The sequence below is a fragment of the Rhineura floridana genome, chromosome 11, assembly GCF_030035675.1.
Source record: "Rhineura floridana isolate rRhiFlo1 chromosome 11, rRhiFlo1.hap2, whole genome shotgun sequence".
Classification (NCBI taxonomy): domain Eukaryota; kingdom Metazoa; phylum Chordata; class Lepidosauria; order Squamata; family Rhineuridae; genus Rhineura; species Rhineura floridana.
The window spans coordinates 36648026-36720114 of NC_084490.1; the positions used below are offsets into that span (position 1 = coordinate 36648026).

At 40.8% G+C, this 72089-nt stretch overlaps 4 protein-coding genes across 4 annotated transcripts; all 4 read right to left on the bottom strand.

Moving 5' to 3' along the window:
* Window positions 1-12359: 12359 nt before the first annotated feature.
* On the bottom strand, window positions 12360-21675 carry LOC133367985 (vomeronasal type-2 receptor 26-like). The gene is made up of 6 exons (XM_061592070.1): window positions 21595-21675; window positions 20063-20920; window positions 16050-16280; window positions 14879-15005; window positions 13478-14340; window positions 12360-12467 (listed from the first exon to the last, which is right to left on the bottom strand). Exons 1-6 carry the CDS (start codon window positions 21673-21675, stop codon window positions 12360-12362), a joined length of 2268 nt encoding a protein of 755 aa, XP_061448054.1.
* Window positions 21676-25270: 3595 nt separating this feature from the next.
* Window positions 25271-32370, bottom strand: LOC133367986 (vomeronasal type-2 receptor 26-like). Its single transcript, XM_061592072.1, has 4 exons — window positions 32083-32370; window positions 30412-31260; window positions 26994-27120; window positions 25271-26172 (listed from the first exon to the last, which is right to left on the bottom strand). The coding sequence occupies exons 1-4, from the start codon at window positions 32368-32370 to the stop codon at window positions 25271-25273; spliced, it is 2166 nt and encodes a 721-aa protein (XP_061448056.1).
* Window positions 32371-51534: 19164 nt separating this feature from the next.
* Window positions 51535-52491, bottom strand: LOC133367987 (olfactory receptor 10C1-like). The gene has a single exon (XM_061592073.1). It carries the CDS (start codon window positions 52489-52491, stop codon window positions 51535-51537), a length of 957 nt encoding a protein of 318 aa, XP_061448057.1.
* A 10381-nt stretch (window positions 52492-62872) lies between these two features.
* On the bottom strand, window positions 62873-71752 carry LOC133366095 (vomeronasal type-2 receptor 26-like). Its single transcript, XM_061588805.1, has 5 exons — window positions 71465-71752; window positions 70305-71159; window positions 68477-68704; window positions 65327-65453; window positions 62873-63777 (listed from the first exon to the last, which is right to left on the bottom strand). The coding sequence occupies exons 1-5, from the start codon at window positions 71750-71752 to the stop codon at window positions 62873-62875; spliced, it is 2403 nt and encodes an 800-aa protein (XP_061444789.1).
* Between the last annotated feature and the right edge of the window lie 337 nt (window positions 71753-72089).

Sequence of the window (72089 nt, forward strand, 5' to 3'; positions counted from 1 at the left end):
TTCCATTGTCTATGCTCTGGCAACCCCTAGGTTAGATTACTGCAATACATTATATGTGGAACTGCCTTTAAGATAGTTCAGAAACTGCAGCTGGTGTAGAAATCGGCCACACATACAGTACAACACCAATTCTGAAACCCTTGCACAGGCTACCAGTTATTTATTTCAAACTGCTGGTTTTGATCTATAAAGTCTTATATGGCTCAGGATCTCCACCTCTCCCCATACGAACTGACCAAGACCCTATGTTCACCATCAGAGGCCCTTCTTCATGCATACCCTCCATGTGAGGCTCAGAGTGTGGCAACATGAGAATAGGACTGTGGGAGGCACAACTGGTGTTTTCTCTGTCCATCCTTAGGTGCCAGACAAATGACATGAAGTACTAGTTCCCCTCTATTCAGCACTGGTTAGGCCTCATCTTGAATACTGCACCCAGTTCTGGTCTCCGCACTTCAAGAAGGATGCAGACAAACTGGAACGGGTTCAGAGGAGGGCAACAAAGCTGATCAGGGAACTAGAAACAAAGCCCTATGAGGAGAGACTGAAAGAACTGGGCATGTTTAGCCTGGAGAAGAGAAGACTGAGGGGAGATATGATTGCACTCTTCAAGTACATGAAAGGTTGTCACATAGAGGAGGGCCGGGATCTCTTCTCAATAGTCCCAGAGTGCAGGACACGGAATAATGGGCTCAAGTTGCAGGAAGCCAGATTTCGACTGGACATCAGGAAAAACTTCCTAACTGTTAGAGCCATACGAACCAATTATCTAGAGAGGCAGTGGGCTGTCCAACACAGGAGGCATTCAAGAGGCAGCTGGACAGCCATCTGTTGGGAATGCTTTGATTTGGATGCCTGCACTGAGCAGGGGGTTGGACTCAATGGCCTTATAGGCCCCTTCCAACTCTACTATTCTATGATTCTACAATTCTATGACCTTCCTAGTATTCTTGTTTGTTATTTAATGTGTTTAAAGGTTTTATTGACAATTATACAGCCACGAGAGTGGCTGTATACTATAGTCAGCAGGGCTTTTTCGCGTTCTACCATGTTAAATGAAAATACCCCCCCTCCTTTCTGGTGCTTTGTATAGTCCCAATTCAAAACAAACACTTACAAGTCTTATACTGTTGGATTCAGAATCGCTTGCTCTACAACTCTGGAAGTTTTCTTGGTGATACACAACCCCCCCATGGAGAATTCCACACCATATGCTCAGAGGCACATGTTACCAAATTCTTCCAAGCTACACAGGAAGTGGATTGGACTGTGAAAGACTAACCCAAATGGTGTTTGCATTTTGACCAATTTGTAGGGCAGTCCAATATCTCAGAGAGGAGTTCAGATCTCCTGCTCCCCTGGTGCATTCACTATAGCTGCCCAATTTCCCTGCTTTTTAAAGTTTGATAGAAATAGCTGTGGGCTATTGGTACATTCTTAAACCGCAAGGTTTTTTGCCAATTAGTGATTATATATATAACTTTTAATGTATTGATGAGTTTTATTGACTGAGTGTGTTTTTATCTATGATTCTTGTTTTAAATTTGTGTATGTTTTTCATCTGTTGTAAGTTACCTAGAAACTTTGTCTTTTCCATTATGAATGAGTAAAAAACATTGTTCAACACCCTCTGCACATATTCCTACCTGTGGCAGCTTATAGATGCCTAAGATCTTGGCAATCTGCATGTAAGCATCATGGCCTAGCCCTCCAACAACTGCTGACATTTGATGTTGGTTTCCACACCAGTAATTAGGAAAGTTTTCTTTTTTGGATGATGGCTGGGTGAGAATGATATCATAGTTCAAACTTGCATCAAAGAAATTATCATAGATGTGGAACCCCAGGGTGATATTTGGTAAGAGTTTTGGATTCTTGTTGATCTCATCAACAGCATAAATGATGGCTAAGGCATGCTGGAAGCTCTTTGTTATGGGCCTAAAATGAAGGAGATTTATTTATGTTTACTTTATTTGTTTATCTTTGTAGCTACTGCATTCACCTTCCCAAGCTGTCATAGAAAACAAGATTCAAATCAATTAGAAAACATAAATAAAAACCAAAATAACTCACCACTGGCTTATTTTTGCAAGCCAGAACAGATTTCCTCTTGTGTTGCTTGTAAGTCACACACAGAGAGAAAATGGTCAAAATCAATCTTTATACAACTTCCAGGGGAAGAGAGTTGCTTAATTATGGAGCAGCCATAAAAACTACTATGCTACAAGCTTCTGCTGTTTAAAGATAATAGCTGCATTCACATGACGGCTCCTTTGCAGAATGTTTCAGGACCATGGATGTGCAAAGCATGCATGTAACTATCATGCACTATACTCACCATTCAAATACAATAGGAACAGAATAATGGAGGAGTCCAACTGCAGCAAGCAGATCCAAACCATTATTTCACACTCCACATGCAATTGCCTAAGTTGCATATCCTTCTCAAGAGCAGGCATTTGGCTTTCACTTCAGGAGTATAAATTCAATTAACCCCCCCCCCAAAAAAGTATTGGTTGAACATGTGTTAAAGGCTTTCTATGTGCATTCAATCTCCCAAATGCCAGAAAATTAAAATGGTTAAGGGTCATGCCCTTACCCAACAGATTATTTAGGGAATATTGATATGGTATGGGACTCTGTCCTGTGGTTAGTTATAGATTTATTGCTAATTTGGAGCTTAGGGTGTTAGTGTACACTGAAGGAAATGACCCAGATTGATCTGTTCACTGGAATAGACACATGCAGTTTATGCAACTGAAGCTACCTTTCCTCATTACAAGTTCTGAACTGCCAACCAACACCATCCACAAAGAATGACAAAGTTGGAAGGGATCATGCCTATTCCAGTGAACAGACAAATCTGGAACTTGTATCGACAATGTTACAGCTGTAGCAATGAAGTTGTAACTAACCACAGGATATGATAACGTATCATGCCAGTGGCATGTCAAACAAATTCTCATCTCAACCGTCTTCCACCTGGAAACCTATGTGCTCACTGTGGGAGGCTATGTGGATCTAGGATTGGCCTCCACAGTCGGACCCACTGCTAAAGACTTTATTTTGGAAGACAAGTTTACTCGGTCACAAGTGATCGCCAATGAATGAATTGGGTCTAATGTCCTCATTCACAGAAAGACATTTTAGTACTTTGAGATTAAATTTGGATATGGACAGTGAAACATCAAATATCACATATTTGTGGCTTATACACAGTGTGCATAAATGCAAAATTGTGAAAATAGCAGGTGGTGTTATTCTCTTGCATCAGAAACAACAAACAGCCTTTGGTGTCTTAAAGACAAGACTGTTTATAACTGTATAAAATTTCATGACAAAGTGGACTTGAGTTCAAGACAGCTTATGTCATAATCTTTAAGATGCCAGAAAACTCTTCTCAGTGTGCAGTAAGCAGAAATGACAATGTGAATCTTCCACTGCAGAATATCACCCATATGTATCTGAGAATTGAATATAACATGACATACAACTGATGAAACTCATCTACTCCAGGAAAGATTATAAATTTTATTTATTTATTCTTAATTTTATATCCCACCCTTCCTTCCAAAGGGATCCCAGGGCAGCAAGCAACATGATAAAACATTAAAAACATATTTAAAACACAACATCTCTAAGAAAAGCTTAAAAGAAAAACATTTTTAAAAACTTATAAGTCTTATAAACATCTTATAAAAACATATCATAAAACAATTCCACAGCTTAAAAGTGATAGTTTTTAGGTTCTACAATTCTTTGGCGATGCAATGGGTTAACAGAAACACCCTTCTTGAAGTTATATGGAGAATGTGTGCTGAGCGGTAATCTGGTTAAATACCCATCAGTCACTTCCCACATACCTCCACATTTTCATACTCTATAGTTGACATGAAGGGTTCTGTCATGGTACTTAATAGAGTTAAGAGATTAATCCCTTCAACCAGTTATACAACACTGTTACTGTGGAATCAAACTTGGAACTTTCATGTTTGCCCTACATTTAAATGAAGTACAGACTTACTGCAGCACACGTTCCTTAAAACTCTCAGGTAAGATTGTGAAGTTTTGTTCTACATTCAGAAGAGGATGAAAAGATAAAATTCCACCAACAATATGGATACCAGGCTTATAATAATCAAACTGAGAATTGTCTCTGTCACTTCTGCAGTTTCCTTTCAATTTCTTGCTGATCATGACCTGAGGTAGTAACAGAATCAATAGAAGGTGAAACAACATTGTGGATATCTACACAAAGAAACAGTGGAAATTACAGTGTGGTTGTGCTTATTCTAGCCTTGGATTTTCATCTGAGAGTATATAACCTCAAACTGTTTGGTAAGCTTTCAATGACACAAAGAGCAAGGTTTGTGCAAACACATTTAGCTGCATTTTTTAAACAATAATTTATGATAATTTTGGCTGTTATGTCTGAAATTCCTTGGAGCTTCAAATTGGAGAACACTGAATTACACTATTTGTAATAATTACATGGGAGGTAATCACCTTTTCAAAGACTTTCACTGGGGCTGCCTATGGAGCAGAGCAGGTGCACAACCATAATGCACCTTAAGATGAGATCACTTTATATTATGGTACTTTATATTAAAAGATATTCTACTTGTCTAATTTAAATGATTGAAGTGGCTTTCAATATAATAAAGGATAATGAACATAACAGAATAGAATGAAACAACAACCTAAAATTAAATCAATTTAAAACAAACTATCAAGAGAGCAAAACACAAACCAGAAACAAACCAGAAATAACTCAGTTATTATACAGCCACAAGAGTGGCTGTATACTATAGCCAGCGTGGATTTTTCACATTCCCCAATGTTAAATTGAAAATACCCCCATGCCATTCCGATGCTTCCCATACGCTCATTTCAAAACAAAACCTTACAAAACTTATAGTCCTGAACTCAGAAATGCTTCCTTAACAACCCTCTCAGTTTTCATGGTGATACACAAATCAGTCAGAGAGAATACAGTCCAAAGCCTATATGTTTCCAGGCCCAGTTCAAGGTGCTGGTCTTAACCTATAAAGCCTTACACGGCGCGGGACCACAATATGTGGTGGAACGCATCTCCCGATATGAACCTACCCGTACACTACGCTCAACATCGAAGACCCTCCTCCGGGTGCCTACTCAAAGGGAAGCTCGGAGGGTGGCAACAAGAAAAAGGGCCTTCTCAGTGGTGGCCCCCGAATTGTGGAATAGTCTTCCTGATGAGGTACGCCTGGCGCCAACATTACTATATTTTCGGCGCCAGGTTAAAACCTTCCTTTTCTCCCAGGCATTTTAATAAGTGTTTTAATATGTTGTTTAATATGTGTTATAATCGTTTTAAACTTAATTTTTTTTAAGGAAGCCCATTTTTAATGTTGTTTGAATTGTTTTAAATATGTGTTTTATTGTATTTTGATATTGTCTGTTGTGAACCGCCCAGGGAGCTTCGGCTATGGGGTGGTATATAAATTTAATAAATAAAATAAATAAAATAAAGAGAGAGAAAAACCCCAGAGCCCTTTTGGACTTTTTTTCTGTCAGAGTTCTCATAATTTGTTGAAATTCATTAAAAATCAGCCATGTTCACAGAGTACCTGTAATCCTATTACTAACTTTGCCCCATACTCTGGCCTTCATCTTATGCAATTTAAAAGTAAATATATAGCCTGGCTGATTTTTAATTAATTTAAGAAATTTTGCATTGAACTGAATGATAGTGTCGGGCATGCTCAGTAAGAACCAACTGTCAGTGTTCTAAAAGACAGACTCACAGTTGCTGGGCTTGACTAATCAGGGGGCCACACCCACACCAGACTTTGATTTCACTTAAGACAGTCATGGCTTCCCCCAAAGAATCCTGGGAAGTGTAGTTTATGATGGGTGATGAGAGGAGACTCCTATTCCACTCACAGAGCTCCAATGGCCAGAGTTGTTTACCAGTCAGCCACTCTGACTGAAGGTCTGTGAGGGGAACAGGGTGTCTCCTAGCAACTCTCAGCACCCTTCACTAAATACACTTCCCAGCATTCCTTGAGAGAAGCCATGACTCTCCAAAGTGAAATAAAGGCCTGGTGTGGATGTGGCCAGTGATAACCTTAGTTTAAATTTGGGTGGGAGGCTACATGTGCCTGCTGTAGAATAAAAAGGTGGGGGAATGCTGAAAAGCAATGATACTGTTCACAATGCTTTTCTTTTGGAAAGGAAAGGGGTTTCCCCTCTGCCCAATGCCCACCCACCCAATCTCCTCCCCTCCTCCTACCATCCATGCCCCTTCCCCGGGTCAGTGTTGGTCTACGATCTGGGACACCAGGGTCTGAATCCCCCACACAACCATGAAGCTCACTGGGTGACCTTGGGCCACTCACTGACTCTCAGCCTGAGAGGAAGGCAATGGTAAAACCACCTCTGAATACCATTTACCATAGGATCAGCATAAGTCGGGATCGACTTGAAGGCAATCCATTTCCATTTTCAAACATGATTGCACAGAAATAAATCCCATTGAACCTAAAAAGTATGCAAATGATCAAACCCACCTTCCCTTATCCTCCCTCCTACCCCCTCCCTCTTGCCCCTCCCTTCCCCCTTCCTTTGCCTCTCTCTCCCCATTCCTATCCCCTTCCAATCCTCTCCTTCCCTCTCCTTTCCCTCCCCTTCCTCCTCCCCGTGGTCAGTTTTACCTATCTTAAGAATGATTGCATAGGAGTAAATACCATTGAACTCTATAAGCATAGAAATGATCAAACCTGCCTTCCCCTCCCCCTTCCTTTGCCCCCCTCCAATATGCTCCTTCCTTCTCCCCCTTCTCCTCCCCATGGTCAGTTTTACCTATCCTAACCATGATTGCATAGGAATAAATACCACTGAATTCAATAAACATGCAAGTGATCAAACCTGCCTTTCCCCTCTCCTCTCCCTTCCTCCTCTCTTCCCCTCTTCTTTCTTTCTCCTCCCCTTCTCACTCCAGCCCTCCCTCCCTCCCCCGATCAATTTTACCTATCCTAAGCATGATTGCACGGGAGTAAATCCCACTGAACTCAATAAACATGCAAATGATCAAACCTGTACTTCTCCTCTCCTCTCCCTCCCGCCTGCTCCCATTGCCTTCCTCCCCTCTGCCCTTCCTCCCCTCCCTCCTCCTCCTCCACTCCCCATCCCCTGTGGTCAGTTTCACTTATCCTAAGCATGATTGCAGGGGAGTAAATCCCACTGAACTCAATAAGCATGCACATGATCAGTCCATTCTCAGCAAACTTGCCAAATAGTATGCTGGGTACACCCTCTGTCAGACACTTTTTTGTCATTGGTGCAACAATGCTCTACATGTGCAGTGATGTGTGCAGGCAGTGGTACTCTAAAGAAATGAGAAACTTAGTCAATCAGAAGAGCCCCAGCCATCTGCATCTATATATGTGCAAGGCCCCTTCATATTGACACCAAATGTATGGCAGCCATGGGCATAGCCAGTGCATGTGTGGATTTGGAGAGGACTATTTGTATGCCTTGTTTGAACAGGCTAATGCTACCTCCATTGAACTTGGGACAATTTCTCCTCCTGTATCAGTCATCCCTAATACTGTCACATATTGTTCAGGAAATGCTGAATCCTTTATGGAAGGGGCTTCCAAACTGTGGTCCATGGGCCACCAGTAGTCTGCAAGCTTCTTTATTTATTTATTTTATTTATATCCTGGCCTTCCTCCCAGTAGGATACCAGAGAAGCTTCATTCAGGGGGGTTGTGGAATGTCTGTGGATTTGTGGTTGAAGATGGGAGCACACCCATTGTATTGAATATTCATATTGGGGTGGGGAAGGTGGCAGCCAAAGGGACAAAGCAGGGTTCCACCCAGGCACTGAGAAAAAGGCCAGATACTGGGTCTGCCCATTGTGAAAACCTATGGGTATGGTATCCAGAAGTTAGAGAGTCTGGTCCCTGGATGGCCTTTCATGTCAGCTCTGTCAGTGGGTAAAGCTTTATGACCTCACTAAGTGAGTGTCTACAAGGCCAGGCTGCTGCTCCCTCCCTCCCTCCCTCCCTCTCCCTAAGCTGGCTGTGGTAGGTGGGGAGGCTAGTCAATGGATGAGGCTTTATGACCTCACCAAATGAATGTTTATAAGGCCAGGCTGCTGCCTTCCTCTTCCCCACTTCAAACTCTGAGCAAGCTGAGGTATGCAGGTGGAGAGGCTGGTTCCAAATGTCAGTGGGGAAGGCTTTGTGAGGTCACTGAGTGAGTGTCAAGCAACTGTGTGTATATAAGGTCTGGTTATTCCTTGCTTGTTGGCCTCCCTCCCTTCCTGAAGACAGGAGGCAGATATGGTGTATGGGTGGGCAGTGTGTCCTCCCTGATGTGAGAGCATAAAGGTTTATGAGATGAGTGAGTGACAGAGGTTGAAGTGAGTGGCATATGCTTTGAATGAGAGGTGAAGTGTCAAGTTAGTGTGTAGCATGAGGACTGTTTTATGATGTTTCTGAGTATGTTTCTGGGTATGTAGAGGGGTGTGAGGGTGGGAGAAGGTGGTGCTTTTCAGGGCATGAAAGGCAGCATGAAAGGTGTGTGTGAGTTAGTGAGAAATAATCCTGGGGAGGCAGGTGGGGAGTAAATGGCAGCCTAAGATAAATTTGGGGGTTCTAGGTGTGGGTGTAAAAAGTTAGGTCTACCATGTGAAAAACATGGGGGTTAATATTTGGCATATGGCAACAGAGAGGCCAGGTCTATCCATTAAACAACATACTGGGGTTTGGGGGACTCCAGTTTCTAGAAAAGCAAGGTCACAATTAGGGTTGCCAGGTCAGAAGCATCACAAACCCTGAGATGTTGGGGATGGGCCCAAATGATGTTATTAAGCATGATACATTAAGCTTCAACCACAGTTGCTTGGACCATACAATTCAAACAAAAACATTTCTCTGATTGGAGATTACGATAAAAATTTTAGATGGAGCCTGGGTAGGGAATATTTAATCTAGCCAATTCACTTCTGGCAAAAAAAAGGTTTAAGTGCCCTCAGGCCAGGCCAGTCACCAGAAGGCCACTGTAGGAAGAAAGGAGCCTAGTGTTGTGGAGATGTAAGATGGGAGCACTCAGGAGTAAAGATGGATGCCTCTGAAGGCTGCAATTCTAAACACACTTACTAAGGGACTAAGCCCCATAGAACTCAACAGGACTTACTTCTGAGTAGATATGGTTTGGATTGTGTTGTTGGTAAAGCTTGACTAGGAATCCTCTGCAAAGATATCCATATCCAAGGAGGGTTGGCAACCCCCTGCCTGGAATGCCCTGCCCCTACCTTTTAACATCCAAATTTCTTTACAGATTTAACCCTTCACTTCAGAAAAAGGTCTGAGAAATGAGTAAGAAGATTTTCTACCCTTTTCTTTCTCCCCTGTGGGCTGCTATAAACTCACTTCTTCAGCCAACCCAATTCCAGTGAATATAATTGACAGAGAGCACACACATGATTTGGTCTACCTTCATAGGCAGCAGCTTGGGAACAACAATTGCAGTCACGCTGCCCAGTATGTGAATTCTCTTTTACCACTGTTGGGCAAGATACAAACAACAAGGTGCATCATCAGTGGATTTAAGAGGGTTGAGCAGAGCACATGGAACTACTATTGTTGCTTCAATGGATGAAAGGGAGTGAGGATAAAGGTAAATGACATGCAAATAGAAAAAGAAAAGACAGGGATGCTTTTCTAAATGAAATATCGTACCAACCACAACAAGATTTCCCTGGGTAAGGCAGAAAACTAAGCATCCCACAACCTGTCAGGATTCCTAAACAAAAACAAAAACTAAAAAAATCCTGGCAGCCAGTCAGCCAAGGTCACAGAAATCCCCATGTAGCACAACCTGACGTGGGGGTTGCAGTTAGTGCAGAATGCTGTGGCGTGATTGTTGACATGAGTGAGACCCTGTCAGCACATAATACCTCTGCTCTGAAATCTGCACTGGTTGCTGATTTGCTACAAGTTCAAGTTCAAGGTGTGTTTTCCATGTTACAGGTGCCACACAGTACTTGTTTTGCTCTTGTAAGTAATCAGTCCTTTAGTGATGGACGAGGTGCAAAGACTCCCATTAGTTTATCCAGCTTTGGAACTCCCTGCCTATTGACATTACCAGGTGCCTTCATTGTACTCTTTTTGGCACCTTCGGACCACTTAATTATTTTTCTGTCTGTTGTAGCAATTGTGCAGTGCTAGATGCTGTATGATTTTAATTGTATTATATTGCTTTTTTATTTCTTACATAGCAATTTCTTACATAGAAATAAAGTCTATGGAATTCAAACTGTAATACAATAAAATACAGTATAAGAAATAAAGGAAGTAATAAAATACAATGAAAAATCAATTTGAATATTAAATGCCAGCATGCCACAGACCACCTGAAGGTAGTTCACGGACCACACTTTAGGAACCCCTGCAATATAAGATATAAAAGAAGCAAGAAAAATACAATTAAAAATAAATATTCACTAATAGGAAAAACACTTGCGGTTTAAAAATGAACCTATAGCCCACAGCTATTTCTATCAAACTTTAAAAAGCAGGGAAATTGGGCAGCTATCGTGAATGCACCAGGAGAGCAGGAGACCTGACCTCTCTGAGATATTGCTGTCCTACAAATTTGTAAAAATGCAAACACAATTTGGGTTGGTCTTTCACAGTCCAATCCACTTCCTGTGTAGCTTGGAAGAATTTGGTAACATTCCTGTTGCTTCAAAGGCAAAGATCAAGCTTTTGTCAAAATACCCTATATCATGGCTGTATCATATTCCCAGTGCCAGAGGCCCTCCATGAGCCTGTAGCAGATGTAGCTGAGGCAAAGTGAGAGGCTGCACATGCAGAGCAGCATGTGGGTGGGAGGGCCCTTAGGTGGGGGGGCATGCCACCTGCATGCACCCACCCCCAGCCGCATCCTGTCAGCCACCTGGCTGCCACTGCCCCCCTGGCTGTACAGCCCGCTGCCACCCTCCAGACCTGCTGCTGCCGCTGCCCAGTGGGAGCCCTGTATGGCACAGCCACTCATCTGCCCGCATGCTGCCTGGGCAATCCTCTGCCTGACACCGCAGCTGTGGGCTGCTTCTTGGGTGAGAGTGTCCCCAGCTAAAGTTTGTGTTGGGTGCTGAGCAGGAGGAGAGGGCAGGGTGAGGTGGGACTAGGGAGGGAGGGATGTGGCAGTGGCAGCTGGCTGCTGAGCAGGAGGGGGCAGCAGGTGACAAGCGAGTGGGCTGGCGGGGAGGCAGGGGCCTGCCCAGACCCCTTCCCAACAAGCAGAGAGCGAGGATGGCTCTCCTGGGAAGGGGCAGCCGGAGCCATGTGTCAAACATTCATGTGCAGATGGGTGGGAGTCTGGAAAGCCAGAGATCCAGGTATTTGGGAGTGATTTCACCGGAGACCGGAGAACACCCCCAAAAGCCTGAGATCTGGTAACCCCTAGTCACAGTAGATCTTCTGCCCAGGTCTCCCCTCCAAAAAGCATGGGGATTTTCATACCACAGGGCTATCATCTGAGAAACACTGTGGATTTACATAGTCCAGTCCTTCTCACTGAAAAGAATTGGGATTTTCTGACAGCTACTCTACCTATTGAAAAGCATGGAGCGGCATATAAATACTTTTATAAATACAAATAACCAAATATATAGAGTAAGTGTGAGGAACATGTTGCTTATCAGATGCTGTTGGACTATAATTCCAACCAAGCAGAAGCTGCTCAGTCCTTGTAACTGTGGGCTTCTTACCACAAGAGTATTGTGAAGAACCTTAAGAGAAACTTCCCAATGGTATGAGTTTTTGGCAGTAGAACAGTCTGAATTCGAAAGAGATGGATGGTATTTAGGTAGTGGCTGGACAGAGGTACTGTAGCGGCGTCTCACATTGCTAGCTTCTGTATTGAGCAGGAGGTTAGACTAGCTAATTTCCAAGGTCCCATCCAAGTTTTATGGTTCTGTTAATTCTGCTTTTAAATACTGAGTATTGCACAGTGAAGTAACAATGATGAAAATATCTTAACCAAATAACTAATCATATCAAAGTGTTTAGTCATATTATTCTACTAGGCTGACGTATATTTTAAGTATATTGAAAATGTCTTCAGTTTTATTCTTTTTTCTTTTTGTGTGGCTCCCTGCAAGCAACAATGAATCTTAGTCTGTTATGATTATGCAGTCAGTTCTAAGCCAAGGGCTTGAGCTGCAGAGTGACCCTTTTTGGAACATTGGAGACCTAGCAGACAAATTATACATACCTTTGTTCAAATCTAGTAGCTGTTGTCCAATTGTCTCTTTTATTGTGTGTTAAATATATTTTAAGGTGCCTTCACAACAGAGAAATCTTTCAGGGACTATACAGAAGAGTGCTAGATTCTGTCTCTTTGGGCTGGAATTGTGAACAGGGTATAACTTCTGCTACAGAAGAAATCCTTAAGCCTAGCTGGCTGTTTTGCTTTGTCGTGGTCCAAAATTGTAACAGAAAATTTCCTTGAAAATTAACTACTGGAATGAAGGAGGTGACAGGCAGATAGTTATCAGAAATAATGCTGAGGAGAATACAGACTTAAATCTTCTATTATAAAGATTATATGTGAATGCTAAAATATGGATTTGTTTAAAAGATAAACTTGGCCTCCTGTTGTCATAATTTGTGTAATTAAATGCCTATTTACTAGAGCATATTCTACAGAAATGATTTGTGCACCACACTGAAGAAATGGAGTGGTGTTGTGCTTTAAGAGGACTGTTGGAGTAGATAAAATTGGTGAGGGTCAGGCATATGTAGATAAATAGATAGATAGATAGATAGATAGATAGATAGATAGATAGATAGATAGATAGATAGATAGATAGATAGATAGATAGATAGATAGATAGATAGATAGATAGACAGATAGATAGACAGATAGATAGACAGACAGACAGACAGACAGACAGACAGACAGCATGAGTACCAGTGTGGTCAAGTGGTTAGAGTGCTGGGGTATGACCAGATACCAGGGTTCAAATCTCCACTCAGCACATGAACTTACCTGGTGACTTTGAGCCAGTCACTGTCTTTCAGCCAAACCTACCGCATAGGGCTGTTGTGACTATAAAAAGGAGTGGGAGAAACATGTACACCACCTTGAGCTCCTTGGAGGAGAAGCAGGATATAAATGAAATAATAAATAACATATATATGTCTTCCGCATATACACTATTATATAGTTTTATCAGTACTGTAAACAGGATATATGAAACATGAATGCTATCACATAAACTGCTTTTTTAAAAAAAAGATACATTGCTTATTCTCTTGTATACAAATGTGTTGTCATGCAGGACTCACAAATTCTTGGCTTTGCATTACTGCTTTCCTTGCAGTAGCATCCCAGGTAGAGAGTTGTATAATTACAAAAATATTTCAGAGAGTTACTCTGAACAATGCTTTTTCTTAAAGTAGTGGCTCCTGGTGTTCACCTTGGGCTTCAATAAAATAATGTAAATTTTAGGAGCAAAAATGCAACTCAGCAACCCAGCATTGGAGGCCAAAATGGAGAAAATCTCCACAGCCACCATGTATTTGCCAATGGTGCTCAGATAGGCTGGGATGAAGGATACCCAGACACTGCAGAACACCAACATGCTGAAGGTGATAAACTTGGCTTCATTGAAACTGTCTGGCAGTTTCCTGGCTAGGAAGGCTACTGCAAAACTGACACAGGCTTGAAAGCCCATGTAGCCTAGGACAGCGTAAAACATGGTGTTTGAACCTTCATTGCATTGTACTACAATCTGTCCAGGCTGTGAGACCATATCAAGATCTGGGAAAGGGGGAGAGGTGAATAGCCAAATGGTACAAATGCCAACTTGAATGAGAACACACATAAAAATGATGCAATTTGATAGTCTTTTGCCCACCCATTTCCTTATCTTGCTTCCAGGGCGTCTGGCCATAAATGCCACAACCACAGTGATAGTTTTAGCCAACACACAAGAAAGTGCAAGAGAAAAACTGATTCCAAAAGTAGCTTGCCGAAGAAGGCAGGTCATCTTTTTGGGTTGTCCAATGAACAGCAAGGAACACAGAAAGCAGAGCAAGAGGGAGATTAACAGCAGGTAGGAAAGATCTTGGTTGTTGGCTTTGACGATTGGTGTATCCTGGTGTTTAATGAAGATTCCAAGCACCAGGGCTGCGAGGAGAGCAAAAGAAAGTGCAGCAGAAGCCAAACTGATCCCCAATGGCTCATCATAGGCTAGAAAAGTTATAACTTTGGGGATACATCTGTTTTGTTTCTTGTTTGGATGTTCATCCACTTGGCATTTGTCACACTGGTATGCATCTGTAAAAAAAAGATAAGCTTTCTGTATGTCAGGGCTTTGCAACATGCAACCAGCCCAACAAAGAAAACCAGGCAATAATCTACAATGGCTAGATAAATGTTCTATGATTGTTTTCTGATTGAACAGAAAATATAATGTGGAGGTCAAGCACCTAATAAAACATAGCTCATGGCTGGTTGATTGTATTAGGCGGATTACAATCAGTTTATCACCCATAGTCAAGGAGAGGGTGTTTTTGTGACATTACTCACTGGTACAGAATACTGCTACATGTTCTTTTTTTGTTGCCCATGACAGCCATTTTTTTGCTGGCACCCACAGCTTTTTTATCAATACATAAGTACTGGCATTTCATTTCTTACAAAAAAAATTGGTCAAGGGAAACATTCTGCATTATCCAACTAATCTGAACTTTGGTAATGCATGTGCACACATGCATGGACACATGACTACAACATTCCAGGTGCAGAAATATCCAGGCATGTATTATAGGATCTCAATTCATTTTTTTCAGTTTGAATACTTGATATTACCTACCTGTCTGGTTTGAAATGGTCCCTTTTGGACACTGGAAACAATCATAGCAGCAAGATGGTTCTCCGTCATGAACATTTCTGTGGTATCCTGGGGAGCATCTGTCAGTGCACATCGAATGGGGCAATGTCTAACCATAAAAATAAGAAAATTCAGTTTAGGTAAATTCAGTTTATCAATTCATTTCTATACACTTGAATCTGCTGAACATCAATATCTATTAAAATGAAATACCTACTTATGAATCTCAGGTCTTGGCAAATGATAGACAAATGGTCTTGAATGTATTAATGACCACCAATTTGCTGATTTGTCATAGTTGGAAACCAAGAACTCTGGCACTCAATGATTGGGCAATGTTAATATGGATCATAGTAAATATGATAAAATTGAGTAATATAGTTAGAGTCAGAAAGGGAAGATAGCCTTCACATCAATTTGATGAAACCTGGGTGTATTTATAATGTAATGGAGCAACAAAACACATGAAAACACACCCCCTTTGTTAGTTATACTATGAAGTATCTGCATTGTGAAGCATATTTTATTTCTATATACAGTATGTGTGCTCTAGTTTAGGATAATATGATATATTCACTATTTGTTTGCAATAATAAATACATAATTTCAGATACAAAATCCCAATCCAGTCACAGTGTTCTTGCTATATTTGGGTCTAAGTCTCAAAAAAACCTCCTCTTTCCATAGGTTTACATTGAGAAATCTTGCTATCTAAGGCTAGTGCACGTACTGTGTTATTAAGGGATAATTCTTATCATAGTCACCTTCCCTCCCCCCCCCGACATCTCTTTTGTGATTTCTAGGCATAAATCAGCTGCAAGATTGATGCAAGGTCATAGTATTACATATCATCTAGCTGATTCTTCCTTGAGAAAAATATCTTTTTCAAAGTAAATTTCTCAGGTTGTTTCAGTTGATCCAACTAATATGGGCACTATAAGTATATTTTCCCTATATAGGTCCACTGGGTATGTGCCAAACGCAAGTTCTCTGTCACTAAAACCCGAAAGAATTAGAGGCTGGAGAATAAGATCTTACACGTTTTTAACAGAAGAGAAAAGACAGGATTCATTAATATCAATTTGTAAGTTTTATCCCACAGATTTTTGTTAAAGAAGCAAAGTCACAAGTAATTAACATCTGGAGGACCCACCTGGTTGAAACTGTTGGGCCATATAATGGCCTCTTTCTTAATGGTAAACCTTTGGTTGGAGGAAGGTTGCAAATCCTCCATCCCAACTCTTTCTCGGATGAAGGATTTATTTGGGAAAGCAACTAAGTTTACAATGTCATATGATCCACTAGACAATTCCCTATTTCCACTGAAGAATACCTCAACCCCAGCACTGTTGTTGAAATGAATTTTTCTCAGAAATGAATGGAACTAGATGGGAAAACAAAATGTCAGGATTTGTAGATTATTTACTTACTAATGCTGTTCAACACACACAACAGTTGCATGAAATCTTCACTACCAGGAAATCAGGAGACTTTTTCCTGATGCTTTCAGGAGTAGAAGGGTTTTAGTGTAATTGGTAGTGAATTGGTGATTGGCACTTACTTTATTAACTTGTCAAAGTGGCTGAGGTTTGTTATTTGTTGAAACTGTGTGTTGCTATATTGTTGCACTTGTATTTTGCTCCTACTGTGATTTTCTTTCATTTTGTGATGTTAAATCATTTCAATGAACTGTGTATTGTTTTAAATTGTGATATTGTATACAGCCCACCATGGACAATTTGGTAAAGGGTGGGCTATAAGTATAAATTAAAAAATAATTAAAACAAAAGCTTTACACCACTCTCCAGTGTGTCCACAGTCTCCCTAGCCAGCCACACTTCCTGAAATGCCCATGAAAAGATATTACATCATGACATCCTCTTTTGGGCATTTTGGGAAACACTGGCCGCAGAGAGTGGTGTGAGGCTTTTGTTAAAAAAAAAAGATTAAATGGAAGAACACACCTTGTCTACCTTATGAACTTATAAAGGTAACCCCCTATTCCTGATAACGTCATTGATATGCTCCCATCCTTCCTCAATTTTCTTTGCTCTTTACGTCTTTCCATAGTTAATCCCCTCCCCCTCCCAAAGTATGAGTGTAGCATTAAGGCCACATTCACACCATACATTTGTTCCATTTTTTACACTCATGGCTTCCCCCCCCAAAAATACTGGGAAGGATAGTTTGAGAAGAGTGCTGAGAGCTGCTAGGATACTCCTATTCTCCTCACAAAGCTACAATTGTCAGAGAGATTTAACCGTCAATCCCTCTTTCCAGGGAATTGTACCTCTGTGAAAGGGACTGTGGTCTCCTAACAACTCTCAGCACCATTTACACACTATACTTCCCAAGATTCTTTGGGGGAAGCCACGACTGTTCAAAGTGTAGTAATTGTGAAATAAATGTATGGTGTGAATGTGGCCCAAGTTTTACCGCACATGTCTAGAGTGATGTGCTCAAGATGGCTAACATCTACAGATACACCTTTTTCAGTGGGCATATGGAGGAGGAGAGACCTGATTAGACAACTGGATTAGTTTCTGCTGCTTATATTAATAATTGCTGTTTAATGATTTGTTATGAGCTGTGTTGTTATTTTAAAGAATTGTGGTACATAAATTATCATCTAAATAAATAAAGCAAGAATAACATTAGCAGATGAAAAAAGATTGAACACCCCAAAGAAACAGGTGGTTGGACAAAACATAATCAGGTAGCACCAGAACATTATAAAGGGCTGGGGGAAATGGATGGATCTCCATAAGTACTGGGAGGTCCACATCTTGGATGCCATAACAGAAAAGGCCTCTTCTCTTAGTCCCACCAAATGTACTTCAGTCAAAAATAAAGGCCTCTCCTTTTGACTTCAGTGAATAGACAGAAGTGAACAGACAAAAAGAGACAGTCCTTTTAGTACCTTAGTTCACTTTGAATGCAAAAACCAAGTGGTACCCTTTGCTGTTGGTGTAAAGAGGAAAATGGTTTTGTTAATTTATTTATTTAAGGAATTTATACTGTGCCCTTTAGCCAAAAAGGCACTGAAAATGGATTACAAAAATCAGTACTAACATGGTCCCTGCTGTCAGTATAAAATATCATGACACACAAGGAAAAAGGAATGGGAGGAAAGGGGAAAGCAAGTTCAGTCACCAATTCTTAATGTTACAATTTTTATTTCACAGTTATGTCTTTGAAGATTCTGGCAGTTTAGAAGGGCAGCAACTCCTTGCTGATAGTCAGTGGCTGTTCTGTCTTGCCCTTGATAAACAGCAGCTCCTCCCTGGAAGCAATCTTCTCACATCAGATTCAGAAGTAGAGCAGTTAGCAAAGTCCAGGTCAGATTCTGCCACACACTTCTTCCTTTAGACAGCTGACGGGATGACAGAGTCATCTAGCTTAAATTTTGAACCAGCTTAAATTTTTAAATACTTTTGTGGATGTTTCATGTCAAGTATATTAGAGTAATCCAATGTTGATGAATCTAACGGATGTTTGTGAAGGTAAAATTAGCCTTCTCCAGTTACAGACACTGTTAGAGAATAAATCTAAGCCAGATAGTCCTGGTCTATCATCCAAAATAGAATAAAACCCTATTACTGGACCAGATTAAAGAGGAGGTTAAACAGACCTTTCTTGGAGGGGAGTTCCAAAGCCTTGGAAGAGACACCCAAAAGGCCCTTTCTTGAGTCTCCTCCAAGCAGGCCTCAGATGCTTGTGGGGCAGAGAAAAAGTCTTCTCCAAGACCTTAAAATCTTTGCAGGTACCTATGAGAGGTCTGAATAAGGCAATTAGTGCTGATTTTTTAAAATATTTCATCTATTGCCCTTTTCCTACCTCCTTCCCCTCTGCAGTGGAAACCTACAATAACATTTACGTATCAAATGTAGTCATCTGACACAGGAAAGAGAAAGTAAACATATATATTCATGTGTGCATATACTTCATCTCTGAGTGATGTAAGACTTCCAGGGTTTCCTGCGCTAGCCCATGGCTTGGATTCCGTGGAATGAAGGTCAGTGGAGACCATGGTATCTTTAGGTTCTATGGCTTATTTACACATATATACAACCTGAGTGTGAGATGTATTAACACTCCAACACATCTTGCTTCCCCACTTGATTTCTAGACCACATCCTTTAGCATGCAGAGTGGCCACTTAATAGGCCCATTAACAGACAGACTGACTTGGCCAGGAACTATTAACTTATTAAGTGAACTGGTCTGAGCAGTTCAGCAGGTCTCCCCAACACAATATATATATTTTACAGGCACAGGATTATAGGCTGGGAGGGGACTCACAGATGTCATTCAGGCCAACCCCACAATACTATAACAATACCTTGAAAGAGAAAGGAAGGGGAGAAATTGGGAGGTTTACCAGGCCTAAATCAGGTAACAAATATCAGCAAATATTAATCTCAATTAATTAATGAAGAATAATTCTAAAGCTTATCTCAAGCTTCTCAAATATACCTTTCCCTCCACTGATAATTGTAATAGCTACTAATCAATACATTGGAATTTCCATGCTACCATTTGGCAGCTGCCGCAGCTGAAGATATAAATCAGGAATGGAGAATCCATGGCCCCATTCAGATCTTGTTGGACTACCACTACCCTCAACTTTGGCCACTGGCCATGCTGGCTAGAGTTGATTGGAGTTGGACTCCAACAACTATTTGTTCCCCATCCCTGCTATAAATGCTTCCAAAAAGAGGGGACAAGTTACAATCTTCATTGAAAATTTTCATTGTCTGCAATACATCAGAAGAAATATAAAGACATTCATATTTACCCAGGCATTTGATGACTGATAGATACTAGACATGGAAATCGTGAAATTAATAACTGTGAAGGTATGCAGTTGCTTTAAATGTTTTTAGATGCTTTCAATGATTTTCACTGATTTTAGATGGTTTTAATTGATTTTAAAATGTTCTATATATATATATATAATTCTATAATTTTAACATTTTGGTGTTTGCCACCCAGGGCTCTTTTCAGACAAGGGCAGGATTTGATAAGTAAAGAATTTTTAAATGTTTTTTTCTATGTCATTTAGTAAAGTCCATCAAAGACTCAGCACATCTAAATTTCACTAGCAGCAGGTGTAACACTAGCAAGGCAAATTGCAAAGCGCTGATACTAAATTTCTAACATTACCTTCCATGGCAGCACTGCCTGACGATCCAGTCTGTTGGCATTTGCCATCACTGTTTGTCCTTGTGAGTGAACAGCATGTAAAGCATGTGCCAAGATGTAGACTGCATTGTAGATACTGTAGCTCTGGCCAGACATGTTCATTTCAAAAACAGTTCCAGGAAGACTATTCAGCTTCTCCTGGCCTGTACAACTTTTTTTATTTGGAATGCTGTCGTGGGGATTTTGGATGCTGCATTCAAATGCAGCATCCCAGAACTGTTGCATAAATGAACTTTTTTGGTGCTGGCGAGGGTCATATGTCTCAAGAAAACTCTGAAACCCCGGCACATCATTTCCATGGATTGTCATGGAGAAGGAGCCATGGAAGTATTTCAGGTTCCAGCCACTCAAAATAATACTTGAGGTGAAGTCACACTGGGCTGTGGTGATCCAAACTTTCTCTTTGGGTTTGCATCCTAAGTAATCTTCAGTATACAACATGACTTGTAAACCTTGCATGGAGTAAGTGTCCCCATGTGCAACAATCACATTTGCTTTGCTCTTACTAAGAATTGACAGAATGTTTCCCTTAGAAAATATATTAAATGTTGATCCACTAGAGGACTGGAAAAGGATTAATGGCACCTTCTCTGTGAAGGCAACACAGAGACCATGATTACTGAGCATAGGTTTCAAGCTTTGCACAAACTCTTCTCCACTGTCATCATCGGAAACAACAATGCCAATCCATGTCCATCTGAAATATTTAATCAAATGCACTATCCCCTCATACTGAATAATTTCATTTGGGACCATTTGGTAGGTAAAAGGGAACTGCGTTTTATCACTCAGTACTGGGTGAAATGTGCCATAAGTGAGCTGGAGAAAAAAAGTATGGTATTTTCAGCTCTGGATGTGACTAATATTTAGAGAGATATAAATAAACCACAACGAACCAAACCATAGCATAAATCCCCAAACACATACACTCACATTCAAAGCTGATCCCTTACAATATTTACAAGGAAAAGGCTTTCTCCGAAAATATATGTGATGAATATTCTGAAGCACTATATAACAGAAGTAGTTCTATGCAAAACTGGGTGTAGTGAATGCCTGGTTTCAAATATTATAACTGATTTTGTAACGGGTGGTGAAATAACAGTTCATCTGAGCACTTGTTGCCCCAGATCCTGACTCCAGTATATCTGCTGCTTGTTCTTTGCTGAAAGTGTGACCCTTCTCCTCCCAAAATCATTTTCTCCTCCCATATTTCTTCTTTCTCTGTTCCTCCAAACTGCTTACTCTGTGGGCAGGACAGAATGAGCCCCAACAATTCTTCTTTTCTTCACTCTTCTGCTTCTCTCAGTTTTCTACTTTCTGGTTCCTAATTAAGTCTATGACTCACCGTCAGTGTTTCTACTTTATCTCTTCATGCTATCTTCAGCCTGACCTGACTTCTTATGATGTCCTTCTACAAAGACTTACAGACATGACAGCACTGGTGCTTCCTCCTCACAGCATTTATAAACTTCCTCTCCACATAACCCTACCTGTGGGATCTGGTAGAGACCTAAGATGGTGGCTATCTGAATAGAAGCTTCAGATTTAAGCCCTCCAATGACTGCTGACATCTTCTTATGCCTTCCACACTTGAAATTAGGGAAGCCATTTTTCTGTGCTGATAGCAGGGACAGGGTGGTATCATAGTTCAGTCTTGCTTGGAAGAAGTTATCATAGATCTGGAACCCCAAGGAGATATTGGGTAGTAGGTTTGGATCCCTGTTTATCTTATCAATAGCAAAATTGAAGGCAAAGACATGTTGATAATTCTTTCTCATCAACCTATAAGGACAGTAATGCATTTTTATTTACATGTTTACCTCAGATAACAAATCCTCCAAGAACCAAGCTCCTTTTAACAAAGTCTTTTTTAAAGGTGAAACTGACCAGCTTTGCTTTGCTATAGATAAACTTTCAAGCCTATGTCTTTGCTTTGCTAAGGTGAAATTGACAGCCCGTGTGTTTGCTTTGCATTAAAGAGTTATCTTGCTTTCTCCAGGGCTGGAGAGGGAAGGATCCAATATTATTCAGAGGAGAAGGAGGGGAGGGAGAAGGTGGGGGAGGGGTGGGTGCCAGGTTGGCACCCTTTAAAGATCCTGTTGAAGCTGCCCCTACCATCTATGAGTGGGTGTATCCCTATTTCCATGTTATTTCTACCTCTGGTACCAAAGTTTCTGTTAAAGAAGCATTGTCCAGGAACTACATTTGTTAGCATCTACTTTGTTAACTGAGGTATTACCATACACAAAAAGCTGAGTTGTATGATTGTGCCATTATTCACACATTATGTTCAATGAGTGTATACTATTTGTGCGCACTCTTTGTTTATACTATTTGTGCACACTCTTTCACTCAAACACGTGCAGTTGCATAGAGACAGCTTGTATCTGTGTATAGGGTAACAAGTGGGCAAGCTTTAAGGTTTGGCTTTGTGTACAATGCATGCATATAGTTATCACTTTGGGGGCATAAACCCATGCAGATATCCCTGCAGTCTCTCATGCAAGTCTATAGTATCCATCATAAATCAACATTATACCAAATACTTTGGGAACACTTACTGTGGTCTGCCCAATGATGTCCCAGACTACACATTTCTTCACAAGAGGCTCAATTCACATATGTTTTCTGTCTGGCTAAGGGCTTGCATATGGGCCATTTAACTCACTATGAAGTGTTTGTTGCATTACTTCAAAATTCTTCCAATTAAACACTCACTACACATTCAATATGCCATTATAAGTCTTCCAAATGTAGACTGGTGGATCATGGTTTCATTGTCAGACTGCACATTTGGTGTGCAGTGAAACTGCCAATCACTCTGCAGTGGATGCAGTGGCCTCCATATGCCTACACTCATAGGTGCTCTAAAGCTTGTATGCATTAGTTTTAAATGCTCAGAATTCGGGGGTCTGTCTAGACTGTCACTATTCTTAGGTGAGGTTTTGTCTCAAACTAGCAAATTTAGGTTGTACAATTAAAGTTGATTATTGCTCCTGTGCAACGTGCCCCCTCCCACTCCCCAAATGTGAATGTTTGTGATAAGGAAGTGATGTGAAAATGTAATGGAAGTGTGAGATAACAATTGCTTGAAAAATGATGGGAAAATGTAATGGAAAGTGTGGGATAACAGTTGCAACATAACATAACCTCCCTTCAAACAAAGCAGAATGAATGCTCAGTAAATAGTTTACGCCATGTAATCTCACCACCATTTTTCTGCAAACAAATCAAGATGAATGCTCAATACACACATCATCTGGAAGTCACCTTGTTTAAACACACATGCACACTTACTGGAAATATCTTTGACTGAAACTCTGAGGGAGTGTCTTAAAGAACTCTTCGGGATATACACCCATGCATAGAGATAAAACTGCACCAATAACATGGGTGCCTGGCTTAAAATAATCATCTTCATGTCTGTGAGTTCTTGCTCTACAGTTTCTCTTCACATTCTTAGTGACGCTGTGAGGCAGGAGCAGAAACAAGTGCAGCAGTAGTAGCATCTTAGTTTATTGCAATCTCCAAGCCTCATTCCTGCCCACCAACTGCAGTAATCTACAAGATACAGCATGGGTATTGACAAGATACGACATTGTAAAGACCTTTATTTCATGCCAGCAATTTCATTTTCATAGATTATTCATTCCAGTAGCAACAAAGACCTAAGTCCTGCCTCAATACAAATTTCAATGGAATTTAGAGTATTTATAACAGATCTCATTGCTTATGCAATATTTTGCCAGGTTTTGCAATAGAGTAATCTTTTTGTTCTTGGTGCCATTTCATATTGTTTGTGATTCTGAAAGTTACTGGTGAAATTCCCTATAGTTTTTACAGGGGAAAAAATCACTGTATTTTGAATAATTATAGGGAAGATAATCATATCTCCAAAGTCTTTGAGATAACACAGTCTTTCTCTCATTCTCTGTGCTAGTAGGGTAACTGGAGAACACTTACATGCAGAAACAAGAGATGAATTGACACCCCACTACCAATTTGCTGCCCCATTTGGAGGCAGATTAATTTAACATACAGTATCAACAGTCTTCGTCAAAAGGCCACAGGGCAGTTTACAATCAGCGAACATAATAAACAACATAACATACAAACATAATATTCATAAAAAATAAAATAAAATAAAACAGTTATATGAATACAATTCATAATGAGACATTCATAATGAGCAACAACATCAAATCAATCCTAAATTATTTCAGCCACTGATACCCTCCTCCAAATATTTTCCAGAAGAGATGGGTCTTCACCTGTTTCCTAATAGAAAAGAAGGATGTGGCTGGATGCATTTCAGTGGAAGTGGCTGTTTTACTGCCATTTGGGAAGCCAAGATGTGACCCTTGAAATGATTTCAGAGGGAGAAGAGGGGACATAAATGTCAGGGGGTAGCTTCTTACACACACACCCCACCGTCCCTGGCAGCAGCGATGATTGTAGCAGAGCTCTGGCCACTGCCATCTTCCTTTGCAGAGGCACTTTGGGAAGGAAGATGATGAAAGTAATCAGCACTCTGTCACTGCACTGCTGGCTGGGACATGCCTACGCCCAATGGTATTGGTCTAGATAGTCTGTGTCATCCACAAATGCCTTCAGTGGTCCCACTTCACTAGGGGGATATCAGTTCATCACTAGTGAACTGAATATATAGATGTGGACAAACACTGTATAAAAGCAAGCTCATCTGATTGCACATGGTTTGACAATATTCCTTGTTAGAGTGTTTTAGTTATGTTTACATTTATAAACAAGTATAAATTACTGATTTAATAGCACATTGGATTGCTCTGCCCTCTGCATCAATATTGGAAATGCACCTCTTTGATATCATGATTCTGTTACTTTGCACTGATATGTGGAGTATGTTCAACAAATGCTGCATGTCTGAACTTATAAAATGAAATTATTTTATCACTGCTATAATGTTGTATACTATTTTAATGCTATTACTTGATTACAAATTTTATTACACATTAAACAGATATTACTTTGTGCAAGAGTTGCCACAGAGCTAATTCAGCTCTGCAAATTTAGTGACATCAGATGGTTCTCTCATTGGATACTATATATGCCAGTGTCCTCCTTGCAGTTAGTTCTAAATGAAGAAATTTGTATCATTACAAAATATTTATGTGACTAATCCTTTATCTAATCTTTCTTCTTGAAGAATTGGTCCCTGGTGTTCATGTCAGGTCTCAGCAAAATAATGTAAATTTTAGGGGCAAAAATGCAACACAGTAACCCAGCGCTCGATGCCAAAATAGAGAAGATCTCCACAGCCACCATGTATTTGCCCTTGATGCTCAGGAAGGTTGGAATGAAGGATCCCCAGACACTGCAAAAAACCAACATGCTGAAGGTGATAAACTTGGCTTCATTGAAACTGTCTGGCAATTTCCTGGCTAGGAAGGCCACAGTGAAGGTGACACTGGCCTGAAAGCCCATGTAGCACAGAACAGTGTAAAACATGATACCTGAGCCTTCATTACATCGTACTACAATATGTTCAGGCTGTGAGACCATATCAAGATCTGGGAATGGGGGAGAGGTGAATAGCCAGATGGCACAGATGCTAACTTGAACAAGAGAGCCAAAAATGATAATGATGTTGGAGAGTCTTTTGCCCACCCATTTCCTCATCTTGCTTCCAGGGTTTGTGGCCATGAATGCCACAACCACCGTGATGGTTTTAGCAAGCACACAACAAAGTGCAAGTGAAAAAATGTTTCCAAAAGCAGCTTGTCGAAGAAGGCAAGTTACCTTGCTTGGTCTTCCTATGAAGAGCAAGGAGCTAAGGAAGCAGATCAAGAGGGAGATTAGCAGGAGGTAGGTCAGGTCCCGATTGTTAGCTTTGACGATAGGTGTATCCTGGTGTTTAATAAAGGTTCCAAGAACCAGGGCTGTGATGAGAGCAAAAAAAAGCCCAGCAGAAGCCAAACTGATCCCTAACGTGTCACCATAGCCCAGAAAATGTATGGCTTTAGGGATACATTGGTTTTTATTCTTATTGGGATGTTCATCTCTGGAACACTTAACACATTGATATGCATCTGGAAGAAGCAGATATACTTTAAAAAGAAGCGTACAATCCGCCGGCCACTTCATCATCTTGAATAATGGTCTATAATACTTGAATAAACATCTTATATCATATAACTATATATCTAAAAGGAGATAGCTGTGATGGACTTCTGTTACTGGTAACATAGTCAAATGCAGTTCATGATGTTTGGCCTACCAAGCCTGACAATCATCCTCTGACTCCTGCCAGTATAGGACTGATTAAGACAATAGTTTGATGGAATTAGTGAGAATAGTCTTTATAGCCTCTCTCCCTAGGCATGGCATCTGGGATGCAACTTCAGCTGCAAGCCATGTTGCAGGAATTGTAGGAAACTGATTTTTATTCCCTTCTGTGATTCTGTATGGATCACAACTGTGGCATCTTTCTAGCAGGCCTCCCTACCTTCCACCCTTCCACTTCTGTCACTAGAGCAGAATCAAACAAGTTAAAGAGAGGAAAGGGAGCTGGCAGGCAGGCAGGTATGTGGGTTGGAGGGTGAGAGGTCTTGGAAACAAACAGAAGGGTTCAAAGATGACAGATAATGGTGGGCTTGACTTCTTATCCAGTTCAGATTAATATTCAATCCAAAGAAGAACTTCCAGGTACACAGTGCTTACCTTGTATTACAGAGAAACATTGCAACTTGCTGAGATGCATGTTTCTAAACCAGGAATGGCAAAATTTAGTGAATATATGTGCACAGAACAGAATAGCATGCAGAAACCAGAAATAATACCTAACTGCAGGATAAAGACATATTACATATCCTTATATGTTCCTTTGAAAATATTAGATCCTGTCACCTACCTGTCTGGTTAGAAATGGTCCCCTCTGGACACTGGAAACAATCATAGCAGCAAGATGGTTCTCCCTCAATAACACTTCTGTGATATCCTGGTCGGCATCTCTCAGAACACCTTGACTTGGGCAATGTCTAAACATAAATACAAGGTAATGGAATGGGATTTAAGTTAATGTAGGCAGCAGTCTCATACATATTTACCTGGAAATAGGTCCCATTACATTTGCATGTTATATTTTATTTTACTATCCAATGGTCGCGCAATCCCAGCCAATCACAAAGGCTATCTTTGCCTCGCAGATGCTTTCAGATATGCTTCTAGAAAACTAGTACTGTAGTTTCACAGCAAGAACATCTCACTCAGTGCCACTGCTGGCAACATAATAATGCATATATGGCACTAGTAACGGCATTCCTAATCATATTAACCTTTTGCATACCGTATATGTTCCTCTACTAATGTCCAAACACAGATCAGCCACAAGAAATATCACAGGATGAAGGATTGTCCTGATATGATGCTTCAGCGTTCTGCCATAATACTGACTTTTTGCATAAAACACATGGACATATAAAGATACCTTATTTATACTGTTTCTGGCCATTCTTCAATCCCCCTCAGTGCTATCTATTCTGATTGACACCAGCTCTCCAGCGTCTCAGGCTTGGTTTTTTGAAATCTCTTAACTGTAGGTGTTTGGAATTGAGTTTAGGAGCTTCTAAATGTGAAAGGTATGTGTTTCATCACTAAACTATAATCTCAACCAAAACATGAAATTGGATAGCCATATTTTAGCATCAGGGCATTTATGTTATATCATTTAGGATTTCTTTTTCCTTTGAGAAGCACATCTCATTTTTAGTATATGTATCAAGATGTTCATTTGAGATAACTCAAAGATGAAGAACCTGTGATCCTCCACTTGGACTCCAACTTCTATCAGCCCCAGCCAGTATTGTCAATGTTCAGGGATTATGGGAGGTGTAGTCCAACAACATATGACAAATGGAGGGTCATAGGCTACCAATCCCTGATCTAAGGATACATAGCTTGGGTCAAACTAGATGCTGTATTGATTAAATATCTAGAAACCACATCAGATTATTTTTTTTTAAAAAAGAAAATCCTAGGTGAGATACAACAACAATTGATGCCCCCCCGCCAAGCTTAACATCTATTTAAACAATTTGCATGTCCCTGGATCAATTCCTTGGTATTACTACTCTGAATAGTTTCCTGAGGGCTGGGGATCAATACATTTCCTACAAATTTTTCCATTAATTTGAATTTTAATATAAAGGGTAGGCTTCCTCATTTTGATGGTTGGAAAGGGAGCCACATAGTTCCAAACTCTAAAAATCTGGAATACACACCTGGTTGGAGATGCTGCTGGGCCATAGAACAGCATCTTTCTTAATAATGATTTGTTTTCCTGCGGAAGCCTGAGGATCCATCATTCCGACTCTTGTTTGGATGAAGGATTTATTTGGGAATGTCACCAAGTTAACAATGTCATAGCCAGCAGAAAATTCCAAGTTTTCATTGAAAAATATCTCCTCCCCGGCACTATTGTTGAACCGAATATTTCTCAAATGTGGGTGAAGCTAGATGGAAAAGTCCCAGCATTTGCAAAAGGGCAAAATATTCTGCTATTAGCTTCTAATAAACTCATTGTACTAAGCTGAAGGTCTAATCTATTCCCCTTTCCCATGTCCCAGCTTCTTCCCTACTGTAACGTGACATGGAAAAAAGAGGGGTGGGGAAATAGGAAAAAGGGAGAATGCTTTCTAGAAATAGAACAGGTGACTATCATCAGCATATCTGCATCAGTTCCAAAACATTCAGCAATAGAGGTTAAATTAGATCATAACTAAACCTTATTTCATGTATACCATTTTTCTTTCACCAATAGGTCAGCTAATTATTCAGGAATGGAAGGACTACACAAGGATGAGGAATCTGTGGCCCTTCAGATGTTGTTAGTCTCCCACCCCCATCAGCCCCAATCATCATGGCCAATAGTAAAAAATGATTGGAGTTGGAGTCTAGCAACATTTGGAGGGCCACTGAATCCCCACGCCTGGAACATACAGAGTTTCTGTTCAGCAGAGTGGTTTTTGCAAGCTGTGTGTGAGTTTGTGACTTTACCTGAATGAGCAGACCTTTTTTCTGCATACAATCACACTGAGGTTTTAGACTTTAGTAAAATAAGAAAAGCTTATTTTCTGAAGGAAATACTTGCTTGATAGTAAAGACACTCTAGTCCTAACTAGCTATGTTGGAGGTGTCAGACCCAGCATGGTATCTGACCTCATGCTGTGGAGAGAGAGAGAGAGAGAGAGAGAGAGAACAACAAGAAGGAAGAAGACCTGAGAATACTAATCTAATCACAGGAAGGAAGGTCAGCATGAAGGTCACAGGACAGTGGAAATGGTCTAGGAATCCAGGAGGCAATCTCTTTCTATACACCAGGCAACCCACACCAATGTAGAGTTGCATTCCACACTTGCAACAGGTTCAAGGTGGACTTCTGCTAAGGGCTGGATACATCTGAACAGCTGCCTCCATGCAACTGGAACCCAAGTGGCAGAGAGCAGAAAAATTATTTGGAACAAGATACATTTCCAGAAAAGCAACAGCAACATAGTTTCACTTGAACAGGAGAGGAATTACTAGAACAGGGGTGAAGAACCTCATGACAGGGTGATGAGTACAGTCCTCCAGATGTTTCCATCTGGTTTTTCCTTGTAGGGAAGGCTCTTGAGAAGCAGTCAACCCTTCTCTTGGTCGACTGAGACTAGGGAGGGTTTGATTCTGTGGGGTGCTGCTAGACAAGAGGATTCCCTGCAGGGAAGGCTATTGAGAAGCAGCAACACCCTGGAGTATCCAGGACTGAATCCTCCGCTTTGTAAATGCTAAGTGGAGAATTTGATCCTGCTGGGGCCTGCTTCCCCAGCACACTGCCTGTGGGAAACATACTGGCAAAGCAGACTCCTGCAGCTTTCCTACCACACACCACACCCCTTGACAGCCCCAATCACTCCAGGTGGGGTCAACCCAACTCAGGCCAGTCCGGAGCTATCTTGACCCAATTTGGCCCAAGCCCAGATCCCCCCAAATAGCCCAATTTGATTCAGGATTCAGGCTTTGTTAGAATCTAGTGCACACCTGTATAACAAATACACTGTCCCTGGTTGGAATATATCTTTATTTCTGAGTTAAAAGGGACACACAGTTTTCTCTCAGATAATCCATTTTGAAAATGATTAATCCAATCAGCAAAATGGGACAAAAAACTAGGGCATCAGTATCTGTATTGTTTGGAGAAGATTCACTGATAGCAAAGGAGAAGTCTAAGAAGTCTAAAACTCTACTCTTTTGCTAGCTCATTGCAACCAATAAGATTAATGACCCAGCATTACCTCCCATGGCCTCATTTTCTGACTGTCCATTTTAGGAGTTTCTAACCATACTGTCTGTCTGGATGAGTAAATTTGATGTAAAGTATGTGCCAAGGCAAGGAGTGCATTGTAAATACTGTAACTTTGTCCAGATATGCTCATTTCAAATATGGTCTCAGGAAGACTCTCTAGTTTTTCCTCCCCTGTACACAGTTTGTGTTTTTGTGTGGCTTGTTTGATGCTACATCCAAATGCAGCATTCCAGAAGTTTTTCATCAACATACTATTTTTGAGCTGTTGAGGGTTATATGTCTGCAGAAATCTCTGAAATCCTGGAACATCATTTTTGTGGATAACCATGGACAAGGAGCCCTGGAAGTATCTTACATTCCAGTCATCTGGAAAAAGCTTTGACGTGAAGTCCACCTGGGCTGTTGCAATCCAAATCTTCTCTTTGGGTTTCTTTCCAATGTGATGTTGAAGATGGAATATAATTTGTAAACCCTGCAGAGAGTAAGTGTCCCCATGTACAACGATGACATTGGCTTTAGTCTTCTGAAGAGCTGCCAGAATATTTCCCACAGAAAATATATTGCGTTGTTCCCCATTAGAAGAATGCAGAAGGATTAATGGTGCCTTTTCTGTGAAGTCAACACAGATGCCATTCCTACTGAGCATTGCTTTCAAACTTTGTGCAAATGCCTCCCCACTGTCATTATTAGAAACAGTGAGGCCAATCCATATCCATCCAAAATATTTTAGCAAGTGCACTATCCCTTCATACTGAGAAGCTTCATTTGGGGCAATTTGGTAAAAGAAAGGGAACTGGATTTTGTCACACAGTACTCGATGAACTGGATAATAACTGAGCTGCAAACAAAGGTCAAGGGTATACTTAGAGCTGTAAAAAAGACTGCATGTCTCTTCAGATGTAAAATCTATTGAGTCCAATGAAGCTTACACCTTGGCTATTGAGTATGAAGATTACATCTAAAAACAGTCAAAACTCCAATTTGATTCCCAAAAAAGACATCTTACTGGGGGGAAAATAGCAGTTCTTTGACTATATATGTGACTAATATTCTATAGTTAATTTTCATGGACAGGGAAAGTTCTATGCAATTATGAAGAATATTAGAGTATAATCTTAGTATTAGATTAATATTAATGATGCTGGTGTGGCTAATTTAAAATTACTTATTTAAAGTATTTATATTTAAAAAAATTCAAGGTGGTTCACAGAAATCTAAAACACAAATTTATTAAAATCAGTACATTAAAACAACTAATGCAGCAGCATAAATACACTTATAGATTTCATGACATTATTGGACATGAAACTGAATTATTATGTGGTAGTAGTCACATATGTGCATCAAACATGAGGCCCATACTCAACAAACCTATCAATTGGTGCTGGTGCTGGTGCTGGTGCAGATACACCTTCATGGTACCTGGATGCAGACTGGATTATGCAATTCTTGATGAAGTAAACTTGGGTGGAACTCAACATGTGAATATAAGAACAAGAGCATCCCATCAGGACACTAAAGCCCTGTACAATGGTACTGGAAATCCCTCACTCCATTTTAAAAACTTAGTTTTGTCTTTGTTGTAGTTAAATGTCTTTCTTCAGGGAGAGTTTGTCTTTTGCCTGGCAAATTTGTAAACGTCCTCTCCATGCATGCCTACCTGTGGGATCTTGTAGAGACTCAAGATGGTGCCTATCTGAATAGAAGATTCAGAATTCAGTCCTCCAGTGACTGCAGGCATCGTGTACTGCCTTCCACATTGGTAATTGGGAAAGATGTCTTTTTGTGCAGATAGTAGAGACAGAGTGATATCATCATTTAATCCTGCCTGAAATAAGTTGTCAAAAATGTGGAATCCCAGGGTGACATTGGGTAGTAAGTCTGGATCCTTGTTGATCTCCTCAACAGCAAACATGAAAGTGAATACATACTGGTAGGTCTTTCTCATCACCCTACAATGACATTAATTTATTTTAATGTATGTGCTTACAGTCACCCCTTTTTTAAAAAAGAGAGAGAATAGATTTAATGGGGGGGACTCACTAAAGGTTTAAAGCATTGCAAGCCACATCTGCAGATTGCTGATTGTCAGGTTTTAGAGAACCTCCAGGGAAAGAGATAGCTATGGGACAGCTATGAACAACACTGTGCTAAATGCCTTCTTGATCTAAGTATGCTGTTTGAACTCACTTATCCAAAATACCAGACATGCAATTGTCAAAAATATAATTTGTGGATATAATCTAAATCATTGTTGCATGATGCATACAAGTGACTATGGTGAGGTATCATCTTCTCCATTTAAATATAGATAAGGGTATAATGTGAAGTACAACTTATACAGTTCTGAATCATTATAGCACATGGAAACTGCCCCAGTTCACCACTATCCTGGAATACCCGATGACAACATTCACAAATTTGCAATCACTTCGTGACATACATTTTCACTGCAGGAGCAAATATACTCTCTCTCTCTCTCTCTCTCTCTCTCTCTCTCTCTCTCTCTCTCTCTCTCTCTCAATGAAATTAAATGGGAAACCTATCAACATAACCATCATCAAAGTCTATGCTCCGACGTCAAACGCAGAAGAAGAGGAATTGGAGAGATTTTATGCAGAAGTACAAGAAGAAATTGATCACACACCAAAACAAGATGTGCTGATAATCATGGGCGATTTGAATGCAAAAGTAGGGAACAGAGAAGAACTAGGAATTGTGGGGAAATGGGGCCTAGGAGACAGAAATGAAGCAGGAGAAAGACTTATTGAATTCTGTGAAGCCAATAATTTGTTTCTTGCAAACACATTTTTTGAACAACCAAAAAGACGACTGTACACATGGACATCACCAAATGCTAAATATAGGAATCAAATTGATTATATAATTGGTAGCAGAAGATGGAGAAGTTCCATACTTTCTGCGAAAACAAGACCAGGAGCAGACTGTGGTACAGATCATGAACTGATTGTATCGAAAATCAGAGTAAAGCTAAAGAAGACCAACAAAGCAATCATAATGCCAAAATACAATTTAAATAACATCCCAGAAGCATATAAAGATCAAATAAGGAACAGGTATGAGGCTTTAAACTTAGTTGACAGAGAACCAGAACTATGGAATGAAGTCAGAGACGTTATCAGGGAAGAATGCTAAAAGACAATACCTCTAGTTAAAAAGAGAGAAAGAGTGAAATGGATGACTGAAAAAACTCTTAAAATGGTTAAAGAGAGAAGGAAAGCAAAAGCAAAAGGAGATAGAAACACCGTCAGAACCCTAAATGCAACTATACAGCGACTAGTACGTAGGGACAAAGAGAACTATTACAATAGTTACTGTATGGAAATAGAAGAGGACAACAAAAAGGGTAGAACAAGAGCCCTGTTCCAAAAGATTAGAGAAATGAAAGGGAAATTTAAACCAAGAGTAGGAATGTTGAATAATCAACAGGGGAACACACTGACTGACCGAGATGAAATAAAAGGAAGATGGAAGCAATACACTGAAGAACTCTATAAAAGAGATGCCAGGATGACAGATTCATTCATGGAGGAACCGTATGATGAAGAAGCAGAAATTTTAGAATGTGAGGTGAAAGCTGCTCTTAAAATACTTGGAAGAAACAAATCACCAGGAATAGATGACATACCAGTAGAGCTGCTACAAGCTACTGAGACTGAATCTGTCCAAATTTTGACAAAAATCTGTCAAGAAATATGGAAAATTAAACAATGGCCCAGAGACTGGAAGAGTTCCATATACATCCCAATTCCAAAGAAAGGGGATCCCAGAGAATGCAGTAATTATCGAACTATTGCCTTAATATCCCTTGCAAGTAAAGTAATGCTCAAGATTCTACAACAAAGGCTCTTGCCATATATGGAGCAAGAAATGCCAGATGTCCAAGCTGGATTTAGAAAGGGAAGAGGCACCAGAGATCATATTGCAAACATACGTTGGATAATGGAACGGAGCAAGGAATTTCAGAAGAAAATCACCCTGTGCCTTATAGATTACAGCAAAGCCTTTGACTGTGTAGATCATGAAAAACTATGGAATGCTTTAAAAGAAATGGGGGTGCCACAGCATCTGATTGTCCTGATGTGCAACCTAAACTCTGGACAAGAGGCTACTGTAAGGACGGAATATGGAGAAACCGAGGGTGTGAGATAGGGGTGTATTTTATCACCCTATTTATTTAATCTATACGCAGAACATATCATACGGAAAGCAAGATCAGACCAAGATGAAGGAGGTGTGAAAATTGGAGGGAGAAATATCAATAATTTAAGATATGCAGAAGATACCATACTACTAGCAGAAACCAGTAATGATTTGAAACAAATGCTGATGAAAGTTAAAGAGGAAAGCACAAAAGCAGGACTACAGCTGAACGTCAAGAAGACTAAAGTAATGACAACAGAAGATTTATGTAACTTTACAGTTGACAATGAGGACATTGAACTTGTCAAGGATTATCAGTACCTTGACACAGTCATTAACCAAAATGGAAACATTAGTCAAGAAATCAGAAGAAGGCTAGGACTAGGGAGAGCAGCTGTGAGAGAACTAGAAAAGGTCCTCAAATGCAAAGATGTATCACTGAACACTAAAGTCAGGATCATTCAGACCATGGTATTTCCGATCTCTATGTATGGATGTGAACGTTGGACAGTGAAAAAAGCGGACAAGAGAAAAATCAACTCATTTGAAATGTGGTGTTGGAGGAGAGCTTTGCGGATACCATGGACTGCAAAAAAGACCAATGATTGGGTGTTAGAACAAATTAAACCAGAACTATCACTAGAAGCTAAGATGATGAAACTGAGGTTATCCTATTTTGGACACATCATGAGAAGACATGATTCACTAGAAAAGACAATAATGCTGGGAAAAACAGAAGGGAGTAGAAAAAGAGGAAGGCCAAACAAGAGATGGATTGATTCCATAAAGGAAGCCACAGACCTGAACTTACAAGATCTGAACAGGGTGGTTCATGACAGATGCTCTTGGAGGTCGCTGATTCATAGGGTTGCCATAAGTCGCAGTCGACTTGGAGGCACATAACAACAACAAATCTATCTATCTATCTATCTATCTGTCTATCTATCTATCTATCTATCGGCATCCCTATATAAAAATGAAGCTTGCATGGCCCAGATTAGAGCTGGTGTAGCATTGTGGCTAAAAGAGTGAGCAATGAATCATGAAGTCCCTCAGTTTATTCAAATTACACTTACTGGAACACATCTTTCCTGAAACTAGGTAAAGTAGTGAAGGATTCTTCAGATAATATACTTGTTCGCAGAGATGAAACTGCCCCAATAACAAGGGTTCCTGGCTGAAAATAATCATCTTTATATCTGTAAGTTGTTGCTTTGCAGCATTTCTTTAAATTGTGGCTGATGGCCTGAGGCAGGAGCAGAAGCAACAGCGGTAGAAATAGCATCTTAGGTCACTGCAGCCTATTCAGACCTTGCGACTCTCACTCGTGCTTAGTAGCAGAAAGACTTGACAGCGCCTAACACATCCCGCTACTCTGAACAACGTAGATATGCTAATTGTAGTCTGGCTATGGCAAAACCTTGTTATAAGCCCTGACTCTCCAGACCTTTCAAGAGCTCTAATAGCAGTCATAGTAGTCTTCATGGCTTATTATCAGGTTTTGCAAGGAGTGGTGAGTGTGTGTTTATTATCATGCTGATTCTGAAAGTTGCTCCTGAAAATCCCTGTGGTTTTCACATGGACAACATGTTATCATCTTTATATATAATTACAGACTAGACAAAGTGCCTCTTTAATGTATTTGTCTCTCTCCAAAATTGCTTAATGTTGCATAATGTAAAGCTGCAGAAATGTTTTATGTAGAAACTCCCCAAAGGCACTTTCTACTTATTATTGAGTTAGTAGACAAGTTCAGTGACCCTTATGTGTCCTTCCACAGAACACACGCATTGAAGTAGCACTCTATGATGAGGCAACTCCAAGGATTTGTGATAGTGCCTCCCACATGATTCATCTTTTTCATAGTTCTTGGGAGCAGGGGTGGCTGATGCCCATTGCGTCTGGTAGAGTGGAAGGCAGGGAGCCCAAACAGTAGGTGAAGTCAGAGCCAATGACCAAGCAGAACCAATAATTTCTAGTTTTGTCCCCATCCTTTTCTCTGCTGAGTTCTGTAAGTGCAATACTGAGACTAAGGAGGAGGATGGCTGGCAGTGCTAGCCCCTGGACTGGTTGTAAGAAGGCAGGCAAGCAGGTAGGGACAGGCTGAGGGCAGGCTGAATTTGGTGGGGCAATGCCCCATTTGCCCTAACAGGGCAGCCTCCATTCCTTGACAGCATAGCCAAGCACACTGTGACAATTAGCCACTTCCATTGGCAACGAAGCAAAGAATGAAGCTCACCTAATATCAAAATAATGGGATTAACCAAAGTTTATTTTTCTTGCACTCAGACTCCTCTTTGGAGAATGACCACTCTCTGATTTGGACCTTGCATAATATATATTCTAGCTCTTATAAAAGCTAAAATGTCACCTTTATTTTGTACATGGGATGGGATAAAGATGCTGCAGGAGGCAAAAAATGAGGGGGAAAGGTGTAGGGGTTGGCTAGGATAGGCAGGGCAAAAAGGGCAGAGCCTCATATTGACTCAAAAAATTAAACTGGATTATTTCCAACATTTTGGGAGAAATAACTTGATGTTTCCCAATAGGGGCAAGCTTGCCCATCTCTAGGTTCTGCCTTCTCTTAGGCACTCCACCTGCTGTACCCAGATCAACGTAGATTGTTCTGCTATGTGGAATGATTCCACTGTAGGAATATTGAAAGGACATCTGGTTGGCCACTGTGGGAGGCAGGAAGTTGAACTAGATAGGCCTTTGGTTTGATTGAGCAAGACTTTTTATGTTTTTAAGGATCCAGTATTGGAGGTGGTATGCCTCTGAAGAGTAGTTTCTGGGGATCAATAGTAGTAGAGTGCTGATGTGCTCATGTCCTGCTTGCAGGCTTTCCACAGGCATCTGGTTGGCCACTGTGAAACAGGGTGCTGGACTAGATGGGCATTTGGCTTGATCCATGTAATGCCCCTGTATTTTGATGACTGTAAATATGGTAAGTGCGGGTTTGTTAAAGTATATATGGTAAGTGGATTGAGTGAGAGGGGGGAGTACATGGGCTAGAATGCTGGAGAATGCTGTATGATGATTGGCTGAGTATTTGAATGGCTGAAGGTATAAATGAGAGGATGATGGTTGTTGGAGGGGTTGGGGAGTTGAGAGAGTTGGTAGTGAAGAGTTATTTTGAGGAGTTGGTTGGCAGAGTTCTGAGGGAGGCTTGGATTGTATTTGGCTGATATTTAGGCAAAATATATATGACTAGAAACATAAAGAGTGACACTATATGAAACCATACACTTGTGAAATCTACCTTACATATCAATCTACCTTGTTATTTCCTGGTATTTATAAATAAATATTTTATTGGTTTACCAAAGCCTGATCCTTGGCTGGGGTTTATACAGACCAGAAGGGTGGGCAGGATAATACCAAAGGCAGAGAAACAGTATCAAATGGTGGCAGCCAGGTAAGTATCACGCCTTTCAGGACGAATTCAGCTACCCCTGCAACGCATCTCTGGACACCGGAGAGGCAGACTCTAAGCATCTTATGCAGAAATTGGCGGAACCCCTGTTATGTGCTTCTGATAATCTGCCCCTGAACATGACGCTGAAATCTCCACACATTTTGGCGAAGCCTGCTAGTCATGACTTGTCGAAGACGGATCCCTTACCCAGGGAGGCAGAAAGCCTTTTGCCCACCAATCCAACGGGCGCAGCTGAACTTTTAAATGAATTCATCCCTACCCTGCTAGGCTGTCTCTTTATGATTGCCCTCGACTTGGACTCTATTAATTCATCTTTATTTGAATCTAACTGTTTGCTATCCCTGCTGGCCAAAACCTCTCCTAATCAGGAACACGTCCCTCCAGATGTTCATTTGCCCTCTCTCTCTACTCCTCCGTCAGATTGTAAACAAGTGACTCCAGGAAATAGTAAGTATGGCGTAAAATCTAAGAAACTCAAACGAAGACATTACATACCGCCGCCACCTAAGAAAAAAAAATCCAGTAACGTGAAGAATTACAAACATCTACCTGGCAGAAAAATGAATTTTAACAAGTTATTTACTCTTTTGCAGCAAAGTGAAACTACAAAGCCTATAGGGAAAATAAACAAAAATGCTCCTAATGCAATAACCTCGGAATCTACTCACTGTACCAACGCATCATGAAACACCCCCGCGAGTTCGTCCAACGCTGATACCTCCTCTCCACAACGATGCAACAATCTGCTTCCAGAAAATTGTCCCTTATCTTCAGTCGCCTTCGACCCATCATCATCTTTTCAGAAGAAGGCAAACTCTTTTATTGATCTCCCCCAAGATCCATGGGCTGAAGTCCTTTTAAGACCCAAAAGAGATCTTATAAACAAGACTGACCATTGGAATTTAGTTCTGGACCCTCTACAGCTAATATTTGAAAATTTCCCAAAACCTCCAGGACTACTTCCCCAACCTGCACGAATCCATCAATTCTGTAACTTATTCAGATCAAAATTGCCTCTATCAATAACAGACATATTTAATGTTAAATACCTATTTTTAATGGTCTTAAAGCACGTGCCTTAGTTCGCTTTTCTTCCTGTGATGTACCTCGTAAATTTCTCTCTATTAGACCATCACTAGCTGATTTAGGAATAACTATCCATAGATATTTTGAAAACAAAGCATCCCCAGAACCTCTAATTATCACTAGATTTCCTCCCCCTCCATACCCTAATTATTTGCAGATACACGACCCTCTTATTACTTTTGCCCCAGTCTCCACTTCTCTGGTACCTATTTCTAATGGTAGCCGCCACCAAGCTCACCTCTTTTGCCGCCAGCATTACCTAATCAGTTCACCGAAGAAGAGCTATTACTTATTGAAACCTTAACTCTTTGCCGGCCCAAAATCAGAATGAGATATTGGAGCGCCTTGAACAACTGAAAATCCATCTTATTACGCTTAAGAAAAGAGATTTAACCCATAAGCTCACAGAGAGCCTCAAAGCTCCAGTTACTAAGGATACATTTAAAAAAACCTTAGATCCCGTACAAGTACCTAACACCAGCGACATAGGCGATCCAATGTCAAATTTGGAAAATATCCCCCTGACTTACCAGACCTCCTATCAGAAAACCCCTCAGGGCATGTTGGAGAAAGATTCCCCTGCCCCAAATATGACACGCTCTAGTTGTGAAAACCTTTTCTCTTATCAGTTGGCTAAGCGTGCCAAAATTGATTCCCCTGGGTTCTGGACAAAAATGCGCTTTTTGGATCCAGAGGAAAGGGGATCTTTTGAGGCACTACCCTCTTTGAACCCTCGAAATACTCCTATTTCTAGCAACTCTTTGGCCCCAATTGTGAATATTTCTGAATCACAAGCACCACTTCTTTCAAGACCACCAACCCTGAATGGCTGTATCGTACAGTTGTCTCTTTTTAATGAGATCACTTCCATATGACCCATTTCTTTTCTTTCCTGGAATGTCAGCGGTTGGGAAAATAAATACCAAGACGCTGACTTTACAGAATTCCTAAATAACTTCACGATCATTTGCCTCCAGGAAACTTGGGCCACCAACACAGACAAAATGACTTTAACAGGATATGTATCCTATTCAAACCCGGCGACCAAGCATTCCAGGATCGGCCGACCCAGTGGTGGCCTAACTATCTTTGCCTCCTTTGCCTTGGCAGCAGTAATTACCCAGCTCCCGTTAACACTTCCAAGCTTTATGCAGGCCCTAAGGCTACAGGGACTATGGGATGGTCCTGTGATCTGTATCAACATCTACCTACCCCCTTCATATCACATTCAATCAATGGGATAGATTAGATGAGGCCCTCTCCTATATAGAGACACGGTTCCCAAATGATAAAATTCTCCTATGTGGAGACCTCAATGCCAGAATAGGTAACTCCTGGCCGTTCAACATCAACACTTCCAATCAGGACCCTTTTATTCACACCCTGTTTCCACACAAGCCACTTCAAGATTCAAAATCGAATAAACAAGGCCCTCTCCTAATAGAATTCGTGTCAGCACACCTGTTGGAAATTTTAAATGGCTGTATATACGATCTATCTATGGGCTCATTTACTTTCCGGACATCACGCAGTGCAAGTCTGATTGACTATATTCTGGTCTCTCAGACATTGCTGAAGGACATCATAGATTTCAGTGTTAATCCCAGGACTGAGAGTGACCATTTTCCTCTCTTACTTAGAATTAGGGCTCCCATGACCAGACTCTACTACCCCTCCCTTATGGAGCCTGTGAACATTGAAAAAAGAGTCTATTGGACAGATAGGAGGCGTGCATCTCTCACACTCCTATTTCAGAGTGACGCATTCCAACTAATCCGCCAGGAGGTCCTGAATGAAACCCAGGACCCCATATCGGCATTTCAAACAGTCCTATCCCTACTTAGGCCTCATATGACCCACAAAAGCAATGGCTACCAAAAAACCCCTCACTTATGCGCTTGGTTTGATCAAGAATGCAGAGACGCAAAAAAAAAATCTTAAGAAACTTCTACACTTGTCTCTTAAGTTCCCATCCCCTCAATCCCTTTTTGCCTTTAAATCAAATAAGGCCCTTTATAGATCCCTCCTGAGGGAAAAAAAATCAGCCTTTGCCGATTCTCGCTGGCAGCTATTAATAAAGATGATCACTGAAAACCAAGAACGCCAGTTCTGGTCTTTAGTAAAGTCGGGACTTGGCCTCAGCAACACTTCCAACCAGGTTTTGATCTCAATCTCAACCTGGTATTCTCATTTTTTACACCTCTGTTCCTCAATTTTGTCTCCCAGTAGTATATTACCCATGTCGGATATTTCCAATATGCCGTCATGGCCCCCAGTTTCACCCCAAGAAATTAAATTTCTGATTGATTCACTTAAAAATGGGAAATCCTCGGGAGAGGATTTCCTTTTACCAGAAGCTATTAAACAATTTCCTGATTGGTGGGCCCCTTTTTTGGCCCGCTTATTCACTAGAATAAATGGCGTTCCTTTTAAGGGGTGTATTTGCCCTCACCATAATTACAGGGAAGGCTTGTGAACATTCTAGAATCAAGAGTTAGGAGCCACGTGAGATCAATCAACCAATAGATGAAGGCGCGGAGCAGCAGATATAAGGCTGCTCCGTCCTTCCCGTGCTTGCCTTTTTCGCCTTGTGGCAGCTGCGTTTGTTCTCCTTACACATTGCTCCATCTGCGGTTTGGGCATTCCTGCTAAGTATTTTCATCGCTAGAGCTTCGTTTGCCAATTGTTTCCTTGTTTAAGCCTCTTCAGTTGCTTTATCTGATCTCCGACGATCAGCTGGGCGGCGGGCTCCGCCCACGCGCCCCGCGGCATGGTCCCACACACAGGCTTTATTATTTACTTGTTGTGCTACCGTTACAGTTATTGCCTTTTAAATTTCAGTAAGAAGGGTTGGAGTTGGTTGATTCTTTGTTCTTGTTACAGTTTGCGTGCATTTAAGTAATTGTGCCCTATCTATCGTTAACGTTATAATATTGACCCCCCCCATACGTTCTTGTTGAGTTCCTTTAGTTTGCTTGGTGATCCTGTGGTTTAGTTGGCAGTTGCCTCATCTTACTTTGAGTAAACTTTTAAATATATTCATAATTATTGCTTAAGTTAATTTCATTATTAAGGTATTGCATTAGTTTTAAATTACATTTCATAGTGGTTTATTGTTCAGTTTATTAGAGTGTAATACATTACCCCACCCCCACCTCCCACTTCCCTTTACCTTAAAAAATCCCCCCCCATATCATAGTCATATATACATAAATAAATAAAGAATAAGTTAATATATTAGAAATAATAATAATAATAATAATAATAATAATAATAATAATAAAAGTCAAATTTATTGTTATAGTGTAATTAGCACTTATGTGTGCCATTTATTATTAAATTTGTCAACTTTATAATCTAGTAGAGATTGCATTTTGGTAAATTGCATAATTGTGTGGATTGGTTTTTACAAATATGCCACCCAGGAAGGCTCAACAGAAAAAAGGGGTGCGGGTTGTGAAGCAAACGACAAAGCGTCCTCCACCCCAGCAGAACTTGTCTTCTGACAAAGAGGAAGATTTGGAGACCATCTGTGCCTTGGTGGCTAGGGTGGAGGCGCTGGAAAAGGAACGCAAGCAGCCGCTTGATGCTGAAGCTGGCACAAGTTCCGCTCCTGCAGGTAAGAAATCTGCAAGGTTGGCTTCCAGAATGCCTACAAATCGTCTTCTTGCTGATTTAGTTTCTAGGATCGGAGTTCTGGAAGCGGCAGCGCACTGTGAGGAGCCAGCTACCCAGACGCCTTTCGCTTGTTTGCCAACTGTTCCTGCCTCCGTTTCTTCTGTCATGCCTTCTTTTCAGCCGGCTGTTGGGACTATGCAAGATCAGCTGCCGGTCCCGCATGATGCTGCCGCGTTTACTCCTAGGGCTTCTGGGTTGGCAGCACAGCCCGGAGTTGCCTCTCATGCTGCGGATACAGGTGAGCAACTTTTGCACTCACAAGCTCACAATACACATGTACAAGATTCCAATGCCCTTAACAGGGAGGTACAAACGACTGGCTCTCCTTTGTCGGGAGATGCTACGCACCCAGTAGTTTTTATGGGAGGTGTTTTGGTCCCTCAGCACCCACAGCTTCCGTGGCCGGCGGCTGCCGTGAGTCCTTGGCAGCCGCCTTCGACTACCTCTTCTCCATCACCTGCTTATTTGCCCCTTCCACATGGGGTTTATCCGCAGGCCGATATTTCCCTTCCGTTAGGTGATCATTTATTGTTAGCAACGAAAGAAAAAATATGGAGGGGAGAGTATATTGATCTGTTTACTCTCCTGTTTCGTGAAAATGAGGCTAAGATTAAGGATGGTCAGGAAGTTAAAGAGCGTGAGGCAGCGATAAAACGAAAGATTGATCGTGTATGGCCTAATTGGTTGAACGCCTATACGATTTATATGGGCGTTATGACACAGGCTTATCCGTCTAGGGCTTTGTCCATGATAAAATATCAGGATATTGTGCATAGGGCCTTCCGAAAATTCTCTGGAACCGCTTGGTTGACATATGATACGAATTTCTGGCAAAGAGCAGCATTGGATCCCACCCTTCGTTGGGATATTGAACATGCTGGTCTGTGGCTGAGATCTATGACTTCCGCCAGGCCCACTACAGGAGAGAGAGCCGATAGTGGGCATTTATTGGCATGTGCACAGACTTCCGCCTATGGCTCCAGCCAAGGCGGGCATTGGGTTCAATCCCAGCAAGTCTACTGGACATTTAATAGCAATGGATGATGCATTGTGTGGAGGAAACCACTCTAGTTCCTCTTGCCAGAGGGCACGTACTGCTCGACAAGGTACAGGGGAGCATCAACAGCCAAAACGTGGGTCTGGCAATAGCAGCAGTACGTCGCAAGGCCAGTAGCCCGATCAAGCTGGCTCCTTTAGCAAAGCTGTTAGAGCTCTATCCCAATAGGCAGGCTGCTACTTTTCTACTTCAGGGTTTTACGGATGGTTTTCGTATCCCTTTTGAGGGCCCTAGGATTGCTACATCATTAGTCCATCAGCCCACTCTCAGTAATTTAGCGTCTGTAGTGCTGGCCAAGCTTAATAAGGAGATACTTGCCAATCGTATATCAGGCCCCTTCAGTTTTCCTCCTTTGAAAAAATAGAGGATTTCCCCTTTTGGTATTATCCCTAAGAAGTAGGCTGGGGAATATCGCCTTATTCATAATTTGTCTTTCCGGAAGGGAGCCTCAGTCAACGATGGTATTTCCCCATTATATGCCTCTGTCAGATATACTTCTTTTGATGAGGCAGTGAGAGTAGTTAGGAAGGCTGGAAAGGGTGCTTTACTGGCAAAGTGTGATATAAAATCCGCTTTTCGCCTTTTGCCAGTACACCCTGCAGATGTGATTTGCTTGGTTTTAAAGTTCAGGGCCAGTTTTATGTAGACAGAGCTATGCCAATGGGTTGTTCGGTGTCTTGTGCTGCTTTTGAAGCATTTAGCACATTTCTGGAATGGGCATTGAGGAGGAAAGCATTATCCTCCTTCTCTGCTCATTATCTTGATGATTTTTTTTAAAATTTGTGGGGCCTGCTGGGTCTTCTCATTGCTTACATCTCATGCAAGCCTTTGATAATTTAACTGAGGAATTGGGAGTCCCGCTAGCACCTGAAAAGTCGGAGGGCCCTACTACTTCCCTTATTTTCTTAGGGATCCAGTTAGATACTGTAGCTCAGTCTTCCCGTTTGCCACTAGAGAAGTTGGTGGTACTGCATCAACTGCTTCATTCAGTCATAGGGCTGAAGAAGATACCATTGGCCCAGTTACAGGAACTTGTGGGCCATTTAGTTTTTGCTTCCAAAGTTATTTCACCAGGTCGTGCGTTCCTCAGGCGTTTATGTGACTCCATGAAGGGAGCTCGCTCTCGCTTCCATTTCATAAGGATGACGTCAGGGATGAGGGAGGATTTGCATATGTGGCTGGAATTCCTGACGGATTTCAACGGCCTTTCCTTTTGGCGGGAGGAATTGCTCTTAGAAGCCGAATTACAGATGCATTCCGATGCTGCCGGAAGCATTGGCTTCGGAGTAATATTTAGATCCCTGTGGTGCGCTGAGCGATGGCCTGAAAGTTGGCAGGCTACCGGAATTACTTCAGATTTGACATTTCTGGAATTTTTTCTAATAGTGGTAGCGGTTCATATCTGGCCACTGGCATTTCAAAATCGCACAGTGCGTTTCTGGTGTGATAATTTTGCCACAGTTAGCATTATTAATGCCCAAACTTCTAAGTCTCCTCGTGTGATGCGCTTGGTGCGTGCTTTTGTATTGCAATGCTTGTGATTTAATGTTTTATTCCTGGCCAGACATGTTCCAGGTTTGTAGAATACAGTTGCTGATGCACTTTCCCGATTACATATGGCGCGCTTTCGGGAGCTTGCACCTGGCGCGGCTCCGGATCCAGTACCAATCCCTCCTTTCCTGTGGAACCTTGGCAACTAGAAGTTGGGGTTGCTATCGCAGCTGCTCTTGCTCCCAGTACTCAAAATGCGTATAAGCGATCTTTTGCGAAGTTCCAGGCTTTCCTCATCAGCTTGAAGCTGCCGTTTGACTGGCCTATTCCTGTGGCTCATTTATTGCAGTTTATGATATATTTAAAAGGGCACAATAATTCTGTTTCCACTATCGCCGGCCACCTCTTGGCGCTAGCCTTTAACTCCAAGGCAAGGGGGCTGCTGGATCATTCTGTAGATTTTAGGGTCAGAAAGGTCCTTGTGGGTTGGTTGCGTTCCACTCCCAGGTCCACTAGCCGAAGGAGGCCAATCACGCCCGATGTCCTCCTCCAGATCCTGGCACTATTTAATTCTTTATGCTCATCTCAATATGAGTCGCACCTGTTCGCCGCAGTAACTCTGACGATGTTTTATGGTGCTTTTCGCCCTAGTGAAATACTGGCCCCTTCTAAGCGTGATGTGACTAATCGAGCCTTATGCTTTGGCGATTGCACATTAGGTGCGGTTATAGTGAGGTTCTCTCTGCGTGTCTCTAAGACCAATCAAAAGGGCAGTGGCAGTATCGTGGTTACAATGATGCCAGGTCCCAGTATTGTGCCCTGTGTCTGCAATGCGGCAATTCTTATCCATTCGGCCAGCGGGCCAGCGTTATTTGTTTCTACATGCAGATGGAACTGCCCTGACTCAGTTTCAATTTTGGGCCGTTGTTTGGCGGGCCTTGTTGGCCAGTGGTTGCGCTGTTGCAGTCTATGGGCTGCATTCATTCCAGATTGGTGCGGCTATGGCCGCGGCCCCCGTGGGCACAAGTATAAGTGATATACAGGCGATTGGCAGGTGGCGTTCCGATGCATTCAAGTCTTATGTCAGGTTTTAACAGAGGAATTTGTTTTTGTTTCCCATAGGTTTGACAAACATCCCAATTCCTGTGAGGATCGTCTTGTGTGGCCACTCAATTTTGTTTTTGGCTCACCGGAGGGCATCCTCCTCTGTTCCGGGCACACAGCTGCAGCTGTCGGCCTCAGCTACGGTTCAGTGGGATGCACGGAGGGGCATGTTATGGGATGCGTTGTTGCCTGCCATGTGCCGAACCATGTCCTCTGCTAATAGGCCACACATCGTGTTGATTCATTTGGGAGAAAATGATTTGGTGCAGCGTCCTGAGTTGGATTTGCTGCTGAAAGTTACGCGTGATCTCACGTGGCTTATCCGTGTATATCCCAATCTTATAATTGTATGGTCTGAAATGCTTGTTAGAAGGATCTGGAGGGGTGCATTGCACCCCAATAAGATAGATAGATCTAGGAAATGGGTTAATAGGAAGGTAAGGGAGCTAGTTTCTCTCTTCTGACATTGTGCTGCAAATGACAACATGGGATAAGAAGGAAACATCCCTACATTACTTAGGCAATTGAGAGACACAATAGCTTTCCCCACCCATCTCTTGGCATAAGAGTGAACTTAGCCCATCTTTGTAACCTCTTCCCCAGACATTAATGATGTTCATGAATGTTGCCATGTTATGGGTTATGTTTCAGCTCAAATAAAATAAAATAAAATAAAAGTTTCAGCTGCCAAATAAATCAGTCAAGTTAAGTGTTTTGGCTCAGCACAAGATTAAACACTTCTTCCTCACCCTTTCTTTCACATGTATTTATTATTTATTATTCAGTCCGAAGAATTTTTCAGTAGAAGTGCTGTTCACTTATTTATTTATTTTATTAGATTTATACCCAGCCCTTTCTCCCAGTAGGAGCCCAGGGTGGCATTCTCAGATCCACTGAGGAATATTTGGAAAGGAAAAAAAAAACCTCCAGGCTTCTTTAATGCTTATACCAAACACATGTACAAGCTAACTCTACAAGTGTTTTGTGTGAAATGATGCAGTTGTGTTAGTTTGTACAGTTCACCTATTGTGTACACTGCTACACAGACTGCACACTCACTGGATGTTACATATGAATGAATTTTATGAGTGCACAGCTCAACTCTTTGTGTACACAGGTAAACAGATTGTACACTTATGTTATATACAATACATATGCATGTTATATATGTGAACACCCCTTCTATAAACATATATAATATATGTATAAGAGTAGGGAAAAACAGACATGGAAGAGGCATAGCAAGAGAAAGCGAAATAATGAAAGAGAAACCCAAGATTTCTAAAAACACATTTTTCCCATAAATAGTCAATTATAGGATAAGTAAAGCAATTGTCTATTTATGAAAAAAATGTGTTTTTATAGGATAATCTACTCATGCTGGAAAGGAGAGAGGATTGGAAGGCATTACCTAAGTATACCTATCACCACCACCTCAAAGTCCGAAACAATACTGTCTTTTTATTGAATTATGATCGGTGGTATATTGGTATTGATTTACCTTTTAATGAGTGGTGCTATATGATTCTTCTTGGTCTTCCTAGGTAATTTTGGTGCCATCAGGTGATGTGATGCCCTGCAAATCTTAACTACTGCTGGAGAATGAGATGGAATGCAACCAAGATTTTCTTCCTGTGCAATCAGTTGCAAGGTACAAGAAAGCTATAAATCTGAGTGATGTAGAACTCATGAGATTACAATCTGGAAATCATCTTGTTCCATCTTGGTCACAAGAGGAACAATTTGTGAGCAGGAAGAGCAATTAAAGTGTCTCAGTCTTCTATGAGGTTCAATCCCATCCCTCTGGATATATGATTGTTGCCTAAGACTTAATCCTTGGTTCAAGCTTATGTCAACAATTGTTTCCCCTGTTCCCATGACCTCACCTCCTCAAAAAAGTGTATGAAGATCACATGAAATGGACCTTTATGCAATAGGTCACCCATACAGAAATGCTGGATCACACTACAACTTATCTGTGTAGCTGGTTAGACATTAGTCCAGACACATAAAAAACACCTGGGTCCAGTTCATACATTCAGCCAGGGAAGTGTCACTTCTCAGCCAGACTTGTCAACAATGTCTTAGGATGGGGTGATTAATATGTGGATCCCCAGATATTGGACTACAACTCCCATCAGTTTCAGGCAGCATTGCCAATGGTAGGGATAATGTGACTTGTACTTCAGTAACATCTGAAGGGCCACATGTTCTCCTCCCCTGCCCTAGCAGAACACATGAACTGGGGAAGGACTACATGCCTTTATTATCCAACCTAATGCTCCAATGAAGTAATAAAATAACTGAATACATTGTTCTCATGTGTAGCAGCTACTGGACAGAAAGTACACACTGAATCAATGTCACATGTTTCCCCATGTTTCCTTTCTGACAACTCAATCAGAGATTTGTTCTTTTGAAGTGGTAGGAAAAGGTAGGGAAATCTGACTTTGGAAAAAATGCTATCTGCACAAGAAAAGCATAGCAGAAATACCTTGTTGCATCGCTACAGTAATCTGATGGGTGATTCCCTCCTGACATGTACATATATGAAAAGGAAAGAGTAGTCAGAACACATTGCATTCCTCTTGTTTACATTTTTGTTGTTTTGGGTCCACTTGATTTGTCATCTTTTCCTTGGATCTGGGACACACAAATTTAGCTGCTGACACTTCTTCCACCAATAATTCCATGTCAAACATCAGTGCTAAAATTTTGTGTCTGGCTGCTGTTTGACACACAGGAAGAGGGTCAGCAAAAAAGGTGTCAGCATAAAGTTCATGTTACTTTGAGGAACTCTCCTCTCTTAATTCACTCCTCTGGTCAGCTGTGCCAGCTGCAGATCTTTGTCTTCTTTTTTCATAGAAAGTTACACACGATTGCAATTATATCTTGTTCCAATTTATTGCCTAATCAGAAACACTGGCCAACATGTTTTTTTGCACAGGAAAAATGTGCAAACTCTATCCACATTCAGAATCCAATAGTCACTATCATTTCTTTCAACAGGAAATGCATTTACATATAAAATGATCAACCAATGTTTCAATCAATACATATTCAAGTAATTATCCAAACATTCATATAAGACTCATGTTAGTATAATTCAATACCCAGTTACAACAGAGCTGTCATGGCAATGTGATTGGTCTGACTTCTAATGTACTGCTGCTGCAATGAAGAATTATCACAAAACCTGCTTCTGACCAATTCCATCCAATGTACATTCTATAAGGAATAATAGTAATAATAATGTTAGCATCTGGGTTCACAAATGTTCTACAGACTAGTTGGAGATGAAGAACAGTGGATAGGTGGAGAAGTCAATCAGGGCATGTCAGTGAAACCAATGGAGTAGATAAAGAACATCTTCATTTAAATGTGCATCTACAGTATATGCACATTGCAGTGTGAATCCCTTTGATGTCTGCTGTTCCTACAATCCCAGAGTTGCCATGGATATAAAAAATCATGAGGCAGAGAAGCAGAAAGCTTCACAGAAATATATGTTACATGTTCTACATATCTCTAGCTCTTGATGGATATATCAACTACTTACAGCAGATTCATATTCAATTCATCACGCTCGTGTTGTTTTGGAACTATGGTGTGTCCCTGAGGGAAAAAATTAAACAACATTTTCTGGTTCTGAACTTGTTGAGTTGTTTCCAACTAAGTCATACTTATAGTAGACTCACTGAAATCAATGTATGTAGCTTCATTGGATACAGCATTTTAGAACATGAAAAAAGCCAAGGTATGAATGACACCAGGTCCTTCTCACCATTACAATAAAAAAAAAATGCAGAGCACACTCTTTCGGTCTAAAACTTTTTTTGAGACTAAGAGGCAATCCTGTACTTGCTTACCTGGGAATATACCCCATTGAATTCTACAGAATTTACTTCTGAGTAGACATGTATTGGATTCTGTTGTTGATTTGTATGGCTAGTAGTTAAACATCTGGCTGCTAATTCTCACCACTACAAAAGACAATTGTAATGCTTTTAAAGCCTGATTGTTGGCTTTGACAATGGGTATATCCTGGTATTTAATGAAGGTTTTAAATATCAAAGCTGTGAGTAGCAAAAAAGAAAGAGCCATGGAAGCCAAACTGATGCCCAAGAGTTCATTGTAGGCCAGAAAAGTTATAATTTTGGGGATACAGAATTTTATTCTTGTTTGGATACTTATCTTCAGGGCACTTGTCACACTAATATGCATCTGAAAGAAGCAATGTCATATTTCATATTGTAGGCTGGACAAATGTAAGTCCTTTAATCAAACATAGCACATGAGGCATGGACTGTGGCACACTGAGGTTCTATAAATAGTATGGATTTAAGATTCATGTGATGTTCTACCAGGTGTCCCTAAAGCTCCTGGTGTTGCTGCCTTCCTGAAACTGAGAAGAGCATGGTAGGAGACCATAGGAGCTAATCCAGATTAGCTGGATGATGAACAAGCTGTGCACATTGATTGATTGATTGATTGATTGATTGATTGCATTTATATACTGCCCCATAGCCAAAGCTCTCTGGGCGGTTTACATTTGTCTTTGCCTTTTCTGAATATACTATATATATATGGAGGAGGGTGTTTTGCCTCTAACCCATTTTAAACTTGTGATTGCTTAGCTTGGCTTTATTCATTTATTTAGTAAACAAAATTTATATACCAGTTAATTATGAAAAACCTCTAAGCAGTTTGCAAGAAACATTAAAATTATCAATAAAAACAGTTAAAGGCAAGACATTAAAAGCATGTCTAAAATGATTAAAAATGCAGTAGACTTAGAGTAAAACACATCAATGTCTGGATAGGCTTGCCTAAACAGAGCTGTTTTAAGCAGGCACTGAAAAGAATATAGCAAAGGTGCCTGCCTGATGTCAATAGGCAGGGAGTTCCAAAGTGTAGGTGCTGCCACACTAAGAGAACAATTTATTACAAGTGCAGAACAAGTATTATGTGGCACTCATAACAGTGACAATTCTGCAGATCAAAGCAACTGAATGAGCACATATATGGTAAAGCAGCCCAACAAGTAAACTGGTCCCAAGCTGTTAAAGGATTTATATACCAACAGTTGGCATTCACATTGGCAGTGTTTTCTTCCATAGTTTCCTCAGGCCATTCTTCATTTCTTTGTTTCTTAGACTATATATAATTGGGTTTAATAATGGTGTCACCACTGTATAAGAAAGGGATAGGAACTTATCTACTGATGGATTGTAACTGGATTTTGGCTTCAGATAAATGGAGCTGCCTGCACCAAAAAATAGGGTGACTACCACTAAGTGAGATGAGCAGGTTGAAAAAGCTTTCTGTCTACTTTCTGATGATGGCATCGCAAGGATCGTGTAAAGAATACGAATGTAAGAGAGAACAATGAGCAGAAATGGCATCATGCTAGCCAGCATGGCCACTCCAATTATTCGGACTTCATTGAGGAAGGTATCTCCACATACCAGTTCCAACAGTGGCTGGATCTCACAGAAGAAGTGGTTGATGACTACACCACAAAATGGCAGGTGAAAGGTGCTAGTGGTGTGAACCAGTCCTATTGCAGCACCACATAGGTATGTGATACCAACTAGTTTTGCAGAGACACTTTTGCGCATAATGATGGTATAGCGCAAAGGGTGACATATTGCAACATACCTGTCAAATGCCATTGCAGCCAGGAGGAAGCATTCTGCATCACCAAAAAACAGGAAGAAGAACATCTGCATGGCACATCCTACAATGGAAATTGCTTTAGGTCCCGATAGTAAATTCTCCAACATATTTGGAATTGTTACTGTCGTATAGCAGACCTCCAAGAATGACAAATGGACAAGAAAGAAATACATTGGTGTGTTAAGCATTGGATCAGCTTTTACGATCAGAATAATTAGGATGTTGGCAAGCAAAGTGATAATGTAGAGAGAAAGCAACAGAGCAAAGAACAAGATGTGGAGCCCTGGAGATTCAGTAAAGCCCAGAAGTACAAATTCAGTCACAGCCGTGGAATTCTCTTTACTCCAGATCTTGCCACTATGTCTGTGCATGATTCATCAATCCATCTAAGAGGTGATTATGATGTTTTATTTTAGAAATATCTGGCATTATTTCAGACTCAGTTTTTGCTGGCAGGTAGGCTAACACCTTTTTAACTATTATTCCAGTTCATCTGATGCTGAATAATGGCTGAATCTCTGAAAGCTTCTGGAAATACTGACTTCAAATTCTCTTTTCAATCTTGCATTCCCTGTGAGCCTCTTGTTAGCATTAGTCCTAGTTTTTATGATGTTGCATAGGAGACTAAGTGGGAATACATTTTCCTCTTAAATTTTTGGCCACAAGAGGACCGATTAATTATCATATGGCAAGAGTTTCAAACCCTTTGTGGTTTTGGTCACTATGGCAATAGTTAGGATTAGCAAGTGTTTAACTGTGGCCATTACAATAGTTAAGAGCTGTCATACCTAGCTATGACCTAATGCCAGAGTCCTCAGAGAATGAACAAAACACTCCGCAAGGTTGAGAACCTTGAGGATCAGGCATGACCCACCAGCAATGTAGTGGAAATTCAGAAGTTCAGGGTCCCTTCATGATCATCACAACCACGCTCCTCCCATCCTTTTGTTTTGTTTTTGCTGCTGGGTTGCGAATGAAATCCTTGTTAATGCCTTCTTCCCCAGCAGACATCCCTAGGAACCAATCAGCATGAAACAAGTGTTAGCTACTGAAAACCATTTTCTCAGTGGCTGACTTACCTTCTTTCACTGTGATTGGTTCCAAGCAGCAGGAAAGAATAAGGAAACATGTTTGAAGATTATCTTCAGAGGCTAACATGCTCCCCTTTCATGCTGATTGACATGTAGGTCACTGGAGACATAGGGACCCAGCTGGGACCTGCCCCCCAAAAAGAAAGGGTCAAAGTCCCCCAGGTTCCTGGACAACTACACTCCTGTGTCCCACTGGATCCAGTGCTGAGGATCCCCTTGAGACCCCTCTGGGTTGATCCTTGATTTCTAACTTTTTATTGTGTTTTGGCCACAATGACAATAGTTTGGATTAGCAAGTGTTCAGTTGTGGCCAGTACCATCCATAACAGCAATTTACCTCTATTGGGGAGATTTTTGTTATTTTTCTGTAATTAAGCCTCAATAGCGTGGCCCATTTTGCCACAATGTTATTGTGTGAGTTATCTCTGTGTTTATGTATATGTGCATATGCATTAAAATCAGGAGTAACCAACATATTGAGAAATATATCCCTTATATAGAAAAGGAGTCAGGATGTTCAGTTGATCTAATTCAGTGGTGGGGAACATGTGGGTATCTAGATATTGCTGTATTCCATAATCAGAAACATCCCTCTGTTTTTATGTATTTTTAATTATTTCAAACATTATATAGTTTTCTCAGTTTTATTAATTCAATATAAAACTCTAGTTTTATATTGTTGCGTGCCTCCCCAATCTCCGAGCGGTGAGATTTCCGGGGTCCCTGCGCTCCTCCAGGGTTTGGTTTCCTTTGGGAAGAAGGTCAGTGGAGACTGCAGTGTCTTGCCTCACAATTTGAGTTTTACTTTTAATTGTTGTTACGTTATATTTTTTATAATTTTTGTTACAGTTTAGATACCACTGTTAAGGTTTTAGATACTGCCTCTGTATAATAGTGTTTTATCTGGCTAAAACCTGTATTTGGTGGCCTGCAATAAACTGAACTTATGAAATATGGTTTATCTATTTGCACACATTCCAACGTGAGCTTAAGATGGAGGGGTTCAAGGCATCAGCAGTCCAATATCCAGCTTTTCCATCTGTATTACAGGAGGCACTCCAAATGCCATGGTGCAGAGAGCCAGTCTCTCTGCCTGCCTCCGGTTACCAGCCTTTATCTCGACACAACTAGCAACACAAGCCTCTTCTAGGCTCCAGAAGGGGAGGAAGGCTTCTCCTGAAGAGTTTCAATGACAAAAGGGTCTTCCTGGCCCATTCAGCAGTTGCTGGGCAACTGACAGACCCATTATCCTACCTGGCCACTCTATTATCTTAACAAAAGAGTCTCATCTGACCAGCAGAGCGAGTTCCTCATTCCAAAACTAGACATGAACTGCAGCACTTGTGATTCACAGCTTAGTCTCTTAGCCATGAGACACCACTTATCTCAATTCAGTTGCCATAGAGATTATGGAAGTTCTAAAATTTTATTAGGTTAGGGCTTCCCAACCTGGTGCACTCCAGATGCTGTGGACTCAAACTCCCATCATCTTTGGCCATAGGCAATGCTGGCTGGATCTGATGGGAACTGTGGTCCATAACAATATTGACTGCTTCTGAACTAGGTAATACCTTCCACTCCTGAAATAAACCTGTGGTTTCCAGAAATACCAGTTGCTGGAAACTGCAGGGAGGGGGGAGAGTTGTTGGAAACTTCGGGGTGGGGGAGAGTACTCTTGTGCTCAGGTCCTGCTTGAGGGCTTTCCATGGGCATATGGTTGGCCACTGTGAGAGCAGGATGCTGGAATAAATGGACCACTGGCTTGATCCAGCAGGCTGTTCTAATACATGGCTTTCTTTCACACAGTTAGTTCAGGAGGGGGTATCGGTATTAAATATTATTGTGTGAGTTACTTCTTTTTTCTTAAATAAGCAATCCCTAGTGTTTACTCTTGGCCTCAGCAAAATAATGTAAATTTTCAGGGTAAAATTCAATTCAGTAATCCAGCACTAGAGACCAAAATGGAGAAGACCTCCATAGGCACGATATATTTGACTTTGGTGCTCAGATAAGTTGGAATGTAGGATACCCAGACACTGCAGAACACCAATATACTAAAAGTGATAAACTTGGCTTCATTGAAACTGTCAGGTAGTTTCCTGTCTAGGAAGGCCACAGTGAAGTTGACTCTGGCCTGAAAGCCCATGTAGCTCAGGACAGTGTAAAACATGGTGTCTGAGCCTTCATATATTTTATTTTATTTAATTTTATTTTATTTATTAGTCGCTCATCTGGCTGGAAACCCAGCCACTCTTAGCAACGTACAAAATAAAGGCATATAAACATCAGACATAAAAGTATATAAACATCAAAAAAGAAGCAATAAAACTAAACAACAAAGTAGAAGCTATCCCCCAACCCACACAGCCCAACCCAAAGATCAGAAAGTCCTCCTAAAGAAGCTCCCTTTTGAAGGCTGGATGGTGGGGCAAGGCAGGTGGAAGCAGCCTCCCCTGATGGCAGCCGAGTCTCTCTCCCCTCATAGTCCTTCTCTTTTTTTTTTTTTTTCAATAATTTTTATTCAGATTTTCATAAAACATACAAGACAAAATCATAAAACATTCAAAGACAAAAAACAAAATCAAAAATAGTTAAACAAAAAGAAAAAAAGAAAAAAAAAACAAAAATAAAAAATAAAGAGTAAAATATTGACTTCCCATTTGTCAAAGATCAAATCAGTTATAAGTCTATAATATATAACAATCCTGTCTCTTAAGTCATATTATAAAATCACTTTCCTCCAGTAGTTATCTTACTTAATCATCAAATCTCATAAACATTACTTTATTCTTTCCACAAAAAGTCAAAGAGAGGTTTCAATTCTTTAAGAAATATATCTATCAATTTTTTTTTCCAGATAAGCATATCGATTAATCCATCTCATTACTAATTATGATAATCTTGTTGTCATAACCATAGTCAAAATAAACATTTCAATTAATCCATCACATCAGAATCTGTTAGGTTCAATAATTTCAGTAGCCATTGTTCTATTATCCCTATTAGTTCCATTTTCCATCTTCCATCTTCAGTAGTCTTGTTAAGTCCAGTAATTTCAGTATCCAATCTTCCATTATCAGTATTCCATAATAATCTTGCTGTCAAAGCCATAGTCATATAGTAAGAGTCTGATGGGAATTACCTCTATCCCAAATATTTTCTTGCCATCCATTCTGAATAGGTTGCTGAAATACTGCTGTAAAATCATATCTCTGTTCTTTTTTTCAAAATACACTGGGTCATCTCTTGAAAGTTTTTCCATTGTCACATGGCTGCAGTTAATTCCATAGATTTTCTCTATATTGGGCTCCATCACATCATTCCAGTCCAGAAGATTATCCATGCCATTGATAACTTTATCTCTAGAATCTTCATTAATTTCTTCAGAGATAACATTGAGTTCCAAACAATAGATTTTATTTCTAAAGTCCATAGACTCCAAATCTTGTTCCTGTTCCACGTTTGTTCCAATCTCCGGGATCTCCTCTCTCACAGGGACCCCTGTTCCAGTCTCCAGGGTCTCCTCTCTCACAGGGACCCCTGTTCCAGTCTCCAGGGTCTCCTCTCTCACAAGGACCCCTATGTCTTTAATCTCCTGTGTCTCCAAACAATAAATTTTGTTTCTAAAGTCCATAGACTCCAAATCTTTTTCCTGTTCCACGTTTGTTCCAATCTCCGGGGTCTCCTCTCTCACAGGGACCCCTTCCAGGGTCACCTCTCTCACAGGGACCCCTATATCTTTAATCTCCTGCTTCATTTTACTCAATTCAATTTTCAGCTCCTTACAACCCTGTCGCAGGTTTTGTTTCGTTATCTCAATCTCATCCATTATTTTCTGAAACATAGTTATTTCCAGCTTCTCAGCCACTTTCTTAATTGCCATTTTAAAAGAAAAATATAGGAAAACCACTTCTTATTTCAGCAACAATTGGGTTAATACTCCAAACTTGGTGACATCACAGTATAAACAGAGCAGACAGCCTTATCTCTCCATGCTAAAGTAAACAAAATGCAGTTCCCAGGATCGAAACAATTAATGGCGGTCGTCAGAAAACAGATTCGTCAAAATAAAATAAACCAAAAAGAGAGTAGTCTCAGACAATATAATATTCTTCAAAATAAAAATCTGGAATAGAAATCCCTCTTCTGTGTATATCTTTAGAATGCAAATCCAGGACAGCTTTTTGCAACAAAAACAGAGATAAGCTATTAATTAATGAGTAGCAGAGAGAAGTTATGGCTCCCCAGTGAGATGTCAAAAACCGATCAATCTGGCAAATCTCTTTTAAACAGCAACAATTTAAGTCAAGTAAAAGAAAAATATAGAAAGAAGGGTGCTTGCCTGTTAGTGCGTTCTCTCTTAGAAGATAAGATGAACGTTCGCTTTTCCAGATAGAGCTTGTTGTTAAAAATCCGTCCCACCTTCGTCGGCTGGACCTCGTCCCATAAATTAATGAGATCTGGTCGTCCCAACAAAAATAGGCTTTGAGGTTAATCTCTTCGTTTCTCCCTACCCGGGAGAAGTTTAATCAGTCAAAAAAAAAAAAATCTGACTGATATATCTGAATAAGCTTCTTTTGAGGCAGGAGCCCGTCTCAAAAGCAGGCACAGGCTAAGTCACCCTTCCCGGAAGTCCCTCATAGTCCTTCTCTTGAGGCAGCTCCCTTTTGAAGGCTGGAGGGTGGGGCAAGGCAGGTGGAAGCAGCCTCCCCTGATGGCAACAGAGTCTCTCTCCCCTCATAGTCCTTCTCTTGAGGCAGCTCCCTTTTGAAGGCTGGAGGGTGGGGCAAGGCAGGTGGAAGCAGCCTCCCTTGATGGCAACAGAGTCTCTCTCCCCTCATTGTCCTTCTCTTGAGGCAGCTCCCTTTTGAAAGCTGGAGGGTGGGGCAAGGCAGGTGGAAGCAGCCTCCCTTGATGGCAACAGAGTCTCTCTCCCCTCATTGTCCTTCTCTTGAGGCAGCTCCCTTTTGAAGGCTGGAGGGTGGGGCAAGGCAGGTGGAAACAGCCTCCCCTGATGGCAACAGAGTCTCTCTCCCCTCATAGTCCTTCTCTTGAGGCAGCTCCCTTTTGAAGGCTGGAGGGTGGGGCAAGGCAGGTGGAAACAGCCTCCCTTGATGGCAACAGAGTCTATCTCCCCTCATTGTCCTTCTCTTGAGGCAGCTCCCTTTTGAAGGCTGGAGGGTGGGGCAAGGCAGGTGGAAACAGCCTCCCTTGATGGCAACAGAGTCTCTCTCCCCTCATAGTCCTTCTCTTGAGGCAGCTCCCTTTTGAAGGCTGGAGGGTGGGGCAAGGCAGGTGGAAGCAGCCTCCCCTGATGGCAACAGAGTCTCTCTCCCCTCATAGTCCTCATAGTGAAGGCTTGATTAGAAGTCAGGAAGAAGGGGTGTGTAGATCAGAACCTCTGGGTGAGGCCGGCTCCCATTTTTCCATCTACTCAACTTGCCTGAAATATGACAGAGAAAGCCTTTTGCGGGAACTGGGGTGATCTATTGTAAGTATAGGATCTTAGCTGAGATATTTCAGGCAAGTTGAGTAGATGGAAAAATGGGAACCCTCTTGGAAGTTTCTCCTTCCTTTTTTATGGAGTTTAACAGTCACCAAAGAGGGGGGAAAGCAAACAGTCATCTCCCACCTCCGCAGGGGTCTACTCCTTTGAAGCCTTTGAAGATAAGGGAACTAGCCGGCCTCACCCAGGGGTTCTGATCTACACACCCCTTCTTCCTGACTTCTAATCCCAGGAAGCTGATAAGGAATAATAGCTAGGGATCAGTTACATCCTCCTACCCAGGTTGCAAATTGCTTGTCTAACCCTGAGCTGCGGATCTCCCCCCGTAGGGAGTCCTGGGTAATCATGGGCTCCCAGAATCCTCTCTGGTGGCCCATTTCAGCTTGACCAAAGTTAGCTATTCTTGACATTAAGATCAGGATAGTGGTGCACGATGAGCAAGGTAGCAGTTCCTATAATCCCCTCCCCACTAGAAGGAACAGTGTTATCGATAATAATGGCTTCTTCTCTCCTGATTCAGATAAGATCTGCTCCTCAGTCAGTACCTCTGTACTATAGTTACTAGGAGCATAGGGATCATTGGGGGAAAGGAGTGCAGTCATTGTTTTCATGCAGATGTTTTTAAGCTGCCCAGAGTTGGATTCTATTAAAATCTCTGCATTAAATCAGCACTAACAGCTCTATGCATGCATATTTCCTCAGAAATAAGACCTACTTCATTCAATAGAGCTTACTTACTAAAAACTAGTTTACACACATATTAATAGGAATGCAGCCTAAGATCATTTTTATAAAGAAATAAAGGTTGTGGTAGTTCAGAAAGAATTCTTTGAACTTTTAAAAATGTTTCTAACAAATGTAATGTTTATAACTACCCTGATTGATACGAAGAAGAAACTTTGTTGTCTCATTCCCTGAGATTTTGGCATTTTGTTTCCTCACTTTTATACTATTATCATGACAATATGTTTCTTTTAGGACAGTTATACATTGTATATTAGTTTTTGGTTTTTACCAGGTTTATTTTATCATGAGCGTTATTCAGGATTTTTTTTCAATGATGGTGTCATTTGTACACTGTAGTAAGAGTAAAATGTTAAGGTGGATATGACAGTATGAATCCTGAAAGTATTTAATATAGTAAAATAAAGTAAAAGGCTCCACCTACTTGCTTCGTTTGTCATTTGTACACAGACATAATTGCTATGTTATTTACAGTCAGAAATGCTCTTTAGACAAATGATCACTCCAACCCATTACTTCTTTCTCACAGGTTGGAACCTCCTTTTTTACTTAGAGAGGTGATGCCCCATCCAGAATATATAATCTGCAATAGCAATAGACAACACCAATGTGGAAGCAACCACATTTCTGACTCTCCAACATGATCCACGTGCTTCAGTCATTGTCAGCCGCAGTACACAAATACCCATGTTGAATTAGTGCTCATGCTACTGCAAGAAATACACAATATATGTTGACTTTCTTACATGCCAGGTTTGCTGAGTATAAATATTCTTTCTCACATCATTCATCATTGCTTTGCCTTTCAGTATAGATGAATGCATAGCACCAAAAGCATTGGCAACAGCACAGACATCATTATAGATGCTGTAGCTATGGCCTGTCACACTCATTGGAACGACATACTCAGGAAAACTCTCATGTTTTTCCTTTCCAGTGCAGGTATTCTCACTCACACTGCCCGAAATAGAGCCCCTGAATGTACAGCCAAAAGTTTGTGCCCAGAAGGCCTTGATGAAACCATCTCCCTTAGTGGTAGAAGGGTTTCTACTCTGAAGAAATGGTTGGAATCCTTGAAGTTCATTAGAGTGAACTGCAAATTATATAACATCATACGACACTTGTATATATATACCAACTCCTTCTGTTGACAAAGGATTTAAATTCCATGCCAAATGTCAGAATCCAAACTTAGCTTTGGGGCATTTGCATATTGCCTTTCATTTGTAGACTTAGTATCCATCTCAGAGCAGTCATGGAATGTGCATCCCCATTGAAGACACATTGGCTTTGCTGTTCATGACTATGCCATAAAATTTTATTGCACCTTTTTGAAAAATTTCAAGGTTAGCATAATAAAAATTACTGGTGATTCCATGACAGCAAAACAGGTGCCACTCTTGGAAAATTCTGGAACCATGTTCTGCATGAACCATTCTAAAACCATTCCATTTGCAGCAATATACACAAACCATCTCCAGTTGAATGCTGAAGTAGTTGGAGAATCCCCCTGTACTGATAGGCTCCATTAGGAACCATCTGGTAGAAAGGAATGAGTCTGGTTTTCTCAGGTATTACAGTAGCAGAGCCATACAGGAGCTAAAGATGGATGAGAAGTTCAGTCAGGGGAAAAATATTTACGTGCAATTTTCTATACATGAGAGAATGTGCATTTTTATCCTGTTTTTCATTATTTATAATTATATCCAAATCTCAAATATGAACACAGTCAAAATCAGCCAGAATCAGAATATGTGCCCTGTGGCATCCCACAACACCACTGCCAGTGTGCAGATACATAATCCTCCAATGCTATCCTCTGAACCTGACCACATAAGTAGGAGTGGAAGCACCATGAAACAGTTCCACCAACTCCAAACTTACTGACATAGTCCAATTTACCATTTTTGGGCAAGGTGATTGAGCGTGTGGTGGTTACACAGTTACAGACACACTTGGAGGAAGCAGATTATTTAGATCCTTTCCAGTCGGGCTTCAGGACTGGACACGGAACTGAAACAGCCTTGGTCGCTATGGTGGATGATATGAGGAGGGCGTTGGATAGGGGAGAACACACTTTCTTCATCCTCCTGGATCTCTCAGCGGCCTTCGATACCGTTGACCACGGTATCCTGTTAAGTCGGCTGGAGGGGTTGGGAATAGGAGGCACTGTTTTACGGTGGTTCTGTTCCTATCTCTCCAGCAGATACCAACGAGTAGCGTTAGGGGATGAGGTTTCAGACCCTTGGCTCCTCAACTGTGGCGTGCCACAGGGCTCTATCCTCTCCCCCATGCTATTCAACATTTATATGAAACCGCTGGGTGCCATCATCAGGAGTTTTGGGCTGCAGTGTCACCAATATGCGGAAGACACGCAGCTCTATCTCTCATTCAAATCCTCACCAGAGTTGGCTGTGGATACCTTGTCCAATTGCCTGGAGTCCGTAAGTGGATGGATGGGAGAGAACAGGCTGAAGCTAAACCCCAACAAGACCGAGGTGTTACTAGTGGGGGATAAGAGAAGGCTGGGAAATTTTGACCTGGTACTTAATGGGGTGAAATTACCCCTGAAAGACCAGGTCCGCAGCCTAGGGGTCATTTTGGACTCCCAGCTGTCTATGGAGGCTCAGGTTTCTGCAGTGAGCCAGGCAGCTTGGTACCAACTTCATCTGATACAAAGGCTGCGTCCCTACCTTTCTTTACACCTGCTCCCACGAGTGATACATGCCCTGGTCTCCTCTTGATTAGACTATTGTAATGCGCTCTACGTGGGGTTACCCCTGAAGACGGTCCGGAAATTACAACTGGTACAGAATGCGGCGGCACGCTTAATAAAGCAGAGCCGTCGCTGAGATCATGTTACCCCAGTATTGATGGAGTTACACTGGTTGCCAGTTGTGTACCGGGCCCAATTCAAGGTGTTGGTACTAACCTTTAAAACCCTATATAGTTCCGGCCCAGTCTATCTGAAGGAATGCCTCCAGTATCACCAAATATGCCGCCAAACAAGATCAGCCTCACAAGACCTTCTCTCGGTCCCACTGGTGAAAACAGCTAGACTGGTGCGGACCAGAGAGAGGGCCTTTTCGATCGTGGCCCCCACCCTCTGTAACTTGCTTCCTTTTGACCTTCATCACGCCTCCTCCCTGATGGCTTTTCGCCAAGCTTTAAAGACCTGGCTGTTCAGGCAGGCCTATGGGATTTCGGGGGTGGGTTATGTCTTTATATTGTATTACTGAAGGATGGTTAGATGAATTGCTGTTAATATTGTAATTTGCTGTATGTATGTATGACTAACTAGGGTACCCTGTTGTAAATTCCCACCACCACTATATTTTTAATTTGGGAAAGGGCTGAATGAAATATGCCAGGAATTCAAGGGCTGAATGAGCTATTGAGAAAAACACATCTTCAGTGTTTTCCCCTCGTAATTAATTTTTCCCTGTTGTTCAGTTCAGGCCTCAACAAAATAATGTAGCATTTTGGGGAAAAGATGCATCCCAGCAACCCAGCACTGGAGGCTAAGATGGAGAAGATCTCCACAGCTACCATATATTTTCCTTTGGTGCTCATGTAGGTTGGAACAAAAGACAACCAAACACTGCAAAACACCAGCATGCTGAAAGTGATAAATTTGGCTTCATTGAAACTGTTGGGCAATTTCCGGGCAAAGAAAGCCACAGTGAAGCTGAGAATGGCCAGCAAGCCCATGTAGCCCAGAACACAATAAAACATTATTGGGGATGACTCATTACATTGCAGTATACTTTCTTCTGCCACTGAATGTGTGTCAATATCTGGGTATGGGGGAGAGGTTGCCAGCCACACAAGGCAAATGCCTGTTTGAAGAATTGAGCAAAAAAGTACAATGGAGTTGCCTAGCCTTTTCCCAACCCACTTATTGATCCTGGATCCTGGCTGGGTGGCCATGAAAATCAAAACCACAGTGATGGTTTTTGCCAATACAGAAGAAACAGCCACTGTGAAGACAATGCCAAAGACAGTTTGGCGGAGGAAACATGTCACCTTCTCAGGTTGGCCAATGAATAACAATGTAGAAAGGAAGCAGAACAGGAGGGAGATTAGAAGAGTGTAGGTAAGGTCCCGGTTGTTGGCTTTGACTATGGGAGTGTCCTGGTGCTTCATAAATATTCTTAGCAGTGCAGCTGTGATCAAAGAAAATGAAAGGGCACAAATGGCTAAACTGGTACCCAAAGGTTCTTCATAAGATAAGAATGTTACAATTTTGGGAATGCACAAATTCTGTTCCTTGTTTGCATATTGATCATGTGGACATTGGATACAGTCAATCATGTCTGAAAAAGATGGGAATATACAGAAGTGTCAAATTATAGGCGTCACTTATGACCTTCTTTAGAGAGGAAAAGGTCTGCAATAATTCACATTCATAGTAAGCAGGATCTGTTGGATCAGGCCAATGGCCCATCTAATGGAGCATCCTGTTCTCACAGTCAACCAGATGCCTTACAATGAACAAGAGAGTTCCACAAAAAAAAGTCTATATCTGTGTCTTAGTGTCGGCTTGTGTGTTTGAGAGTTGGGGATTTGCTTCTGGATTTTGTACATAAATGAAGCTAATATGGAAAGATGGGAAACATTTCTCAAAAGAGGAGTGTACCCCCCCTCTCTCTCATTCACAACACACTTAACAGTGTTTTCCCCCACTGTAATTAATACAAGTGTGCAGATTGGCAATGTAATTGTGGAAAAATATTGAAGATGAGTAACACTGAGAACATGCTGTTATAGAAGCGATTGGGCAAATAATCTCAACGTGTGCACTCATCTTGCTCATATCTTCCTCTAGATCAGCCTTTCCCAACCAGTGTGCCTCCAGATGTTGTTGGACCACAACTCCCATCTTTCGTGACCATTGGCAATCCTGGTTGAGGCTGATGGGAGTTGTGGCCCAACAACATCTGGAGGCACACTGGTTGGGAAAGGCTGCTCTAGATCAAGGGTGGGTAGCCTCTGGTCCACAGGCAAATCTTGGCCTGCAGGAGTCCAGTTTGATCCACAAGGTCATTTTTCATAAATCAGGACTGCCCACCCATTATCTGACATCACTACTGACATCAGCTATTGGGCGGGACGAAAGGATTATATCAAGTACTGGCTTGTACAACCAAGGAAGCAGGATTTAATCTCTGCTCACTATGACTATGGGGCAACTGCCTGCAAGCTTTTTGCAAATAGCAGAAGGGATTTCAGACAGTCCCCTTGCTCCTGTCCTATGGATGCTCAAACAGGAGAGATGGGACTGTTTGAAACCCTTTTCCAAACAGAAGAATGGTTTCAAACAGTGCTGTGCTACCTTGGAGATCCTGACAATTGGGAGATCCTGACAATTTAAAGCACAACATCACCTGATGTTATAGTGATGTCATGTGATTAGCAAGTGGATGGCTCCATTCACCTGTCTAATTTGACCACCAGGTGATGGGGACATAATGATCAGACCCTTCAGCCATGTCATATTCCTCAACCCTGCTCTAGTTCAGGGAAGAACATTTTCTGTTGAGGGTCATATTCCCTCAGAATAATTGGTTGATGACTGCATGCTGATGGTGGGCAGAGCCAAAGCCACAAGTGGACACTCTCTTCTCTCTCGTCACGTCATGCTCTTCCCTCCCTCCCTCCCTATTCCTTCCTGTTTCCAGGAGAGGAACAGATCACTGTTGCCAGATGTCTGAACTAATCACTTGCAGACATCTTTTCAAATTAGGTTGAAGGCCACATGAAATAAGACTGAAGGACACATATGGCCCCAGGGCCTCAGATTCCCCATCCCTGCTTTAGATTGTAGATGTTATTTCTAATAACACTGTGCACTAAAATCCTCACCTTCATGGTTAGATATCCATCCTTTTGGACATAGATTGCAGTCATAGCAGCAGAACTGTTCCCCTTCCTTCCTTTTCTTCCTATAGCCAGGGTAGCACTTCGCATTACATAAAGAAAGTGGTTGTGTCTATCAATCAATAGAAGAGGAGAATGTTAATCTTCAGAGGAACAGTTCTGAATTTTTTAAGGTTCAGAAAAGAACCCTTTTTATTGATCAGAAGTGTTCCTACACCACCTTCCATCTACAGAGATACCAGGGTGGTATACAAAGAAAAAAACAAAACCTAAAACAGTACAATTAAAATAAAATGACTTCATTATGTACAAAAAAAAAAAAGCAGATCAGGCTGGATACTAATTAAATATAAATTAGACCTTAAAATGTCTGGGGAAATTGATCTGATTGATAGATGCTAGAGAGAAAATTAGATTCATAATATTTGCAGCCAAAGAAAGGTGCTTCCTTTTGAAGCCTTTTTTGGAAATTTATTGGTGCATGTGTCACACTCGTGTTTTCTCTCTAGATGTAGACCATGTGGAAAAGACTGCCTGGTTCATTATGAAGGGACTTCCTGTTTCATTTTGAAGCCATTTTTGTTTTCTTCTTTCATGGTAGAGAAGGTATTTTTGCTGAGATAAAAATTCTGAGAAACTTGGGATTTTAGTTCAGCTGTGATTGGGCAATAGTTCTCCGCTCAAAAGGAAAAGGTAGCAGCAAAGACAGGAGTTTTTACCTTTTTTTCAAAATCAGGTTTCATTTTGTATAAAAATGTTATTCTTTCTTTTTTTAACTTTGCAAACAACATTTAGAGAGGAGAGATTAACTGATTTCCCATCCATTGGGTGGGGGGTATACATGGATTCATATGAGTGGCTTGTTCCCAGTGATATAAGTATCTAAACAGTCTATTGAAGGAAGGAAGGAAGGAAGGAAGGAAGGAAGGAGCACAGGAGTGTTTTGCTGCTTGCCTCTACCAGCCTGCCTCCCAGCTTCTCTGGTGTCTGGAGACTGCCATGCCAGACATGGCAGATACTGGGTTTATGGCATACTTGCATCTGGTACTTATTGCCACCTGCCTCACTGTGCCTGCAGCCTGCCTCCCATGCCCACGTAGCTGTAGTTTTAGTGAAGTAGTTCAACTCTGAATATTTAGCATCAATTGCTCATAGAGAATGGTGCCGTGCTCTGTCATACAGGTAGTGTGCCACCTGACTGTCTCTCCCCTCTCTGCCTGCCTGCCCACCCACCTGCCTGGTGTTAGAATGAAGTAGCAAACTTTAGTGATTGTCATACTGGACATTGGGGCAAATGTGGTGGTGCTCACTTAGAAAATGCTGGACATTCAGGCCTTTTGCCTCTCCTACATGCCTCCATGTTAGGCATGGAGGATAAATCAGGTTCAGTTCACATTTTAATGTGAACCTACATTATTCATGGTTTCCAAAACAATACATGAACCAAAATGCAGTTCTCTAATTCTCTAATTCTAACATGTACAGAAATGCATAAATATGGTGCTAGTGCCTGTAAATGGATATATTAGTCAAGATAATGTAAAAAATGTGTAGAGGGAAAACTATGTATGCCACAAATTCCATACAAAAAGGTACCTATTAGAAACAAAGTACATGAAAATGCTGATGAATCTTAAGGCAAACCTACCTAATTTGCAGTTCCAGAAACAATAAGCTAACTGAAAAACAGCTATCTTTAGAAATTTACATTTCTTCAAATTTTAGTCAATTCTCCAGCCCAAAAAAGTGTCAAAAAGTGAATATTATGAAAAAGTGTGCATAAAATGCATTTATTTGCAAAAGAAAATAGCATATAAATGCATTAAAATTGGGTGAGTCCTTGAAAAAATAGTATATTGGACAAAATTGTACACAAAAATGTGTACATTAGGAGACATACAGTGAAATGCTGCTGAATTCTCATGAAAACCTTAATTAATAAAAATAAAAAACTGATGTGGAAATGTGGAGAACTGAATTTATACTAGACTCCATGGGTAGAAAACATTGTAAATTACATAATTCAGAATAAAAAAGATTATCACCTGCTCCCATGTGACTCCATAACTGAGGGTGATATGCTGCCTCCCAAATCATCCTAATACAGTGACAGAAGGAGAGGGGTGTTGCAAATACAATGCCTCCCAAATGCATTGTCTCTACTTCCCCTAATAAAATCTCCCTTAAGTCACTTCCAACAAGGTCTAAGTTGTTTTATTGCTCACTGATGGCCCAATCATGACACACTGCTGCATATGTACTGTCAGTGCTCAGTACTGAGCTTCCCATAAAAGCTTTTTTACAATGAAAACAAGAAAAACTGATGAGGTAATAGAACTTCAGCAAAAAGGTGTGCTAAATTGAGAGCCTGAAAAATGAAGGTTGAACATCTTGTTGTTGGATATTGAGTTGTAAAAAAATTCTGAGCAAGCAGCTCATTGGAGTTAGGAAATTGTTTTAACTTTCTTTGTGCCTGTGGAGGCACAAGTAGGTCTATGATATTATGGGACTCTGTCCACTTGGGGCATTAGCATTTAACAAGGCAGCCCTTGAGTGAAGGAAATGACCTGGTACTCTGAGAACCTCCTATTGTAAACATGCAGCATTTTTTTGAAAGAAATAAAAAATAGGCAGTCAGCACACACATACACGAGCGCGCGTACACACACACAAACACACACTGTGCATCTATTTGTCTGGAATTTCACATGCTTTAATGACTCACAAGGGGCTATCAGTCGTACAAATCTGTTTCACTTCTTTCAAAAAGGAAAAAGTTATAATTCTTTGATGATTTCATCATGATTAGTGAATGCAAAAGCACAATACTTTGCTTTTCCTGAATTGGGAATCTGATTTAGACCTGAGGTGAAACAGGTGCCCCCTGAAATGGTCTGAGTCAAATCATGATGATCTCCAAAGCACTGAATCAGGATCCAAACTTAATCCTATGCTTGGTGCACACCATTAATTTACATATGACAATTGTTTTGAAACATATTTGTTTGTACTTGAAATTTATTGTAATATATTTGTTATTTATAAAATTGAGGTAAAAACCCAATTCTGTGTAACTGAGTCTTAATGAAGGAATTGTTCTATTTTTTCCCCAAAACTTGTACCTGAAAGTCTTACCTGGTTAAACCACTTGTGCCATATTATGGCATCCTCATGAATGGTAAATGCTTCATCTGGAGGAACCTGGGGATCCATTCTTCCAATTTTCACTCTAATGAAAGATTGGTTTGGAAATGTGACCCAATTTATCACATCAAATCCTGCAACCAGGTTCCCATTCTCATCAAAGGAAACGTTGTCTCCAGCAGTGTTGTTAAATATTACAGATTTCAGAAACTGATGGAGCTACGTTAAAAAAGAAAAGAGAAGATGGGTGGTGACTGAAGACTTAAGGTGGTATAGTTTTTTTCTGCCATGGTGCTCTAGTTACGGAACATCTTCCCAAAGAGAAGTCACCAATCTTGGTGTCTTTCTGCATCACAGGAAGACCACCCCAAAAGAGCCTCACTTGAGGCCAGCCTAGATGTCATTCCTTCATCAGCAGACCTTTTATCTGCCTTTGCTTTGTAGATCCTTGGATTTTGTTTTCACAGTGATGGCCTTCTGAAAGGCTCCAATACTCTTGATTTTTTAAAAAAGTAAGCCACTTTGAAAGTCATCCAACTATAGAGCACTATTTAAATAGACTACTTTTGGTGGATGATTGAATGGCTATGAATAGCTTCATTTGTCTCATAAACTGAAGATCTTTTGCTTCTGCGTATAAATATAGATGGGTTTAATAATGTATTAAGTCTGATGTTATGAACCAACTAGACTGCATGAACAGAAGGCTGCATTTCTCAATCACATCAAATTGTGCTCTCAAATATATATATATTTACTAAAAACAGTACCTCTCTCCCATTTCCACAGATACTGTAACTTTCCCATTGAGACACCCAGAACTTTCCTAAGTGTTGCCTGCTTCTGAGGATATGCTTCCCCCCCCCCCTGCAAGTAGGTTCAGTGGGAAGGTCACAGTGGAAAAGCACAGTTCTACAACTCTGGATCCAAACTATTGTCTGACATCTTTTAATCTAACATTATCTAACATATTTTAATCTGTTAGTAGTGATTGTGATTTATTTTAGATACTTTAGGTTATATTGATGTTTAAAATATTTTTTAAAATGCTTTGTATGGTCTTAAATGTGTAATTTGGATTTTATGATTAATGTTAAGATGGTAATGTTTAAGATGATTTTTCCAAATGTTTTTCATTGTTTTAAATGTGTAATTTTGTTTTGTTTTTTACAACATTGTAAATCACTTAGAGGCTTCTTTTGAAGTATGAAGAGGTATAAAAATTAATTAATTAATTAAATAAAATATCATCACCACCTTTGAAAATGTTTGTTTATTCCTTTATCTTGTTACTTTTAGGATAGTTATGCATTGCATAATAGTCTTTTGTTTTTGTTTTACTTCATCTTTACTCTGATGGATTTTTTTAGCACATTATTCAAAGTATTTTTTAGAGTGAAGGTGCACATTCTTACATTGATGATGTTTTTTATTAATTTTTTGCTAATGCTATTTAAAGTTTAAAAAAACACCTCTCTTTAGGCAAATGTTTGAGGAGCACTTCATCCCCTTACTTAATTCTGCACTGATTGAAAGTTTCTCTTTAATCCTTTGTGGTGATTGTGAGGCGTCCTTCCCAACCACTTACCATATATTCATTAATATAGGAACATCACAGTGATGCCCTCCAAGACCACATTAGTTGCAATAGCAAAGAGATGAGCTACATCATGAAAGTAACTATACTTCTGCCTCTCCCACATGGTCCACATGCCTCAGTCATTATCAGCAGTGGTACAGGAATACCCATATTGCATTAGTGTTCCTACTGCTGCAGGAAATATACAAACCAGGCTTGAATATAATTTGACTGTCTCACAGGCCACATTTGCTGAGTATAAATCTTCCTTTTCTCTCTCTTTATTGTCTTGCTTTTGACCATAGATGAATGCATGGCATGTAAAGCATAAGCCACAGCATAGACACCATTGTAGATGCTGTAGCTGTGGCCAGTTACACTAATTGGAAATACATGCTCAGGAAGGCTCTCCAGCTTCTCCTCTCCAGTGCAGGTATCCTCACTCATACTTCCCAAAATGGAATCCCTGAATGTACAGCCAAAGGCCTGAGTCCAGAAGTCTTTGATGAAACCATCTCCTTTAGTGGTGGAAGGATTTCTGTTCTGAATAAATTGTTGGAATCCTTGAAGTTCTTTAGAGTGAAGTGCAAATGATATAGCACCATGGAAGATTTGTATATCCCAACTCCTTCTGTTAGCAAAGGATTTCAACTCCATCCCAACAGTCAGAATCCAAACTTTGCCTTTTGAACTTTGCATTGTTCCTTTAATTTCTAGGCTTAGCACCCATCTTAATGTTGTCATGGATTTTGTGTCTCCACTGAAGACCAACACATTGGTTTTGCTGTTCATGATTTTATCATGAAATATCATGACCTTTTTAAAATATTGTTTCCAGTTATCTTCATAAAATATACTAGTGAATGATTCCATGACAGCAAAACAGATGCCACTCTTGGAAAATTCTGGAAGCATGTTCTGCTTGAACCATTCTAAATCCATCCCATTTGCAGCAAAGAATCCAATCCATCTCCAGCTGAAATACTGAAGTAATTGGAGAATCCCTTTGTACTGATGGGCTCCATTTGGACTCATCTGGTAGAAGGAAATGAAATTGGTATTCTCCATTATCACTGAAGCAAAGCCATACAGGACCTAACAGTATGTAGAGGTTAAGGGAAAAAATAATTTTATTAGTGTTGATTTTTATGAGTAACAGAAAGTGCATGTTTATATTGTTTTTTTTAAAAAAATGTTTGTAATTATATTCCTCATATATTAACTATGTGAAAATTTACCAAAATCAGAATTCAGTATTAGTAACCCAAGGAAAATGAAAACAAATAAATGGTCACACTGATAACTACTTGTTGACATGCAATGCACTCTTTGTCTCCATACCATAAATTCACATGGAAAAACATGGATTTTTTTTTGTCCTCTGCATACACACATCCTACCTGTGGAATCTTGTACAAACCCAGAAGATTTGGTTTCTGGGGAAATAGTGCAGAATTCAGTTCTTCAATAGCTGCTATTAGATTGTCCTGGATGCCACACTTGTAGTTTGGGAGAAGTCTGTTCTTCACAGAAATAAGTTCCATAGCAGAATTATATGTCCACCTTTCACTCAAATAGCTGTCATAAATCTTGAATCCAAGTGTAATATTGGGTAGCATCTGGGGATTGTCATTGATTTCCTTGACAGCAAATGCCAAAGCCAGGATGTGTTGGTAGTTCTCAGTCATTACACTATAAAGAGAGTTGCATTATCTCTCACAAGCATATTCTGCAGACTCTAAAATTGTTGCAACTGTGTTGTGAATCTTTTAAATTATGATTATTCATTCCTCATTTATGAGACAGACTTTAGTCTAAAGTGGGTTATACAGTAATAATGCAATGAAATTGTATCAGCATGCATATCTAAAAAAATCTATTAATAGGTAACCTGGTATACTATCTCATTAAACTATTTATTTAGGGTTGTATCCAGAGTAGATCCATTCTGCGTGATGAGAATGAGACACACAGAGAGAGAGAGATTCTACACATATGAGAACTGGAGAGGGGATGATTATATAG

Excerpts from the sequence above, each read along its gene's own strand:
- LOC133367985 (XM_061592070.1), bottom strand. The coding sequence starts at position 21,675 with ATGTCAGCAGTCATTGGAGGGCTTAAATCTGAAGCTTCTATTCAGATA. Across the intron at positions 20,921-21,594 it reads GTCTCTACCAGATCCCACAG|CTCACTTATGGCACATTTCA; the intron begins GTAGGGTTATGT and ends TTTTTTCTCCAG. Across the intron at positions 16,281-20,062 it reads AGGCAGTGCTGCCATGGAAG|TTCCATTCATTTCTGAGAAA; the intron begins GTAATGTTAGAA and ends TTTCCCATCTAG.
- LOC133367986 (XM_061592072.1), bottom strand. The coding sequence starts at position 32,370 with ATGAGAAAGACCTACCAGTATGTATTCACTTTCATGTTTGCTGTTGAG. Across the intron at positions 27,121-30,411 it reads AGAAAATGAGGCCATGGGAG|ACATTGCCCAAGTCAAGGTG; the intron begins GTAATGCTGGGT and ends ATTTATGTTTAG. Across the intron at positions 26,173-26,993 it reads GACCATTTCTAACCAGACAG|ATGCATATCAATGTGTTAAG; the intron begins GTAGGTGACAGG and ends TGCTTCTTCCAG.
- LOC133367987 (XM_061592073.1), bottom strand. The coding sequence starts at position 52,491 with ATGCACAGACATAGTGGCAAGATCTGGAGTAAAGAGAATTCCACGGCT.
- LOC133366095 (XM_061588805.1), bottom strand. The coding sequence starts at position 71,752 with ATGACTGAGAACTACCAACACATCCTGGCTTTGGCATTTGCTGTCAAG. Across the intron at positions 68,705-70,304 it reads ATACTCAGCAAATGTGGCCT|CTCCATCAGTTTCTGAAATC; the intron begins GTGAGACAGTCA and ends TTTTTAACGTAG. Across the intron at positions 63,778-65,326 it reads ATGGATATCTAACCATGAAG|ACATGATTGACTGTATCCAA; the intron begins GTGAGGATTTTA and ends CATCTTTTTCAG.